This window comes from Sorex araneus, chromosome 2, assembly GCF_027595985.1.
Source record: "Sorex araneus isolate mSorAra2 chromosome 2, mSorAra2.pri, whole genome shotgun sequence".
NCBI classification, from domain to species: Eukaryota; Metazoa; Chordata; class Mammalia; order Eulipotyphla; family Soricidae; genus Sorex; species Sorex araneus.
In genome coordinates, this window is record NC_073303.1 from 138,774,899 (window position 1) to 138,846,987 (window position 72,089).

General features: G+C 41.4%; 2 protein-coding genes and 1 non-coding gene across 3 annotated transcripts in view; 1 reads left to right on the plus strand and 2 right to left on the minus strand.

Annotated features, from left to right (window-relative positions):
- Window positions 1-12,501, plus strand: part of HGD (homogentisate 1,2-dioxygenase) — a 55,614-nt gene extending 43,113 nt beyond the window's left edge. The window contains exons 12-14 of the mRNA XM_004606692.2: window positions 754-880; window positions 7,357-7,538; window positions 10,468-12,501. Coding sequence (XP_004606749.1) covers window positions 754-880; window positions 7,357-7,538; window positions 10,468-10,617 — 459 coding nt within the window. The 3' untranslated portion in view covers window positions 10,618-12,501. The remainder of the gene's footprint in view (window positions 1-753; window positions 881-7,356; window positions 7,539-10,467) is intronic.
- A 1,499-nt stretch (window positions 12,502-14,000) lies between these two features.
- LOC129402613 (small nucleolar RNA U13) lies at window positions 14,001-14,101 on the minus strand. Its single transcript, XR_008628728.1, has one exon. It is a non-coding gene; the product is annotated as a small nucleolar RNA U13 (small nucleolar RNA).
- Window positions 14,102-30,813: 16,712 nt separating this feature from the next.
- NDUFB4 (NADH:ubiquinone oxidoreductase subunit B4) lies at window positions 30,814-37,032 on the minus strand. Its single transcript, XM_004606693.2, has 3 exons — window positions 36,782-37,032; window positions 32,681-32,827; window positions 30,814-30,933 (listed from the first exon to the last, which is right to left on the minus strand). Exons 1-3 carry the CDS (start codon window positions 36,959-36,961, stop codon window positions 30,871-30,873), a joined length of 390 nt encoding a protein of 129 aa, XP_004606750.1. The 5' UTR covers window positions 36,962-37,032; the 3' UTR covers window positions 30,814-30,870.
- Window positions 37,033-72,089: the final 35,057 nt, after the last annotated feature.

Sequence of the window (72,089 nt, forward strand, 5' to 3'; positions counted from 1 at the left end):
TTATTTTCACATAAGGAAAGAAAGACACATCATCTATGACTTTTATACTTGATAATGACATCTGAAAGCAAACATGATTGATTTCAATTTAATCGAATATCTATTCTTCCACTGAAGGGTTCTAAGTTTCTTTTAAATCATATTATCTGCCTCCCTACCTCACCCCCCAACAGTTCCCCTCTACACTACTGCTACTACTACTAATAGTGATGTAAATAGTATGTCTGAGTAGCCTGAGGGTCAAACAAGGTTTTAAAAAACAAAGACTCAGTTATCAGCCCTTTCTGGCCAAGAATACCATCTGGACTCTGTGATGTTCTCAAAGAGAAGCACATCCTAGATCCACATCAAAAATTCAGATATTCTTTTTATATCTATTTCAACCTTCCTATCCCAAGCTCCCTGCAGCTCATCCTAGCTCTTGGGTCACCCCAAGCTGAGAGTAGGAGGTGAGCACCACTGGTTTTCAAATGCCTGGGGTAGTACTTACAGAAAATGGGGACTCAGCAGGGTGAAACACAACTCAAAATTCTCTTAGCTGGTGTTAATTCATTTTGCTTCAAGCACAGCAAGAAAGGAACATCAGATGGGTGATTACTGCCCCTTAAAAACAAGTCCAGAGTCTGGCCTGTGTGTTCTGCTCGCTAATTATTGTCACTTGTGAACACTTCCCAGTGCAGAGGACATGTGTATCATTATACAGTCACCCCCCCTTTCCTGTGTATTCAGTTTCCTTGTGCTGTGCTTTCACAGGACCCTTCCATTTTCACCGTGCTGACCGCCAAGTCTCTCCGCCCTGGAGTAGCCATCGCTGATTTTGTAATTTTCCCACCTCGATGGGGGGTTGCTGATAAGACCTTCCGGCCTCCATATTACCACAGTAAGTCTTTCTTTTGCCAAATCACATGTATAAATAAAAAAGATAGCAAAGCAGTGAGCATCCCCTAGAGGGAAAACAGTAGGACTTGGGAAGGTGTTTTTGTACCACCTGTCCTGGGTGCTCGGAATTCTTTTTCTTTGACCCAAATTCAGCTGCAAGTGCTTTTAGCTTTTAAACTTTTAGCAGCTTTGGTGGGGATGGAATATGGGGTTGATTCTGAGAATGATACACTGTCAATTCCCCAAGTCTAGTTCCTCTGGCCCTGATGAGAGGAGGAAAGTCTTGTAAAATATATACCAAGACATTTTTTACTTTTCAGATACTTCTATTAGGAGATGGGGAGCTTGTTTTATGAAAGCTAGTTACCTAATTCTACCTAAAACTAGCAAAATGTGCCTTCCCAAATATTTTGGTAGGTTAAAGCAGGCTGTAGCTCACTCTAGGCTGGGCTCTGCTCTGGAAGCAGTCCCTGCACACTGCGTGTTCCCCTTCACCTGTGAAACCAAATCTCATTTGGGAGTAAGAGGACTGCATCTTAAAAAACACAGAACCAACAACCATTAGAATCAAGTTTCTGGTAGCCTGGGGAGGGAGATGGCTAATGTATTCAACTGAAAGTCAAAATAGCTCACTTGCAGGTTCACTATGCAAATTAACTTTCAGCTCCAATTGGAAAGTTCAGCTCCAATTGGTGCATAAATTTAAAACTTAGGTAAAGGATTAATTGCACTGTGATTGGTTGAGTTTCAATCCTGGCCAGTCTGTGGCCAAGTGGCTTTTCTTCAACAGTTTCTTAAAGGAAGATGTGTGCCAACTTCCTTGAGCATGCCAGGGAGTATCTGGACCTGGACTTGCCTGGATGTGACTGGGGCCTGACCCTTAAGAGCCTCCCAAGTCTATTATGGTTACCCAGACCCATGATGGCTGTATTTTGTTTTTCTGCCCCTTATCTGCAATAGGACTGATCAAATTTATGATTTTTGTTCTATTACTATTACGACGTTTGCCTTGCATGCAGCCGACCCGGATTCCATTCCTCCATCCCACTCAGACAGTCCGGCAAGCTACCGAGAGTATCCTCCCCGCATGGCAGAGCCTGACAGACTACTCGTGGCATATTCGATATGCCAAAAACAGTAACAAGTCTCACAATGGAGACGTTTACTGGTGCCCGCTCAAGCAAATCTATGAACAATGGGATGATAGTGCTATGACAATGCTACTCCTATTACTAGCAGCTAAAACTTATTCATCATTTTTTTTTCTTTTTGGGTCACACCTGGTGATGCACAGGGGTTACTCCTGGCTCTGCACTCAGGAATTATTCCTGGTGGTGCTCAGGGGACCACATGGAATGCTGGGAATCGAACCTAGGATGGACGTGTGCAAGGCATACGCCCTATTGCTGTGCTGTCGTTCCAGTCCCTCATTCACCATTTTCTACGGTTCTAATTCTTTGTTAATATTGTATCACTGTATCACTGCCATCCTGCTGTTCATCGATTTGCTAGAGCAGGCATCAGTAATGTCTCCCTTGTGAGACTTGTTGTTACTGTTTGGCATATCGAATACATCATGGGTAGCTATTAGCACATTTAATCCTATACAGTAGCAAAAAAAAGAAAAAGGTAATAACATCATCTCCCCCTGTGTTTGTGGGTGTGTGCCCCAGGGAACTGAGGGCAGGTTAAAGGAGCCTGTCCCACACATTCAGGCTCTTGTCTTGACCTTAGAGAACAAATTTCAGAATAAGGTAGTGAAATAAAATAGTTTTATGTAGGAAATACTAGAGAGGAGAGAGCGAAGAGAGAACTCCATAAAGTAAAAGAATGATACAAGCCAACATGGGATGTGCGGGCAACTCCAGAATGGAGTAGGTCCTAACATCAATGGAAGATGCCATGTTCCAGAGTGGAGGGGTGTGGGCTCTAGAATGGAATATACCATACTGCTTTAGAAAGACTTTGGACTATTTCTTTTTATCTTTACGAATCACCAAGAATTACAGAGTTACAAACTCATTCATGGTTGAGTTTCAGGAGTACAATGTTCCAATACCAAGTCCTTCACTAGTGTTTACTTACTTCCCTTCACCAATGTCCCCAGTTTCCCTTCTAACCCTGAAGTCTTCCCCTATGTCAGGTACTTTTTTCTTTTTCTGGACTCCCCACTTTTAACATTGTGGTTTACAATACTGTTACTGATAGAGTGTCATGCATATCATTTTGGTTACTTTTTAGTTTTTTTGACTCAGCTGCCTGAGCTTAGACTGATGGGTATTGCTAGGGAGTTTTCAAGGAGAAGGATTTTTAACCTTGAGATTTCTCCCTCTACTTATTCTTATCAGGGTATCATTCCTGGGCATCAGTGGGTCACAGATGGGGTCTGGTTTCCTCCTGCACTGGCAGTGGGCTACTCCTTTATGGAATATATATTGTCTCTCTAACATTTCTTGATTTGGGGCAGAAAGTTAAGACAGTAGGTTAAGACACTTGCCTTGCCCGTGGCCCACCTGGATTCTATCCCTGGCATACCAGATGGTCCCCTTAACTTGCCAGGAATAACCCCTGAGCACAACATGGAATGGGCCCAAAACCAATTAATTAATTAATTAATTATTGGTATTTAGGCTTTTTGTCTCTCCAAACATTTCTTCATGTCTTTTTAAATGACTTCCTGACATTTATTGCCAAGGGAACTCCTACCTGAATGTCTACTCCCACCCAGTTTTAGCAATGAAAAAGAAATAAAAATGGTTAAGAAATTTAATCAAGGCCCCACAGTTGGGTGAGTGTCTAGTGTCAGGATTCACTTGAAGGCAGTGATGCCAGACCAGACACTAGTGATCACTAGCAGATGTGCCTATCACAGTGTACCTGGTACATGATATGCAATAAATATTTAATAAATGACTGCATTATACAATGCCATTTTATTACATTCCTAAATGGGGCTGGCATTTTTTATTGTACAGTAGAAAAACTATGAATTGAAGCTAAAGTTCAATGTACAATTCCGCCTTCTGGTTGCAGTTTTATACATAGAAATCTGAAAATTGAGGTATATTTTGTCTGAAACATTCTGAAAAATAAACCTCTTACTTTAGCTAATCTCAAGCCCCTCTGAGTATATGTGACTCTTCTGTACCTGCACTAGCTCCCAGGGGACAGGGCTCAACAAGACATAACAATGCATAGAATGAGCAAGTCAGACACTTGTTGAGGACTAGGGCACCTAGGATGGAAGGTCGCTGCATGGCCAAATCACAGTAGCATCTTTTTTCGGTGACACCATTATGATATAGAAAAGGGATCAGTTAGCACTAAAAAGAAGCCAAAGCCAGAAGCACTGTGAAAGGAATTGTAACAAACTTTCCTCGAAAGTGTGTCAAGCCCATTACCAGGCCAATCTGTACTCTTGGAAGTTCAATTCTCTGGAGGATCATTTGTCAAGGAGAGAGAATTAGAACCACATTCTAGTCCTTGATCATTTATTTCACATAGCATTTGAATTGAGGTTGTTCTTTGTCATGCTTCTTAGATTTTAGTAGCTCTGTCATCCAGAGGGCTTGTTAATGCAGATACCTGGCCCTGCTCTCATACTTTATGTTTCTCTAAGTTCAGGATTGGGCCAGAGAATTCGCATTTTAACAATTTCCCACATGGTGTTCATGTGACTCTTTTAGACACATTTTAAGAACATTACAGGCAGGCAGAGAGTTATCTTAAAGGGCTACAACACATACTTTGCATGCAACAAGCCCTGAATTTGACCCCAGCATTGCATGATCCTCTAAGCACTATAACCCTGGCAGTCCCCCAAGCACACTGACAGGGTGACTGTGGTGAGCCTGAGTAGCACCGCATTACTGAACCAAATACTTAACCATCAAGCTTACAACACCAGGCCTAGTGTCTCAGAAGTGGCCCCAAGCTCCCTAAGAAGCCCACACAAAAACAGCAGAAAAAGTAGGTAACATAAAAAAATCACTTAGAGTGGCTGGAGCGATAGCACAGTGGGTAGAGTGTTTGCCTTGTACTCGGCTGACCCAGGTTCAATTCCCAGCATCCCATATGGTCTTTTGAGCAGTCCCCTGAGCACCACCAGGGGTAATTCCTGAGTGCAGAGCCAGGAGTAACCCCTGTGCATCGCTGGGTGTGACTCAAAAAGCAAAAAAAAAAAAAAATCACTTAGAATACATTTTCCCTTATTATTTTAAATGTTTATTCCCAAGTCCATCCCCAGGGAGTTTGATTAGAGGTTTTGATTAGTTGGTGTCAAATAGAATCTGATAATATGTATTTTGAATTAACAGATCAGGAGCTGATTATACAGAAAGGCTACAGACCAAATGTGGGGAGAGACTGGGGCCTGTCTCCACATACAGTTACAGAGATTATATGATAGTCTGGGGGTAGGAGAGGTAGCTCCAAGCTAGAGTGGGTGTTTTGCATGCATAAGGTCCAGGTTCAAACCCCAGCAGCACTGGGCATAAACTGAATCCCCACCACCACCACCACTAGGACAGTCTGATTGGGACAAATTTGCTTCTATGTTATTGCTCACAACAAATGGACTTGTAAAATGTCTCTGATAATAAATTTAGCTCAAGTTAAATAAGATCTTAGGAAAAAAACAGCATCATAGATTAGAAATGAATTTTCCTAGAGGCTTTAAAATATTCCTTTAGCAATAATCAAAATCTGTGATCCTTTGATGTGACTTTATAGGAGAAATTAGAAAACTATTTCTGTAGATACTGCCTACAGCTATCCTAATGCACCTTTGTCAAGTAGATTCAACATTAATCAGAAAGGCCAGGTCCACCCTCTCACTGTCCTTTGAAATACAGAACATGATGTAGAAATGTCATCACCAAATGCACTGCTCCCTAAATTCATATGAATATCAAAGCTGAATTCTGTCTTGGTCTCTTCTTATAATTAATCCATGAAGGTGACCTTGATGAAACTGCTAGAGTGAAGAGTGTGATGGTATATTTAATTCATGATCAGACTTCTTTTAAAATACAGAATATAGTATTCTTTTTTGTTTGTCTATTTGTTTTTTTACAGTGCAAAAGATCAAACCTAAATCCTCCACAGCATGTACTGTACCAGTGAGCCACATGCATAACCCATTATTAATTTATACCTGTTCTGGGTTTTCTCTTTATCTTTTTTTTTCTTCCTTCTGTGGTGCCATAGATTGAACCCAGAGCTTCATATATTCAAGGCATGTACAGCTGAGATAAATCCTAGTCTTAGATAATATATTTGGGGGTGGGGACGAGGGGTTGTACCATATCTGGTGGTACTAAAAAGTCAATCCAGCTGTGTGCAAGGGACCATGTAGTGAAGGGATCAAACTCAGCCCTACGACATAGAGAACATGTGTGTAGCCTTTTGAGCTATCTCTCTAACCCTTTGATATTATATACTGAGAATTGCTTTTCTCCCTGTATTTCTGCTAAGAATGCCTTCCAGTTTTACTATTTTAATATTCTGGGATAAGACTGCCCATGGAAATAGGGGACAAAATGAATACTAAGAGGTATTTTGTAGAATAGTAGAATAAGATGATGTAAGAATCAGGGATAGGAGGTAGTATTTGTTAGAATATATAGCATCTGTGGACTGATTTGTACAAAATACTAAGGTTCTTTCACACAGATTACTTATTGATAGTAAACTGTAAGTTCTGGTTCTTTCCATTGCATCACCTTTCCAACACATACAAGTACACAAACACTGCGTGTGTGCACAGATATACAGATACACAGATACACATTCCACTTCAGTTTTCTGGATTGAGAACTAGTAGCAAGGTGATACCATGTACTTCTGTGGGGCTATTTGCAAAGGGGTTCAGATTTGAGAAAAATAACTTTAATATGAAACCCATAAAGTCAGATGATGAAATACGTTCACTCTTATGATTACCATTTTAATGTACATTTACATTTCTTCTGGCCCCTGATTTTCTTTAGATCTAGCCTAATTTCTTTAAAGCAGTGGTATTTGTGACTCCTAGTAATTTACATGGCAATGGACTATACAACTTTGTCTACCAAAAATTGTATATGATGTTTTGTGTTTGTTCTCATTTTGATTTATATTCTTTATTAATTTTTTAAAAATCTACTAAATTCTCTTTTTTGCATTGGCATTTTGCAATATTGTTTTCAAAGGTCTTGTTATATAATAGGTCTCACATCACTGTATTATTGTGTCACTGTCATCCCATTGTTCATGGCTCAAGCGGGCACCAGTAACGTCTCCATTCGTCCCAGGCCTGAGATTTTAGCAACCTCTCTTACTGTCTTTCTCAACAATTGGAGGCTCTTTCAGGGTCAGGGGAATGAGACCTGTTATTATTACTGTATTTGGCATATCGAATACAACACAGGGAGCTTGCCAGGCTCTTCCATAGGTCTTGCATAGGGTAATAAAATAATATTGCTTCAATCTTCCTAGGGAACTGCATGAGTGAATTCATGGGACTCATCAAAGGCCACTATGAGGCAAAGGAAGGTGGGTTTTTGCCTGGTGGGGGCAGCTTGCACAGCGCAATGACTCCCCATGGGCCTGACAGCGACTGCTTTGAGAAGGCCAGCAAAGCCAAGCTGGAACCTGAGAGGATTGCAGATGGCACCATGGTAAGCAAGCTCAGTGCCTGCCTCTGGACTTGACAACATTATTTTGAGGAGTGATACTTTTCATTTCTTCAAAGTCACGGTGCAAGAATCACAAATCAGCCTGGTGTATATACTAGACTGTGAGGCTGGGTAGAGAGTTACAGAAAGAACCTGGGACTTAGAGTCAGACATGGGTTCAAATCCCAGCTCTTGGTTCCTATGCAATCTTGAACATGTCAGTTAAACTTCTCTGTGTTTCATTGTCTCTGTCTTGTCCACAGAATGAGTACGTTATTTAACCCAGCCAGTGTCTATGATTTGATCATACAGACTGTCCAAGAGTGTTCAAATGTGAGAGGATATTAGTAATGTTACAAAAAGCTCAGTTTCTTGTCTTTAGGAAATCACAATTAAAAGCAGAGGACCAAAGACAAAATAAATTCAGTTGAAACTTTACTTAAGAAAAGGAAGGAAAAGGTAGGAAGGGTGGGGTATGGGGTCTCCTTAGCAGGATGTCCAAAAAAAGTGGAAAAACTCTTTTTCTATTCTTTTTACTAAGTGGATGGGTAAACACCCTGTATTGGGTTTAAGGCATGCAAGATAGAAAGATAAAGGGGCTGGGGAAGAGTGGCCGTTTGAGAGGATCATCTTCTGTCCATTCTGGGGTACAATTCCTGGGCCCATTCTCAGGAATTTTCCTCTGGAACTGTTCTAACCTTACCCTGCCTATCTCCTGTCGCTATGTGGCTCTGTCAGTTTTGCTCTACGATGGCTCTTGCTCATCTGTAAGCAGCCTATGTGTGTGATCTGTCTCAGACCTCTGTACTTTAGGGTTCTAGGGCTACAGTAGCAGGAATGCAGATGTTACCTTTTGCTGGTTTCTCAAGTCAAAGAGGCCTTTGCCAAACTACAGTCAGGATTCATGAGCAGCAAATCTCAGCTGGTTTCTCATTTTCTTTTGCGTCTCTTTGGCACAGGATGAAATCAATGAGATTTAAACCCTCTTTTGTATTCCTCCTGTGTCAGACAGTAAACAATTGAGGCTGAAACACAATCTCAGTTGGCTGTGGTATTCAATTATGTTTCTGCATTTTTGGAGGTAGAGTTTATGGACCAGAAGGTGTAATTTTATGCTAAATTATATGCAAATTTGCCTTGAATTTCAAATAAATGTCTTCAATGCTATCTGACTTAAAAATCAATGACAAGATTATCTTTGCCAGCTTGTAGACCCATCACAGAGAGGATATCTGTCCATCTGTCCAATGCAGCTGCTTTAAGCAGCAGCCATGAACGCTGACTTGGAGTTGCTCTCAGGAATAGTGGAGAGGCTGCAGAGTCCCAAATGCTTGACCTCAGCTGCTTCCCCTGGCCAGGACTTCTGCAGTTTCTATAGCACCCTTAAGTTACTAGATCAGATTTGACAATTTCTATTAAGCTTTCTCTTGAAGGGATCCTGGAGCTTCACCCTATGATTTGCCAGCCGATAGCTATTGCTCTTCAACTTGGTTTTAGAAAGTTGTATTAGACATGGAGTAGTGTCTGTCTGCTCTAACATATCGGACGGAGCTGTTTTTCTGAGGAACAGTACCCTGGTAATATTTAAGACCTGGGTCACCAGTGAAAAAAAGATTGCCTTTTTAGGGGATTAGAAAGCCAGAAAGCCCTGGGTAACCAGGGACCCTAGACTATCTGGTGTTGAGCATCTGACACTTCTCTGGATCTATTTTTAGACCTCCCTCACCATTTTCCATTAAATAAATTTAATTTAGGCCTATTATATGTCTTATCCTTAGTCTAGTTTGGAGTAGATCACTTAATCCACTACTCATATCTAAACTGGGACAAGGGTTTGTTATTTCAGTTAGATAACAAGGCTCCCAAGAAGTTGTCAGCAAATGCACAATACTAGTAATTGTCATGATAAGACCTCATATCTGCATAGTGCTTTGTAACATGCATAGCACTTTCATATGCTCTTAGGTCTGCACATCCACACGATACTGAGATATATCCTTGTTGTTATAAGCATTAAGATGTTAATATTAAATATTTAAAAGTAATGATTAATGTGACATTCTCTAAGTTGTTGCATAGATTTTTATTATTTTTCTTTTGTTTATCTCTATTTTGAAGATTTATAATGGGAGCACTTGTGAAATGTGGTTTTATTTTATTTTCTTAAAGCTGCAGTGGATAGAAAAGTAAGCAACAGTGAGTATGGAGGAGTAGGAATGTGTAGAATTCAGACAGCATTTCTATATTTTCTGCTATAGGTAAAAATTTAAATATAATAGACATCAACAATTCAGACTCTTCTACAATTTGGACTTCTAGAGTACTACAGTTTTTGTTGATTCACACTTTATTCCTCCTCCTCCTTACACGTATTTCTTCCTTTCATCCCACTCCCCATCTCTTTGTCAAGGGCTCAAATATAAGCCTTGCCATTTTTGCTGCCATCACTTTGCCATTCTTGCTGCTAATGATTTTCATTAGCAAAAAATCATTTGCTAGCCATGAGCACTAATTTCCTTCTCTATAAAATAGAAGTATAGTTTCCTTCACAAAAACATAGCCAGTAAAAGGGGATCTATTTAGGACTCTTTTATTTCTACCCTTGGGTTTAGCAAGTTTTCACCAGAAGCTCCAAGAACAATGTGAGACTTAAAGGCCCAATTATATCTTATAGTAAAACTTGAGGCTTTAACTTGGGAAGGTTAAAGGTCTCTTGCACAAAATACCACTGGAGTATAGTGGTGTGGGAATGAGAGTCACGACTGAGGTCTTGAACCCACTTTCCTCACCAAGCTAACTCATGTGATTTGTTTTTCAAAGGTTCTGCCTACCCATATCTTTGCCCTCAATATTTGTTTCATGACATCTAGTCAAACACATTTTATTATCTACCTCATCTGTTTTTTCTCTCTCTCCTTCTCGGTTCCTACAGGCTTTTATGTTTGAATCTTCTTTAAGTATGGCTGTCACCAAGTGGGGTCTCAAGACCTGCAATTGTTTGGATGAAAACTACTACAAGTGCTGGGAGCCTCTCAAGAGCCACTTCACCCCCAACTGCAAGAACCCAATAGGATCTAAATGAGCCTAGAGCGTCACTACCCTAGCTAATCGCAGATTTGTGTGGTTTTCTTTAGATTCTCCTGCTCCCTGACAGTACTGGGGTAGAGGGTAGGCAAATGAGGGCTCACTTTTTCACAGTAACTCAGACATTTGTAGAAATGTACTTGGAAATTTGTTTGGCTGTCAGTTTAATTACTTAATAAAGACTTACTGGTGTTCTGTGGAAATGGTAATTGATTGTAATCAGGTCTAAATAAGGAAGACAGCAGGCAGGACTGGGGGTCCATAAGATTAAGTCAAGGCCAAGGTCTTTTCCCGTGTGCTTAATGATTGCCTTTATTTTAGGAACAAAAGTACTGCAGACATTTGTACTTTTGTTCAAATCAGGCCATGCCATAAGGGAAAACAGGCCATGGTGAGAACCATTAGCTGAGCCTGAAGCCAAAGCCATGCAGCCAGGAGTCAATTTAGACATAGAGAAGCACAGGTATCTACAAAGCTCTAAATGTCCATTGTCATACTAAAACAAGTGGGTAACTAACCCAGCAGACCACCTAATCTTAGTAGGTATGTAGCCATCTGTATAGTTGTATCAGAAGACAGTTGACAAGAAGCCTAATCACCCAAAAGAGAACATAATTCACTGAAGGTAACGAGTAGCCCATATTCTTTCTCTGAAATTCCTGTGCTCGTAGGAGTCAAATCAGATCAAACAAGGACCAATACTCACCTAACTACCACTTATCAGTTACTTAGTAACTGCATTGAGTCCTTACTATGTGACAGCTGCTAAGCAAGACACTGGGGATGGATGATTGAAAAATAGTTGTCTCAACCCTCAGAAAACTCACAGTCTGAGGATAATTGGATCAAAGATTAAGACCCAAGTACATGGCCACAGCAAAATCAGGCAGCCTAACAGCTCTCTGTCATTGGTGGGCATCCCTCCCAGAGTAGTGCACTGCCCAAAAATTTCAGTGAGTTTTTAAGGTCACTAAAAAATATATGGAGTGAAAATATAGGAAAGTCAGAGCTGAAAAAAATGAGATAGTATTTGCCACTACTTCAGTTCTGTAATTCTAGAATATTTCCCCTACTTTGTCACCATAGTAGCAGTTTTGATATTGTGCTACTAAACTTTTATTCAACAATATATATAGTGAAAATCCATAATGTGTAAGGGCCTAGGAATTAAGATTGGCAGATAAAATAAAGAATGTCCAATTAAGTTGGGAGTTTAGATAAATAGTGAATTATTTTAATATAAGCAGGTCTAGTGCAACATACTCATGCTAAAAATATTACTGTTCATCTGAACAGAATACCTATGTATTTTATTTGCTAACCTGGCACTTATAGGAAGCATATGGTAGTCAAAGAGAGATAAGTCTTGCCCTCATAGAAGTTACATTCTAGAAAGAGAAACAGACTAAATAATTACAAATTGTGAAGCATGCTATGAAGAAACCAAATAAGAAAGGCCTTCAATGAAGAAATGACATTTAGCCAGTACTGAAAGATAGGAAGAAACATGTCACTGGAAGAATTGGGTTTGTCTGGGATAAAGTGAGAGGTAGAATGTTCCAAGAAAAAGCCTATAGTTTCAAGGAACTAAGAGAAGTGGATGCGTGGAGCCAAAGAGGTTACTGTAAGAGTCCAGACACAAAACTGCATTGTCCTGTCCTAAAGAGGTGGAAACAGAGATAGTAGATAAATTCTAGAGTATTTTGGATTTGACATGAAAGAAATTGTAGCAGATTGAATGAAAGAGTAGAGAACAGGATTGGAATGACTGCTCCATTCTTGGCAGTGTATCTCATGGTCTCAAACAACAAGGTGATAGAATCTGTGTGGATAACAGAAGTTGGTGAGCTTCCCCAATGTCCCTTAATGTCAAAAGTATTTATTAAAAATTGAACATCATTAAGTAATTTGTTTAGTTTTAAAAAATTCTTGCAGCAAACCACAACACCCAAAAGGAGAGAGAGAGAACAAGGGGAAATGCCCTGCCACAGAGGTGGGGTGGGGCGGGGGGATTGGGTGGAAGGCTGGGAGGGATACTGGGAACATTGGTGGAGGGGACTGGGCACTGGTGGAGGGATATAAACAAAATGCAAACATGAACGTTCACAAGTTTGTAACTGTAACTCATGGTGTTCACTAATAAAAAAATAAATAAATATTTTTTAAAATTTCTGCAGCAGAAGTTACCAGCAGCCTATCTGCATCCTCTGAGCAGTCACCAGTCAGAGGGGAGTAGACTGGAGCCTTAACTGGAACCTGGCATAGGTGCAGAAGACTAAAGGATCATGGATACAACCCTCAGTCAAGGATAGCAGGAATAGCTTGACAAACATACCAATTCTCTTGTCTCATAATTCTGAGGTTTTTATTTGGCCCAGGATCCCTGCAATTTCCAGAAAGATTAAATTCCATGAATCACAGAGGTGTCTTTGATCAAGCACCCATTATTAGATTCTTCCCCTTCACTTTTCCTCCAAGGATGTTTCAAAGAAGTTTTCTTAAACAACCCAAACTAAGTCGACTCTGCAAGTATTTTATTTTCAAACCCCAAATATTATTTTAAATTTTATTTTATTAGAGCACTGTGATGTACAAAGTTATTTATACTTGAGTTTTAGACATACAGTATTGAAGCACCGATCCTAAAACCAGTGTCAACTTTTCTCCACTCATTAACACCAGGCACTCTAACTCTAATGTCACTTATTTCCCTTCATGCTATCATCAGTGTTGGCAAAGTCTTCCAAGGGTTAAGAGAATATTCAGGTTTCACATCCATTTCATTTACAAGCCTTTGTACTTCATCTCCCCAGCTTAGCAGCAATTTCTCAGCTAGAGACAATATTTCTTTCACCCAGGCCAGGCTATTGCACTAATTAAAAAAAGATTGAGTTTCCTTCTGCTGTGCTTCAGATCAGCTAGATCAGTATTGTTGCCTTTATTTCCTATTCTCAAAGATACTTTCCTGTACTATTCCCCCATATAACATCTGTTTGCTTAGAAATATAGAACAATTTTTTTAATGGGGGGGGCACTTGGGTTTAATTTCCTCCAATAATTAGAACATTTCCTGGTACACACCTTCTGGTATATTTCTTTTCAAGGGGTACAATAGAAGTCACCCATATGTACAGCCCCATCCACTTGCAATGGCTTTATGGTTCTCATTCAGAGTGGTTTTATATCACCCTTCCCCTTTTGAAAGATTAGATATTTTAAAGTTGTCTCAGCTCAAAAGGGTTAGGGTGGAAGTTGCTGCATTTAGTAGGAAAAGGCTCAGGATGCTGGCTAACATTCTGAAATGCTCAACATATGGCCCACAACAAAGAACTATCTGTGAGACACCTGCTCTAGTCAGAGTGCTTTTTCTCTTTTTCTTTGTTTCATGTCATTGTGCTGACATCATCACTAGGCTTGAGGGAGGCACATGTCATATCGATGTGTGAACAGCCAATCGTCATGCTTATGAACCACAAAAGGATCAACACCGTGGTCTCGAGCTCCATTTAAACAGTGTGTCTCTTGGTGGCATTTAAACTCTAAGAGCCAGAGTATACCTTAAATGAACAAAATAAGGAACACTGAAGATAGAACCCAAATGAAAATTGTTTTTTTATAACTCTTCAGGTAATTTTTTAATACACAGCACTGCAGAGAAACTTTTTTTAAGAGACCTTAAAATCGATATTTGAACTTCCCATTTTCAGCCAAAAATCCTGATCCAAATTAAGGCTTCTTGGAGTCTACAAAAAGAAGGCGAAAATCCTCCTAAAGCTCCCAGTGTTTCCACAAACGTGTAGGGGGTGAAAAGTGAGTGATTACCCAGGAGGAACAGTAGGCTAACACTGTCTCTCACCAGAAATCCAAAACTCTGCGAATGTGCCCCAGTGGGTCACAGGGCAATTCACAGAAGCATGATCAGAAAATTAGGGAACTTTTGGCCTAGATGTAAACTTCTTACAAATTAAAGGTTAATGTTTAGGGTTTAAAGAGACCTTAAAGATCTGAGCTCATGCTTTGCATGAGGCCTGTACTGCATAGTCCACCAAGCACCCCCGAGTGCTACTGAGCACGAAACAAAAAATTTTAAGTATTACTTAAGCACTGTCAGATGTGGCTCAAATTTAAAAAAAATCAAAACAACTTGAAAATAAAAGTTAGACTTCTTTTATTGTGAGAGGTAAGAGGTGTTGGGCTGTCTGGACATGAAACTAATCATCTCTTACCAAGCCACTGGCTGCCCGAAACTCATCGAAGTGTATGATGAGCACAAACATCGTACCTTTTATGAGAATTAGGTGGCAACCGAAGTTGCTGCTGATGCTTTGGGAAAAGAATGGAAGGGATCTATGCTCCAGAGCAGTGGCAGGAACCATCCAAAGGTTTCCTCATGAAGCCTGGGGGGGTTGACCCACGGTCAGGTCTGATTGCTGCTGAGTAAGGGGCATTCTTGTGATAGATCATGGAGGACAGTGAAAGTGTAAATCTGTTAGCAATTCCATTGGGTAGTGCCGGTTTGAGTGTCCTCAACATTGGTCATTGTAAAGAAAGAAGAGAATGATATTCCTAGACTCACTCATACTTCTGAGTCTCAGCATCTCTTTAAATAAGATGATATACACCAGATGAGCCCACAAATTGTTAAACCTGACTGAGATCTCCCCAGAGAAATTACACAAAGACAAGTTGCAATGCATTAAGCAAAGGGTCATTAAAAAAAATCTTTTTTAATTTTATTGAATCACTGTAAGATACTTACAAGCTTTCATGTTTGGGTTACAATCTCACAATGATCAAACACCCATCCCTCCACCAGTGCACATTCCCCACCACCAATATCCCGTGTATACCCCCCCTTTCCAACGCTCCCCCTGCTCTATGGCAGACAATATTCCCCATACTCTCTCTCTACTTTTGGGCATTATGCCTTGCAACACAGACACTCAGAGGTCATAACGTTTGGTCCATTATCTACTTTTGGCATGCATCTCCCATCCCAACTGGTTCCTCCAGCCATCATTGTCTTAGTGATCCCTTCTCTATTCCATCTACCTTCTCTCCTCTGCTCATGAAGCAGTCTTTCAGCTAATGCAGCAATCCCCCTGGCCCTTGTATCTATTGTCCATGGGTGTCAGCCTCATGTGATGTTATTTTATACTCCACAAATGAGTGCAGTCCTTATATATCCATCCCTCTCTTTCTAACTCATTTCATTTAGCATGATACTCTCCATGTTTATCCATTTATAAGCAAATTTCATGACTTCATCTCTCCTAACATCTGCATAGTATTCCATTGTGTAGATGTACCAAAGTTTCTTTAACCAGTCATCTGTTTTAGGGCACTCGGGTTGTTTTCATATTTTGGCTATTGTGAACAGTGCTGCAATGAATATATAGGTACAGATGTCATTTCTACAGTGATTTTTTACATCCTCGGGATATATTTCCAGAAGTGTTATTGCAGGGTCATATGGAAGCTCAATTTCTAGTTTTTGAAGGATTGTCCATATTGTTTTTCAGAAAGACTGGACCAGTCAGCATTCTCACCAACAGTGAAGGAATGTCCCCTTTTCCCCACATCCACGCCAGCACTGGTTGCTTTTGTTCTTTTGAATGTGTGCCAGTCTCTGTGGTGTGAGATGATATCTCATTGTTGTTTTGATTTGCACCTCCCTGATGACTAGCGATGTGGAGCATTTTTTCATGTGCCTTTTGACCTTTTGTATTTCTTTTTTGAGGAAACTCCTATTCATTTCTTCTCCCCATTTTTTTATGGGGTTGGAGGTTTTTTTGTTATACAATTCTACTAGTGTCTTGTATATCCTTGATATTAATACCTTGTCAGTTGGGTATTGGGTAGGCAAAGGGTCTTAAGGCTAGCTCCAGTTAGGGCCTCTGTCCAGCTCACTGACACAGCGGCTTCCTCAGATCGAGTGAGTGGCCCTGAGTCTCAAAGTGATTTTTTTTCATACCATAACATTATGTAACAGGGACTTTCCAGAGATCACCCATTTGGCCCCAGTCTGAGGGCCTTTTCACTACTTATACTTAGCTGATTGGTTTTAAGTTGGAGTTACATGAAAGTTACATAAGGGTTACATAATGGGGGCTTTTCTACCTGCATCTGATTGGTATGACCTCACCATGGCTATCTTACTTTGGGGAGATCATAACTCAATTCCAGAAATCGGCACTCAATTCCAGGAATTCTGGAACCGAAACCTAGGCCTATCTTCTAGCTCCTTTTTCGAGCCTGTCATGGCACTGCCATTGGCTTCTCTATCTCTCCTGACCTTATAAAATGTAAGTAATGACAGCATATGCCACCCAGTGCAAGTTACAGAATGAATAAAAATGAACAAAGAACTTGAAAAACATGTCAAAAACTCTCTTCATCCCACCCCCACCTAAAAGGTTCAGAGAAGATAGTACAGGATAAAAGACACTTGTCCTGCATACAACTGACCCTGGTTTGATCTCATGCCAGTATGGTCCCTCAGGCACTTTTAGGCTTCACGCCTGAGTCAGGAACAGGCCATGAGCACCACTGGAGGTAGCCCAAAAGCAAAACAACAACAACGTATGTGTTGGATAGTAAGCACTGAATAACAATGATCTATTATTCAGGATTATTTTTTCTTTGATGGGAATATTTTGATCTTGAGACATTCCTATGCAATTGTTGGATACTTATTATGATAACAGCCATTATAAATTATTGGAGGGAATAGTATCCAGATTCTGAAATCTAGACCTCTTCCCTAGATGATTTTGAGCAAGTGATTTAATTTCTCCAAGTCTCCAGTTAACTTTCACCATGAAAGGAGGAAATTATTTACTTCACAGAATTTCAGGAGAGCAAAATGAAAGGTACCTCATACTGCTTTGGGCACATAGCAAGAATAGGCACATATTAGCCTTTAAGAATCTAGTATGCCATCTACTTCAGGAAACACTGAAATGAAACCTTTTCACTAAATAAACTAGCTCTGAGCTGAGAGAAAGGTGTATGCTCCTCTAATGTAATAAGTAATAGAAGCCCAAAGTGTGAAATATTTTAAATTGCTGCCTCCATTGTATTATCTTTTGTTTTAAAACAAAGAAAAAGCATATTGTAGTTTAATTTAAGATCTCAAAAATGCATTATTAATAACTCAATTAAAGTGAATGTTCAGATGGAATTTAAAGTGGCTCTGGATATTAGTAGTTCACACATGACTACCTCTAATTATGTGGGCTCTTGGGATTCTAATTGGCTTAATCTAGGTTTCCTAAATCTGAAGTTATAGCAAAGACTTCAACACAACTCATTATAACAGTAACAGTGATAGCTCCTGAAAACCAAGTATTTGCAATTCTATATAGTCCCTGGAACAACAATTTTACTAATAGGACAGCCTTTCCAATTCATGAGCATTTACCGCCTTTATGTGGGGCCCTGTGAATAAAATCAATATCTGAAGGACAAGTATAAGTTATGATACCACTTCCTCTTTCTTAATTTTGCAAATTTTTATAGAATGGAAATTCTCGGGTCATTTTTGTGAAACTGTTGGAAGATTCCTTCAATTTTTCCTTGTTTATTGATTTATTATATAATATTACAGAATTTTAGGGGTATTAAGCAATACATCCACCACCCAAATTCTAGTGCCATTGCACCATTGAAGACTTGGGGACCCATTCCTCCCACCACTTTATCCTCTGGTTATTTTCACCAAGTCTCAGACTTAGATTTGTTGTTTGCATTTGTTATTTATAATCCACATATGAGCAAAACTATCTGGAAGTGTCTTTCCTTCCCTATTTCATGCAATATAAACAACTCAAATTTTATCCGTTTTGTTACAAAAGGTACAATTTCATCCATTTGATGGGAGAGGTGATTGGATATATATATATATATATATATATATATATATATATCAAACCATCTCACCATGGGCATTTAAATTGAGTCCATGGTTTGGCTATTGTGAATGATACTGCTATAGACATAGGGGTGCAATTATATGCTGAAATTAGCATTTATTTCCCTTCAAATAAGTGCCTAGAAATAGTACCACTGGGTCATAAAATATTTCTACTATACATATACATATATATCTGCTTTTTGGGTCACACCCGGCGATACACAGGGGTTACTCCTGGCTCATGCACTCAGGAATTATTCCTAGCGGTGCTCAGGGGGACCATATGGGATGCTGGGAATCAAACGTGGGTCGGCCGCATGCAAGGCCCTACCCGCTGTGCTATCGCTCCAGCCCATACTTTTTATATTTTAAGGAATCTCCAAACTATTTTTCATAGAGGATGTGCCAATTTACATTTCTACCTATAGTATATCAGAGTTCCTTCATCTCCATATCCTCACTAACATTAATCATCTCTAATCTTCTTTATGTGGGCCATTCTCACAGGTATAATGACTTTGATTTGCATTTACCTAATAATAAATGATGATAAACACTGTTTTGTGTGTCAGGATACCAAGTCTCTTAATAAAAAAGACATGGTATCACAGTATGGACACTTCTCAAAAACTTAGAAATTGAGCTTCCATTTGACTCAGCAATACCACTTCTGGGAATATACCCCAGAGATTCAAAAAAAGTATAGTAGAAATAACATCTGCACTTACTTGTTCATTGCAGCACTGTTTACAATAGCCAGAATCTGGAAAAAACCTGAGTGCCTGAGAAGAGATGACTGAATAAAGAAACTTTGATACATCTACACAATGGAATACTATGCAGCTGTTAAAAAAGATGAAGTCATAAAATTTGCATATAAGTGGATCAACATGGAAAGTTAAGTGAAATGAGTCAGGAAGAGAGGAATAGATATAGAAAGATTGCACTCCTTTGTGGAATATAAAGTAACAGAATGGGAGACTAACACCCAAGAACAGCAGAGATAAGTACCAGGAGGATTACTCCACAGCTTAGAAGCTGGCCTTGCATGCTGGGGAAAAAGACAGCTCACATAGAGAAGGGACCACCAAGTAAAGGGTGCTAGGAGGGCCCATCCAGGATGGGAGATGTAGGCTGAAAGTAGATTATAGCCCAAACATGATGGTTACTTAATACCTCTACTGCAAACCACAACACCCAAAAGGAGAGAGAGAGCAAAAGGGAATGCTCTGCCACAGAGGTGGGGTGGGGTTGGGGGAGGACAGGGTGGGGGTGGTGGGAGAGATGCTAGGACCATTGGTAGTGGAAAATGGGCACTAGTGAAGGGATGGGTACTCAACCACTGTATGACTGAAATGTAAGCACGAAAGTTTGTAAGTCTATAACTGTACCTCATGGTGATTCACTAATAAAATAAATCACGAATCACGAAATCCTGTTAATCACCAATTTCTCGGGTGGGCTCAGTAACATCTCATTTCGTCCTTTCCCTGAGATCTTAGAAGTCCCTCTCGACTTGGCCCTCCTAATGCTGTTCCACTGGGGGCTCTGCAGGGTCAGGGGAATGAGATCCAGCTTGGATTTTGCATTTGAATACACCATGGGAAGCTTGCAAGGCTGTCCCATGTGGGAAGGAAACTCAGAAGATTGCCAGTTTCTCCCAGAGGGAGAAGAAGGCTAAAGATATCACTTCTGAGATTTTGCTTTTAAGTCTCTCTCTCTGGATGTTGGCCGTTGATGGGATTACACACACCTGGGTTCCTCTGCCGGCACCTTCAGGCATGAGGCCTGTCTGAACGTGTGGAGAGGGGCCTCCAGCATGGCTGTAGCTAGGTTCTGGTGGTCTTCGGCTGCCGGGAGCTCTGCTCGGGGTGGGGAGGGAAGCTGGAGCCCATGCCGTCCGAGGGGCCCCGGGGAAGACAGCCAGGCGTGCGGGCAAGAGACTCTCTGCATCACTCTCTTCTGAGAGCTTGCTTTTAAGTCTCTCTCTGGATGTTGGCTGTTGATGGAATTACACACACCTGGGTTCCTCTGCATGTGTGCAGACGAGAAACTTATTTTATTGAATAAAATAAAATTAAATAAAATTAAATTTAAAAAGATATGGTATCAATTAGGAATGCAATCAGGGTCAGAGAGATGGTATAGGTATTAAAGCATGTATCTTGCTTTCAACCTTCCCAGTTCAGTCCCCAGCATTGTAGAGCCCAAACAGCAATGCATTCTTAGGCCCTAGGATTGAACCACTGCAATGTGAGCCAAGAGACACCAGGAAAGGCCACAAGTCTCCTCAGCACAGTCCCCCATCCCTCAAAAGAATGCATTCAACTACAAGTAACTGAAAATTCTAACTTTAACCTGACAACTAAGACAGGATCTCTTAAATCTTATATTGGCAGCTCAAGATAAAGGCAATGGAAGCAAAAAGTTACAATATACATAATTCTTCATTCTACTTCATCCATGTTCTACATCAGAGGAAGGGTAACATATCAGAAGACTTTCTCCTTAGAAAATTTTCATTCAGAGAAGAAGGCCTTCCCAGTACATTTTACTATCTCATGAACAGGTCATTTGTTCACCCCAAGAGTGCTTTCAGAGTTATTCCCTGGGGCTGTGTCACATCCACCCTCCCTGAGATAAAGAGATTCCCACATGCCTCTTGCACAAATTGGGATTTGGTCAGAAGGAAAGAAAGTAGTGAGCATCAGTATCATCATGCTTATGTATCATCATGATCATCATGTATCATCATGCATACCTCATGATGTTCTCACAGCGAGAACAATAGAGGGAGTATTGGACTTGAATACTCCCTCTATTCAACTCTTCATTCTCACAGCCACAAGAAGAGATGAAGTTTCCTATACTTGTTTTTACACAGAAAAAAATACTTTAAATATGTGCCTGCTTCCCCACCCCCACCTCCTGAAGTCCACCTCTGTTAAAGGGATCTTCCAATTTTCTGAGCATATTTATTTTTATTTATGCTTTCAACAATAGTTGACATTTATAAAGTGAAAGTATCTAAAAAATAAAATGATTTGGATAGATCATCACAGACAGATTATATTACAATGATTCTTTGTCACATCAAGTAAATAATGAAATAGATGGTTTTAAATGTACTCTTTGATATGCCCATTTGGATTATGAGAATATGATTTATGAGTTTCACTTAACCTCCTTATGTCAAAGTTGTACAGTCTACAGAGGTCCTCAAACCTGAGAAAATTTAATACCAACTATGCGATGATATTTGCAGTTTGATCCTGCAACATGTTAAATTTGCAGCATCAAACTACATGGATATCAACTATGGATACTTTCACAGTATCCATAATCTGTGGTTTGTTCATAATCATACCATGTACCAATCATAAATTTGTTTTTAAAGTATAATGCTTCTATTCCCTTTGTTTTATATTATATTAAACAATGAATTATACAAATTACATAAATTATTAATTTTATAATGGGTCTTATTCCCCTGACCCTGAAAGAGCCTCCAATGCGGCACAGTTGGGAAGGACGAGTAAAGAGAGGCTCCTAAAATCTCAGGGCTAGGACAAATGGAGATATTACTGAGACCGCTCAAGAAAATCGACAATCAACGGGATGATGATGATAATGATTAATTTTATGCAAAATATTTTATTTCCATGCTCTTATATGTATGATCAGTAATAGCTACCAAAGAAAGAAGAAAATCAGTTCTTTCATAGAAACATTAGGTGAAATATATTCTTTAAGATTGTGTTTGATTTAAATATTAAGGAAATTATGTCCATTTAATAATTTAAATTATGCCCATGTTAATAATTTAACAAAAACAGCATCAGTATGGATGTGTATTAAGAAGCATAGTTTTTCCATTGAAAATAGTAATAGTGATCTGAGATACTTAACATTATTTGTAGGACTTTTACTAATTTAGTTCTTGAGAGAAATAAAAATATGGGTAATTATTGTAGATAAGCATATTTTTAAAACATACATCAATATGTACAAATACTGGTACTTAATACAAATAAAAATAAAATTCTGTTCTTCAAAATAAATAGTATTGTTATATTCTCTGGTGATCACTTGTATCACTTGTCGTCCCGTTGCTCATCGATTTGCTCGAGCAGGCACCAGTAATGTCTCCATCTGTCCCTGTCACGTGCTAGTGTAGCCCAATGGCGTCTGCTCGCTCCAGAAATATGAAGAGCCTCAAACTGTTCGTTCAGGGTCTTGACGAAGAAGTCTGACCATCTTGTAGGTGGGCGGCCAGGCATTCTTTTGACATCATGTGGAATCCAGTAGGTAATAGCTCTAGTTCAGAGGTCATCTCCAAATCGCATTACATGTCCAATTGCATTATGTGTCCTCTGGTCATAATTAAGCTTTTTACAAAGCATAACCCTAAATAAAATAACCCCAAGGAGACTCATCTTGAGGCCAGAGCAATAATACAGTTAGGACATTTGCCTTGTGCACAGTCCAGGTTCAGCACACTCGGGTATGGCACAAAAAAAAGAGAGAGAGAAACTCGTATCATGTTTGTTTTTTCTTTCTTTTTTTGGGTCACATCTGGCGATGCTCAGGGGTTACTCCTGGCTCTGCACTCAGGAATTACTCCTGGTGGTGCTCAGGGGACCATATGGGATGCTGGGAATCGAAGCCAGGTTGGCTGCATACAAGGCAGACGCCCTACCCGCTGTGCTATTGCTTCAGCCCCTAATACCATGTTTTAAATTATTTTTTTATTAAGGCACTGTGGTTATTTATAAATTCATAGCTAAGTTTTAAGTATACAATGTTCCAACCCAATTCTACCACCAGTGCTGACTTCCCTCCACCGATGTTCCCAAGATCCCTCCCAGCATACCTTGTTAACTAGGGACATTTTAGGTTGGGGTCGTATATTTTCAGTGTTGTTGGCTCTGTGGTTTAGATATATAGCTATACCATATCTCTACCCCCCCACCAAATTGCCTAAAGTAGCTGACCACTACTCTGTTACCTCCTGTCTGCCTTTTCTTACATCCCCCTTCCATTTCTTTCTTTCCCTATCCTCATTTCTCAAATCTAGGATCATGGATAATGTACATATCTCTCTTTGATGCCTTGTATTCCCTTGTTAGTTTAAATGCCACGAAAAGTGAGATCATCTGGATTTGTCCTTCTTCTGATTTACTTCACTTAACATAATATACTCCAGTTTTATTCAAGTTGCAGTGAATTGCATGATTTCATCATTTCTTGCACATGACTACGAGTCTATAGCCCACATATGATAATATTCCACTGTGTCTGTATACCACACCGTAACTAACCACTCCTCTGGTGTTGGGACTCCAAGTTCTATTCCATATCCCAGTTATTGTGTTGAATGTTGTAACTGTCAATGGTATGCAAATGTTCTTTAGAATAAATGCTTTTTTTGCACCGAGGGGTAGATACCAAAAAGTAAAATTGCTGAGTCATAGAGCAGCTCTTTTCCTACTTTTTAAAGAAATAGCCACATTGTTTTTCAAAGGAGTTGAACCAGGCAACAGAAGCTTCCTCAAAAAAGAAATACAAGTGGCCAAAAGGCACATGAAAAAATGCTCCATGTTGCTAATCATCAGGGAGATGCAAATCAAAACAATGAGATATCATCTCACACCACAGAGACTGGCATACATTCAAAAAAACAAAAGCAACCAGTGCTGGCGTGGATGTGGTAGAAAATGGATGCTCTATCACTGTTGGTGGGAATGCCAACTGATCCAGCCTTTCTGGAAAACAATATGGACAATCCTTCAAAAACTAGAAACTGAGCTTCCCTATGATCCCGCAATATCACTTCTGGGAATATATCCCAAGGATGCAAAAAACACAGTAGAAATGACATCTGTAACTATCTGTTCATTGCAGCACTGTTCAAAATAGCCAAAATTTGGAAACAACCTGAGTGCCCTAAAACAGATGACTGTTTAAAGAAACTTTGGTACATCTACACAATGGAATACTATGCAGCTGTTAGGAGAGATGAAGTCATGAAATTTGCCTATAAGTGGATAGACATGGAGAGCCTCATGCTATGTGAAATGAGTCAGAAAGAGAGGGATGGATATAGAAGGACTGCACTCATTTGTGGAGCATAAAATAACATCACATGAGGCTGATACCCAAGGACAGCAGACACAAGGGCCAGGGCTATTGCCCCATAGCTGGAAGACTGCTTCATGAGCAGAGGGAAGAAGGCAGATAGAATAGAGAAGGGATCACTAAGAAAATGATGGTTGGAGGAATCGGTCAGGATGGGAGATATGTGCCGAAAGTAAATAAAAGACCAAACATGATAAACTCTCAGTACCTGCATTGCAAACCATAATGCCCAAAAAGTAGAGAGAGAATATGGGGAATATTATCTGCCATGGAGGCAGTGGGAGGGTGGAAAGGTGGGGATATATTGGGGATATTGGTGGTGGGGAAAGTGCACTGGTGGAGGGATGGATGTTTGATCACTGTATGACTGTAACTCAGACATGAAAGCTTGTAACTGTATCTCATGGTGAATCAATAAAATTCATAAAATATATATCACTAGACACTGCAAAATAGGAAAAAAAACAGTGAATGAAAATTCCTTTTTCACTATATCCCCACAATACAGGTTGTTCCTAGATTTTTGACATGTCCATTCTCACTGGTGTAAGATGATGTTTCATTGTTATCTTGATTGGGATTTCCCTGATAATAAATGATGATAGGCACATTTTTATGTATATTGGCCATCTGTTTACCTTCTTCAGAAAAGTGTCTGTTCCTTTCCTCTCCCCATTTTTTTAGTTTTTGGACTGGAGCAATACTACAGCGGGGTAGGGTGTTCATCTTGCACGCGGCCAGCCAGGTTCAATTCCTCTGTCCTTCTCAGATAGCCCACCAAGCTACTGAGAGTATCCTGCCCACATGGCAGAGCTTGGCAAGCTACCTGTGATGTATTCAATATGCCAAAAACAGTAACAACAAGTCTCACAATGGAGACATTACTGGTGACCACTCGAGCAAATTGATGAACAATGGGACAGCAGTGCTGAAGTGCTACAGTGCTTATTGTTATTGAACTTTATGAATATTTTGTCCCATTCAATTGTCTTAGTTTTAGCCCATATTTCTTTTGCTATACAGAAATCCCTTAATTTGATAGTTCCATTTGTTTATTTTTGGTTCTATTGCCTTTACCATTGGAATCATACCACTGAAAATATCTCTGAGGTCCAAATTTTAGAATGTTTTGCTTATATTTTCCTCGGTGTATTTTATGGATTCTGGCCTGATCTCAGTCTTTGATCCAATTTGAACTGATGTTTTGAGGTGTGAGACATGGAACCAGCTTCAGTTTTTTTCCACGTGTGGTTATTTTGTCTTCCTAACACCATTTGTTGAATAGATTATCCTTACCCATTCATGTACCCAGCATTTTTGTCAAAAATTAGTTGACCATAGATATGGGGATTTGTCTTTGCATACTGGATTCCAACATATTGATCAGAGTTTATCCTTATTTCAATAACAGGTTGTTTTGATCACTATATCTTTATTTCAATAACAGGTTGTTTTGATCACTATATCTTTATTTCAATAACAGGTTTTTTGATCACTATATCTTTATAGTATAATTTAGATAGTGAAATGCTTCTCAATTTCTTATTTCTCAATATGGCTTTGGCTATTTGAGTGAAGCCAACTTTGGCTATTTGCTCTTTGGGCTGGGGAGGCAGTTCAATGGTCAGGAACATAAGCCATGCATACCAGAGCCCCAGGTTCAATCTCCAAGTGTGGCTGAGAGGGAGCCCCAAGCACCAGCTGTGCTTAGAGATTCTTTTATGTGCTATTTGGTAAACTATTTTTGAGTTGTAGAATTCTCAAAATTATGTCCAAATAATGACTGATAATTAACCAATATAACTTCAACCTCTTGGAAAGTTCCAATAGCATCTCTGTACTTTCAAATAGCATGAGGAACTTCTCCCTTTATTCCCATCTTTAAAAAAGGGTTGATGGCCCACCTCCCACAGTGCTGCCATGTTGTCTAACCAACCAACCCTGCTCTGCTGATTTCCATAATCTCCCAGGAGATGCATGCCCAGTAGCTAAAATTCATGGAAACACTGGTTCCTGACACTGAAAACTCCAAGGCACCCCCTAGGAGGTGTGCAGGCTGCTGGCAGCCACACTCATACCCCACTGCTGCAGCCATGCCAAGTCTCAACTCCATCACTTCACAAATATTCTCTGCAGAGATGTACAATTGTGAACAATTTCAGGTACCCTAGTGCCCAAGCTGAGAACTCGCTTCCGAGTCATGTCAACATACTGACCCAGACCACAGATCTCTGGAATGCACAGCCATATACGTGGCTGTGCAGCACTTCCTAATTCCTCAATATTGAAATTCCAGTAGGAACACCCCAGATTAGATGGAAAAGTAACATAGAAGCCAACTAAACTCAATAAACAAAAACAATAACACAGACAGTTCAGCTGGCAACAAACAATAGACAAGGACTTAACAACCCCGTGATCAGATACAACAATTTTCACATAAAAATGGATTTTTATAAGTGTTTAATATTGGAATTTTGTTATCTAATCAATTTCAACTCTAAAATTGTATTGATAGTTGTGGCAATCCAATTTAATCCATTCTACACACTGCAGCTGGAATAATTCCTTCAAAATTCTATCTCCAGTTGGTTATCTCGGGTTGTTCTTAAGGTCAGGAATTCCTTGTAGCTATTGCTCAGGTTGGAGGTTTCCTTCATACTCCCATTTGTGACCTCGTGAATAGCACTGTCCAGAGAGAGTGCATGATTGTTTCTCCCATCCATGAGGCATTAGTGTCAGTCTTTCTGCCCTAATTCACAAACAGCTTTTTATACCTTGTCTCCTAGTTCTTCTCTGAGCTGAAAAGCATGGTTTACTCCCAGTTACTTATCTTTTCTGATGCCATTATAAATGGATTTTTTTTTTATTGAATCACCGTGAAAAAAATACAAAGCTTTCAGGTTTAAGTCTCAGTCATAGAATGATTAAACCCCCATCCCTTCACCAGTGCACATTCCACCACCAAGAACCCCAATATGCTCCCCTCCCACTCCCCCACCTGAGTAGCTAATGATCTTCACTTTATTCTCTCTATACTTTGAATACATTCAATATTTCAATAGAGAACTCGCTATTATTGTTTGGAATTTTCCCCCAACAATCAGACCTGCTGAAAAGGCATCACTTAATAATTTGTTTTCCATTGCTGAGGATGAAGACTCTATGAGCTCGCACGGCCACAACAGCGGCCACGCAGTTTTGGATTTCTATTTTAGCTCCGTTCACAATCTAGATGCATTTCTGTAAGCCACTCTGGGTGCCAAAATGGGTTAGAAGACCTCTTGAATCATAGTCTTTAGGAGCAGAGGGTCCCATAAATGGGATTTTTTTTTTTCAAAATTTTTATTAGTGAATCACCGTGAGGTAGTTAGACTTACGAACTTTCGTGCTTGCATTTCAGTCATACAATGATCGAGTACCCATCCCTTCACCAGTGCCCATTTTCCACCACCAATAGTTCCAGCATCCCTTCCACCACTCCCACCCCACCCCGCCTCTGTGGCAGGGCATTCATAAATGGGGTAATTTTCTTGTTTTTTTTTTTTTTTATTTTTGGGTTGCACCTGGTGATGCACAGGGGTTACTCCTGGCTCTGCACTCAGGATCATCCCTGGTGGTGCTCAGGGGACCATATGGGATGCTGGGAATCAAACCCGGGTTGGCCGCATGCAAGACAAACGCCTTATCCGCTGTGCTATTGCTCCAGCCCCAAATGGGATTTTCTTTAAAACCCTTTTAACTCTGCAAGAAACTCAGCAGATTGTAAGCTAGAGACATTAAAGTGAATAAGGCACTTGCTTTGCATGAAATGACCCTGGTTCAATATCTGGCACCATATATAGATCCCCAAGCACTGCCAAGAGACTTGGAGCACAGAGCCAAAAGTAAGCCCTGAGCACCCCAGATATTATCCAAAAACCAAAAAGAAAAAAATAAATTCAACAGATTGTGTATATTGATTTTGTACCCTGACATTTTAAAACTTGTTAATTATTGCTAATAATTTTAAATGCAAAACATCTCACGAATCGTGAGATTTTAAAATATATGACAAACACACAAGGCACATAACAAATTTACTCTGTATAAGTCATCTTAATTGTGCTGTTTTAAGAGTTTTATATTAGGAAATTTCCCCACCCTGCCTTTCTCCAACTTTTATCATTTCCAACATTTCTGATGCCATTATAAATGGATTTTTTTTTGGTTCATAATATTTGTAGTATATTTCCCAGAAATAATTTTCAAAATTTTATTTTCGGCTAATATTATGATTAAGTGGATTTAGAAATTCAGATTCTGTAAGATTTTATTATTTATCTTATATTTAACTGTTCTTGGTCTTCTACATTTCTTTAAAGGAAAATAGGAACTATATTCCCTGAATTTGTCATATTTTTAAACAGTTGAATCTATAATAACCTAAGATTTATTTGATATGTAGTATAAGTGAGAAATCAAAATTAATGTGAAGGGCTAAAGAGATCACACAGTGGATAAGGTTTAATCCTTAACATCACATATGGTCTCATTCATGATCCCAGTCAGGAGAGATTTCTGAGCACAGAGCCAGAAGAAAGCCATCAGCACAATTGGGTGTGACCCAAAACCAAAAATGTTTTTAAAACTTAATGTGTAAGCTCCAGTAATGTACAATATCTAATGGAACAAGTTATTGTTATTGCTTCAACCTTCAGAATATAAAAACGTCCAAGGGTCAAATTAAGGTACAATTTTCTTTGAAATTAACAGATTCCCCCAAAAGAAAAAATATGTATTCAAATAATTTAGGGGATTAAGGAAGAATGTAGTTTGAGCAGCTAGAGCCCAGGTTGGAAAGAAATGGAAATGGGGGTTAGGAGGGGTCTTACAAATAGGAAAATGAAAAACCCTCAGGAGCAGCACTAGGACATAAAAAGCATTGGGTACATATTTGTTGACTGAATTGGAGAGGGAATCAGTGTCCAAAAAAAGTAATGGGAGTGGCAGAAATACAGAGCATGAAGAGCCTGGTTAGAATGTATGAGATGCCTTGAGGGTGATAACAAGGTTTAAGGTATGGTTCTCAAAGTGGGCGATCAAGTCCATTAGCCATGAAGAGCAGTGATACTGAGAGACAAAGAATACCAGAAGGCTCTATCTTGACTTGGTTTGGTAATGTTTTAGGGTAATGGAAGGATTTAGGTAGAAGCTGATCATTTAGCAAGATAGCCAACTATTCAGTGAGTCTAGAAGAAAATGTCAACTATAAGGGTTTCCTATCAACTTCATTTAACACATTAGGAAAGGAAAAAAGATGCTAAGCAAGTATTGCTATGGCCATACCATTAATAATTGTCAGAATCCACATCTGAATCCAGGCAATCTGTCACTCAAATCTGTTAACAAAACATTTGTACCCCTACCTTCATGTTTGTATGTGTGTGTCTGGGCAGTTGTTGACACTTTATGTGACTAAGTCTTAAGGGAAGGTATATAGACTGTAAAAACTGAAACTCTGTTTTTGCTACATCCAAGCTGTCTTGTGCTTGCAGCTCAGAAAACTGCATCTATTTTGTATGTAGAGCTTGGAAAAAGGCTTTCTTGTTCCACAGTCACCCTCATTTCCCTAAGACCCATTTGGGCCACCAGTATGGGAAGAATGACTTTTTAGGTTCTTAAGTATTTGAGAGAGAATATTTATTCACAATGTACTGACCAGGGCTAAGGAGATACTAATTGGCTTTCTATCTTCCCTGCATACAGACCTATGCTGGGTCCTTAGCTACATGATGAGCTGGGAGCAGTCCCCAGAGAAGAACCTAGTGGGGCCAAAAACAAACAAAATATACTGAACATTTGTTCTTTAGAATCTTTCCATACAAGCCTTAGTTAGGGACATTAAAGGTAAGATTAATAAGCACTAAATAATAACTGTTGAGTAAACAGTTGTTAAAGTTTGTACATAAGCATAAGGACCAAGTTTCTTATTGACTGTTGTATTTCCAGCACACAATTCAGTGCCTCACTCACAGCAAATATGCATTTGGTGATCAACTGAATGAGTGAATGAACATGAATCTGTTTCTCATTAAATTATGAACTTTTGCAAAGGTGTAGGGGAAATATTTGTTCAATCAAGGTAAGAAAGAGAAAGTATTTAATGATCAATAGAAGCTTTATTTAAACAGTAATATATAGTCATAGCTTTCAGACTTAGTATGAGATGCTAAATGTTCGGTCCAATTTTCCTTCACGGATAAGTTTCTCTTTCCTATCCTGTTAAGAGAGAGGGGGAAAAAAAGTACGTTAAAGCAATGCATTCAGTACAACTCATTGCACAACTCTGGAAGACAGCAATAAAATACTCCAAGCCTAATTCCAAATTTCTATCACCTAAAGCCTACAGAGTATGAATGTGGAATAGTAATCTGAAGGAATAAATAAATGATAAAAATCACCCTCATTGAAAAACGTCATACCCACTGTCACTGTCATCTGTCACTGTCATCCCGTTGCTCATCTATTTGCTTGAGCGGGCACCAGTAACATCTCCATCTCAAGACTTGTTATTACTGTTTTTGGCATATCGAATATGCCACTGGTAGCTTGCTAGGCTCTGCCATGTGGATGAGATACTCTCAGTAGCTTGCTGGGCTCTCCGAGAGGGGCGGAGGAATCAAACCTGGGTCGGCCACATGCAAGGCAAATGCCCTACCCGCTGTGCTATTGCTCCAGCCCTTAAATAAATCAAACAATCCCGGTACAAATTAAATGTCAAGAGAAAATACAACATCTTCTGTGATCAACCTTTCTGTTAAAGAAATCATATATAAGATAGTCAAAATTCTGATAAAAAGGGAAAGGAAGTGGACTAGCTGGCTTAAGGAAGAGAGAATAAATGGGCCCCAGTCTGGATGGCAATACAAGGCCTGTGGCCTTATACTAGGGGTCTAGTACCAGAGTGCTCTAATGTCTATTGTCAAAGCTAAACTTGGCTTTCTCTGCAGTCATACACCAGAACTATAATGCAGTAAGCCCCAGCACAGGCTGTTTTTGTTCTTTGCTAGCATTTTAATACATCTTAACATCAATGTACAAAACATGACTAACAGAACTAAAATTCCTGCAAATACATGATTTATGTATTCTACTAATACTTAACCCAACAATAGTTAAATATAAAACTGATATAACATTTAAAGGTTAATCATAATAGAAAAAATTTAATTTTAAACATAATGAGAAAAAAGAAATGAACTCTGAATTATTTTTGAATGCCTCTGTTTAACAGAGTATAATTTCCTTACATCGTCAAAAATACACCAAGAGGGGCTGGAGCGATAGCACAGCGGGTAGGGCGTTTGCCTTGCACACGGCCGACCCCGGTTCTAATCCCAGCATCCCATATGGTCCCCTGAGCACCGCCAGGGGTAATTCCTGAGTGAAGAGCCAGGAGTAACCCCTGTGCATCACCGGGTGTGACCCAAAAACCAAAAAAAAAAAAAAAAAATACACCAAGAAAATTCCTTCATGAGCTAAGTTCAAGTCGTACAAAATTGACCAACTATTTACTTTTGGTTTGGGGGCCACACCCAGTAGTGATTACTCCTGCTTCGTATTCAAGGAACGAATCACTGCTGGTGATCCTGGGGAACCCTGCATGTGCGTGCATGTGCGCGTGCATGTGTAGGTTGGGGGGGAGTGGTATACCACGGATAGAATCTGTGTTGGCCTCGTACAAGCAAGCACCCTACAGCTACACGGCATTTCAGTCCCTCATTCATTACTTTAAATTCCAGAGCTGTCATTAAACTGGAAAGACTAACAGACTATCCTAATTTTTAACAAAACATAATTCTGTATGAGTTGAAGTAATTAAGCAGTAAAACTGGAAAGAATAAAGAAGAGTGGAATTGAAGGAAAAAGTGGAAAACCAAAATCAAAGGTGAGACTGCAGTAATTACCAGAAAAGAGTTGCAGAAAGGGAACAAACAAGTATTAAGCATCACGTTCTAAGACTTACTCTGTCTGTTTTAAAAACATAATACCAGAAGAAGAGGGGCCCGATTCCAACCAGAGCTCCTAAGAGTGAGTTCTTGGGAGTGGGTTTGAAATTGGGGTAGATATTCGCTGATCTTGCATAGGTCCAACGATGCAGGGCTGGGTCTTCCTAAAATTGAGAACAAAATGCTCCAGATACTTAGAACAAAATGTACCAGTACAGGTACACCAAGAAACAATCTCAGCAGAATTTTTGGAGGAGCACAGTAAATTCTTCTGTTCTCCTCTATAGTTAAAAGAAATCTATAAATAATATAAATTGCTTCAGGAAAGTAATGAAAATCTTTCATTATTAGCATTTATTTAATAACTCTGATTATCTTGTTCAAATCCTGAAAAAATTAAAAATCTTACAGCATCCTTTGGCTTCCTACTTAGGGGATAAAATTTATATATATCTACATATATATCTACATTTATATGTATGTATGTATTAGAGACTTAGTTATTTTTTTTATTTACCTATTTTTATTGAATCACTTTGAATTACAAAATTACCAAGTTATTCATCATTGCGTTTCAGGTGTGCAATGTTCTGACACCAGTCCCTTCACCAGTGTCCACTTCCCTCCAATGTCCCCAGTTACCCTCCTGCTCTCCAGTTAGGGGTTGAATTCTTAAGCTTTCAGAATAGTTATTTTTACTCTGTGACCATTTAAATCTACTTTTTAATTGTTTTAACATTTCTGAAAATGTGATCAATAGAACCACACAGTATTTAAAAAAAAAAAAAAACAGGTATGAAGAGCCAGAGGGATAGTAGTGTATAAGACACTGGTCTTGCAAGCTGACAACCTCCATTTAATCCCTAGCCCCACATATGGCCCCCAAACCTTAGTCCCTAAGGGTAGAGAGAATAGTAACCTTAATCAGGAAGGGAAGGGAGAGGGAGGGAGGGAGGGAGGAAGGAAAGAAGGAAGGAAGGAAGGAAGGAAGGAAGGAAGGAAGGAAGGAAGGAAGGAAGGAAGGAAGGAAGGAAGGAAGGAAGGAAGGAAGAGGAAGAAAGGAAGGAAAAGGAAGGAAGGGAAGGAAGGAGGGAGGGAGGGAGGGAAGGAGGGAGGGAGGGATTTATTTAACATGTTCTATCGTGCTTAAGATTGTTTCCAGACCCTTTCTAATGCTACCCTTACACTGGCCTTTCCAGGTGCAAACAGGCTGTAGAAAACACTGAGATCAGTCAACCCTGAACCTCAAGAATTTTTAAGCCACATATATTAAGAGCAGTATTATTACATTTCATTTTACTAAAGCAGTTTTTAAGAAAAATAATCAAATTTCCAAGCTTAAGGAAAAAGCATTTTGTCATTTTAATAGTTTTATTAGAATAATTATGTGAGAGCAAATCTACCCCAAACACATAATTTAATTTAGCTGAATCACCAAATTATTTTACAAAAATATTTGATCTAATTAACACACAAAAACAAACAAATCCATTTTAAACTATCAATACTTAGCTGTGAGGAGAGCATTCAAGGTCTTAACCAACACCAAGAAATAAAACTGAGTAATAATAGTGGCTTTTCCACAGTATAATCTCAAAAGCCAAACTACTGAAACAGTAAAGGAAGTTGAGGCACAAGAGAGAGGGAGAGAGGATGTGTGAGTTCCATACATCTTGTTTCATTCCCTGCATTTTGGGGGGTAGAGAGGCACATCTGGCTATGCTCAGGGATGACTCCTGAGCATATAGGGGGTCCATCAATAAAATACAGGTTGGTTGGGCGTGTACAAAACAACTGCCTTTCCTGCTGGACTATCTCTCTGGTTCCTGGAATTGTATTTGAATGGCTATACCATATTATTTGCAAACTGCCCCCCACCTCTCAACACTTTAACATCTGAGCAATCTGTCTTCCTGAAACAGACATCTCAATGAATACACCAATAGCACCATGATCACTGTTCCTTGGGCCTGGTATTATTGTTCAGTGACGTTCTAAAAAACATACCAGGATGGTTTTGTTCTTTGAAACCACTCCATGTCCAAAGGGCCTAGAAACAGCACGTGACATGATGAACCATACTTGCAATCATCTTTCCCTTGGGTTTCCACAGAACAAACCTGTTTAGTTTTCTAAGTAGGTATTCCTTCTTAGTTTCCTCTGCCTCTTTCAATTTTAATAGTGGACCTCAGACCATGCTGGTCTGTCTTACTAGCACTTACTAGCACCCTCCCTCCCTCCCTAACACTCTACTGATGATCTGCACCCCAAGTCATGGCTTATATCCAACTCTGAACTGATGAGCACAATTACACCTGATCCTGCACTTTAGCAATACAGTGGCATGCTGTTTAATGGCAGGTCAAATGTCTATACCTCGAACTGATTTCTCAATATCCCATGCCCCCTCCTCTCAGAATCATCTCTATCATGAAACACATGAGCTTATTCATTCTGATATTAAGTCAAAAGCCATGGAGTCATCCTTAATCTCTCTTAACATGCCATATCAAAACTGACTGCAAACATGGTTCTAATTTCAATCTATGGCCAGAATTGACTATTCTGTACTGCCTCCCTGCAATCTCCCCCACACACACACCGGGAGCCACCATCAACCAAGAGATCTGATTACCGTAAGCTTCTTAAGTACACTACTCCTCTTCTTGCTCCCACATAGTCTATTTAATCAACCAAACACCCAGAAGAAAACATTATTAAAGATAGACATATTTTTTGATTCCCTACTCATCACAATAATCTAAAAAACTTCGTGTGATCTAGTCCCACAAGTGCCTTTATGATATTATCTTTCCATGCTGTTCTCGTCGGTCTCCACAATGCTCTTTTCATGATTTCTGTAATCACCCAGGTATACGTTTCATTGCGAAGGAGGTTTGGGGGGGATCGACAGACAAACCTATGCTCAGAGCTTACTCCTGGCTCTCCACTCAGGGGACCACTCTTGTCTAATAATGCTCAAGTCTGGCTGACTCTGCTACCTAAAATGCTATCCTACCAGAGAGCTACCCCATCTTACTTCTTTCAGGCCTCCCCCATGCCTATGTAAGACCATAGCTGCTCTTCCTTTCTTACTTTATTTGTTCAGGTCCCAGAAAAGTCTTTACAAATATAAATATATTGTGGCTGGAGCAATGGTACAGCAGGTCATGTGTTTGCCTTGCAAGCAAGCAACACAGGTTTAATCCCTGGCACCCCATATGGTCCCCAGAGCCCAACAGGAGTGATCCCTGAATACAGAGCCAAGATTCTTTTTTTTATATGTGCTATTTCCCTATGTAAGAATAAGAAAAACCAAAATCAGAGGGATCATACAAAACTCCAAAATTTGAGTTTGTTGGCATGTAGTGCTTTATGCATCAGATGCCAAAGCTGAAAGCTTCCGGGTCTCTATGCTTTAAAATATATAAACTGGGGGCTGGAGTGATAGCTCAACAGATAGGGCGTTTGCCTTGCACGCGCGGCCCACCCGGGTTCGATTCCCAGCATCCCATATGGTCCCCTGAGCTCAGCCAGGAGTAATTTCTGAGTGCAGAGCCAGGAGTGACCCCTGTGCATCGCCGGGTGTGACCCAAAAAGGAAGAAAAAAAAAAGTCTGAGTTAAAATATATAAACTGATAACATATTCCCATCGGACAGCAACTATAAAAGTGAATGGTGGGAAAGTTTTACAGACATAAAGATAGAAAATAGCTTTTTACACAGACACCCATTAAATTCTTGTAACTGTTTCTTTTAAGAGTAAATACTGTAAAATTCCCAGTGTTCGTATACGAAAACCTATCTACTACCTCTGTGAAGTGTGAAGGGGCAAAGGGGAGTTATGTTCTCAAAAAAAGAAAGAAAAAAAAAAAAACAGTCCAACCGGAAGTGACGAGTCAGGCCCCCAACCAGTCAGGTGAGACCTGTCCCCTTGGCCACGACCTCCCGCCCAAGGTCAAAGGGCTCGGGAACTGGCCTGCTCCCTCAGCGTGGCGGAGGGCCCCTGTCCACGCGACGGAGCGGGGCACGCAGCCGTCGCGCGGCGCCGTCCCCGACGGTCTGCGCTGCTCCGGCGGCGGGGACCCCAAAGCCCGCCCGGCGGCCCCCCGACTCACGATGAGCCCGTGGCGGCTGGGGTTGTTGTACTGCAGCAGGTACTCCCGTTTAAGCCGGGATCTGATGGCCAGGCGCTCGGCCTGGGCTTTGCGGGCTTCCGGAGAGATGTCGTACTCGGCGGGATCAAGAGTGGTGGGCAGGGTGGCCAGGCGGGCCGGCTTGTACTCGGGGAACGACATCTTGGCCCCACAGTTGCGCCGGCGCCGCGCTGAGCCCCGCCTCCTCCCCTCTGATCTTCCGCCGGAAGAAGTGCGCCTGCCCACTAGGCGGTGCCTCGAGCCCGCGTTTAGGGAGGATCTCAGCGGTCTGCGGTCCTGGCATCGCGAGCGCTTTGCGCGTGCGCAGTGGGCCAGCCTCGGCTTTGTTTCCCTCCATCCCCACCGCTTTCATCTGCTAATGCAGGTTTATGCAACTCCTGCACAGTTTATGCGGCTGCTGCTTCTTTGCAGCTTTGGCACTGCTGACCAGAGATTCATCTGTGATGTCGAGCTGTGTGGGGCTGGTGGAGTCCCGAAGCGGGACTGGTGTGCTGCAAAGCCCTTTTAGTATAAGGTTTGTGACCTTGACCAAGTCAATTAACGCTTCTCGGGTTTCCTTATATGGGAGAAGACGAACCCTATCCTAGAAGCCTAGCAAAATAGTTATGAGGATTAAATGAAATAACTAGTCTATGCCAAATTGCGCTGCAAAGCCTAGTTTTCTTACCAAGAAAAATAATAAGCTATAAGGTACAAAAACTACATTTGGTCAGTAAAATTTAAGTAGGAACATTTTGGGGGTATAATTCTGATATATTGTGTAATAGAAGTTTACAAGAGAATCGTCTGACTGCAGTAGGTTAGGGGGAAATGAGATACTGAGTACAGAATGAAAACATCCTTAGTGATATGAAATTACCCATAGTGGCATAAGATTTGTGAGATGATTTGAGGAGAAAAGGTGACTCAAAATGAAACTCACCCTCTCTTTTTACCTCCCTCCCCCACTCCTACCGATGTAAAAGGCAATTTCAAATGAAGAAGTAGAATCTTTAGGTATCAGTCAGATACTTCCTCGGGGGAAAATATAAAAAATAAGATTCCGTAACTCAGGTAAAGAAAGTCAGATCAAAAGAAAGAGCTTCTGCTTGGATGAAACATCTAGGGACACGTAGGTATGTTGGGAAATGGTTGCTAGGCAGAGAAAGGACCTAGAAAGTGTTGGCACTTGGAGTGATGAGGAGCAGCACTGCTGTCAAATTTATTCAACATTTTAATACTGTTTTTAAATATTTATTAAGCACCCACTGTGAAGCATACTGCACACTAGTCAGTCTTAGTCAATCCTCTAGGTTTCATGGGGAATGCAGAGAAATGAAGGATGTGATGTTTGCCTAGAAGAGTTGACAGGCAATCGATAAAAAAACAGACAATGTAATAACATTTGCAACCCAATGTGTTGTCTAGATGAGTATCAAGCAAATAGCCTATGCAAATGCAGTCTGACAGAATATAGAATAAAGAAATAGACAATAAAAAAACACTCCATTTAAATTTTTAATATTTATAAATTCACTATTGGATCGCAAGGCAATCCAAAATCAGGACTTTAAGAGAAGCCAGCACTTTGGTTGAGTAACCACGCTGGGAACTTGTCTTCCAATATTGGAATTCACAGTTGTCCCACAGAAAATAAGAATAATAACCCAGAATTTGCAGCATTCCACCTAAGCTCGAGTAACCTACATTTTGTCTTTGGTTAGCTAGCATGTACTTTTTCTCAAAATGCTACTACCGAGTCAATTTGACACTCTTCCAATGCACCAAATAGAACATTGGTTTTCATTGTATTCAAGTCTTCTGTGACTGTTGACTGAACACTATCCAAATCAGTCACAGGTAAGAGCACTTCAATGTTTAGTTCTGTTTTTTAACCTCTCAGGTGGTGCTCAGGGGTTGATTCCCAGTAATACTTACCATGCCAGATGTTCTGTTAGTGTCAGAGAATGTAGTGCTGCTCCGGCCCTGAGGTGCCAGGAGCCACCAGGACCACCTTGATGGTATTCTACCCATACTCTACTGGGTATGGCATAGAACCATACCCAGTGCTGCTCAGGAGTCCTCCATGCAGTGCCATGTGAACAGAATCCCTCTACTATCACCCTGGCCCTGAATCAACACTTTTACATAAAAGATACATGTATGTCACAGAAGCTTTTCTTATTTAGGAAAGTCTCACCTAGAATTACTTTGTGGGAGGTGGTTGACCCATACCTGCAAGTACTCGTGAGTTCATTCTAGTGCAGTACTCAGGGTATTGTATGGTACCAGAGATAGAACCCAGAGCTCCCACATGCAAAACATGCACTCCAACCAGTTGAGCCATCTCCCCTGTCCCTAGAATCTTTCCTTCAGGAGAGGTATTTTACTCAGCAGGGCTTTGAGATTACACAACCCTGTCCATTGTAAGCATATTAGTTTTATAAATCTTGCTATATCATGGGGGAAATCTCTCCATTTTTATTATAGTCCAAAATTGTCTTAGCTACTTTGGTTCCTTTTATTTCAGATGAATTTTAGTATTAAGTTGTCAAGTCCCATAAAAAAAATCCACTGGGATTTTAATTGAGATTGCACTAAATTTATAACTTGATTTAAGGAGAACAGACTTCCTCATAATATTGCATCTTCCCGTTCATGATCATTACTCAGGAATTCTTTTATGTCTTTCAATCAGATTTTATAACCTTCTACAAAAAGGACTCTGGCCTCTTTATTAAATTAATTCCTGCTACATTTTTACTGTCATTTTTATTCTCCTCTTTTGCCTCTTAGATTTTATAAGTGGTTATTGCTAATGTTTAGTAATACTGATTTTTGTATACTGTTTTTAGAGACAATATTCTGTTGAGATTTTCTTATTCCCATTAACTTTTCTATACATTTTTTGATTGTTCTGTGTAGTCAGTCATATCTTATACAGCCTTTTCTCCCCCTTACCAAAATACCAAAGTGTTATATACTTTCTCTCTCTCTCTCTCTCTCTCTCTCTCTCTCTCTCAGACTGAGAGTACAATGCAGTGTAATGGTTTTAGAAGATTCCCTCTATTATTTCACCATTAAATATATTACTCTACTGCAGCGGGCTGGAGCAATAGCACAGCAGTTGGGCGTTCGTCTTTCACGTGGCCGACCCGAGTTCGATTCCTCCGCCCCTCTTGGAGAGCCTGGCAAGCTACGGAGAGTATCGAGCCCGCTCGGCAGAGCCTGGCAAACTACCTGTGCATATTGGATATGCCAAAAACAGTAACAATAAGTCTCTCAATGAGAGATGTTGCTGGTGCCTGCTCGAACAAATCGATGAACAACGGGATGACAGTGACAGTGACTACTGCAGCACCACTTGCCAAGTCTTAGCAATGAGCCCTCTGGCCCAGCCAAATATTGCAGTGAGTGACTGCCTGGCCCCTGAGTATTGCCTCCGAGGTTGTGGAGGTTGTGAGTTGTGTGTGTGTCTGTGTATGAATCTACTAGAGTTTAATGGATACACCTTGTGAAAAGTATTTCAACATTTTTAAACTTTATCAGGTCAAGAAAATTTCCTGGGGCTGGAGTGATAGCACAGCGGGTAGGGCATTTACCCGGGTTCGAATCCCAGCATCCCATATGGTCCCTTGAGCACCGCCAAGGGATAATTCCTGAGTGCATGAGCCAGGAATGACTCCTGTGCATTGCCAGGTGTGACCCAAAAAGCAAAAAAAAAAAAAAGAAAAAGAAAATTTCCTTATATTCCTTGCCAGAAGTTTTTGTAATCGTGCATGAGTATTTAGTTGACCAAATGTTGTTTCTACATTTTTTGGTTTGCTGTCATATGCTTTTGTTTTATGTTAATCTGTTAAAATGATAATTAAATTAAATTAAATAATTAATTAAACGTGTTAATTAATTAAAATGTTAATCTGTTAAAGACTGAAAACTTTGCTGATTTTTCCTGATGTGATGTCATTTTGCATTCTCGAATTAACTCTGCTTCATGACCTTAATATATATATATATATATTTAGCACTTTATTTACAATTTTCTCTTAGTTTTTGTCTTAAGATGTCTAGTTTCATGAAATGAGTTGGATAAATTTCCTTTTTCTTCCTGACTCTCCAGTTTGTAAAATATTGAAACTGTATTTCTTAAAAGCTTGGTAAATTATTTTCTAAAATGGTATGGGTTTTCCATCTTTCTTCAGGAAAGATTTAAAAAAAAAAATTATTAGTGAATCACCATGAAGTACAGTTACAGACTTACAAACTTTCATGCTTGCGTTTCAGTCATACAGTGGTTGAGTGCCCATCCCTCCACCAGTGCCCATTTTCCATCACCAGTGGTCCCAGCATCCCTCCCACTCCTCAGCTGCCCTCCCCCCATCCCACCCGCCTCTGTGGCAGGGCATTCATTCCCTTTTGCTCTCTCTCTGTCTTCAGGAGAGATTTTTGACTCCCAGTTCAATTTCTGTACTCAACTCTCAGTCAATTCCTGACTCTTCTAGAATCAAATTTGGTAATTGACATTATCTCAAAAAAATTTTATTTGTTAGTTTTGGTTGTTTTAAACCAACCAAAGTTTCTAATCTTGTCTTTTAAATTTTCGCGGTCTTTATAATTATTATCCTCTTTTTCTACTACTATTATTTATTTATTGCTTCTTTGTTTTTTAATTTATTCATCCTCCTAGAGCATTATGTATTTTTTCTATTTAAAAAATAATCTCAAATCAGTAATGATTTCCTCTTATACACATATCTTTGTCGGACACATTGCTGTTGGACGTAGAGCCGAGGCGGCAGTGCGCAGAGTGGCTCATCCACTGTGGGGTGCTGTCAGCCAACCATCTGGTGACCTGGGACTCAGCGCAGGTGTTCGACCTGGCACAGACCCTCTTCGATAGGGTCCTGCTCTGCTAGCTGCCCAACAACATTTGGGCGCACCCCATCAACTTCAAGGAGATCAACCTGAGGCTGAAGATATCCCGGGTGCTGCCCAGAGATGCAAGCAGGTGCATGTTTGTCGGTGCACAGATCGTTACAACATGCCAGTTGACCAAACGCTTACATTCGGTAGACTGGGAACACCTGTAAAGGTGATTAGAGGATGCTCCAAAAGCCTTGGTCCCTCTCGGAGAGCCCGGCAAGCTACTGAGAGTATCCTGCTGGCAGGGCAGAGCTCCCTGAGGCGTACTTGATATGCCAAAAATAGTAATAACGATGGGCCTCATTCCCCTGATCCTGAAAGAGCCCCCAATACGCCATTGGGCTACACTAACACGTGACAGGGACGAATGGAGACAATACTGGCGCCTGTTCGAGCAAATCATGAACAATGGGATGACAGTGATACAGTGATACATATATCTTCTGTTTCCTCAAGATAAATGTTCTTTTACAATATCTTCTTGTGGTTGTTGTTAGTTGGTGGAGCTGCGCCCAGCATGCTGTGAGGCCTCTGGGCTGCATCTAGCGTGCCGGAAGCGGAGAAGATCACAAGCTGCTGAGGTGTGTGTCATGTGCTCTGCCGGTGAAGCTGCATCCTGGGCCCTTTTCCTATTTAAAGTGTATTTATCTCAGTCATTTTTATTTATGCTTGATCATTTTTTCTTTTGTTTTGGGGCGCCTCCTAAGCAGTGCTCAGGCACCTCTCCTACTTCTTGGCCAACCAAGCAGTTCAGTAATAGGACCCCAGGGTGCGGTGCTGTGGTGCTGTGTATGCCCTGTCCTGGGACTGATGCCAGGGACACTGCTGGGGCCTTAACCTCTGTACTATTTCCCCAGCCCTATATTTCATCATGTTTATGCATCTACTTCTGCATATTTATTTTAGCTACATCTCTAGAAGTTTTATTAGTATTTTAGTTGTCATGTAGTTATGAATATATAATAGTTATTTTTCATTTAACTCATGAAATGCATTTTTAATTTCGAAAGCTATTTTTTATGTTATCCATCTTTGTATTAATTCTAATTTAATAATAGTATTACTGTCAGATAATGTTATGTAATATTAGTCATTTGAAATTTGCAGTATCTCTGAGACTTCATAGGTGGTCAGTTTCGGGGGGGGGTGACTCATTTTTTTTCTGGGTATTTTTAGCAAACCACTTTATTGAGATTTAACATACACAAAAATGCACAATTTAAACATATTCTGTTCAACTATTACATAATCAGCATATCTTTGTACCCATACATAGTAATTTTGTACTAATTCCACAAGCACTTGAAAAGAATGTATTCATTGAGAGTAAGGTTAGATCAAGCTGTTAATTGTGTGGTTTGGATCTGTCATAGCTTTATTCATCGTTGCCTGCTGGTTCTATTTCTAATATAAAGGTGTATTATAATCTCCCAATGTGGTTGCAATTTTTTAATTCTCCTTGAGCAAGATTAGAATACAGAGGGTGAATTGAAGGTGATATGGAAACATTTTAATGCTCTTGCATCTGTGAATTGTTCTTACCATAGAGACAAAGTAACTCATACATAATGACTTGCTCCCTCTCTCCATTTAATGTGCTGTATACAAACCAACCAAGAATAAAAAGATTTCTGCTTAAAATATACAGTACTTAGAAACACATCTGTCATGTAGACATATCCAAAGGCTTATGAATATTACATTTCGCCTCTCTTTTCTTTGGAGCCAGTCTTTTCAGCCTTATCTTAGCATATATCTATTCTTATTACTAAAGTCACTTACATAAGCACATATTTGTTCTTGAACAATAAGTTTCCTTCAAAGCATAAGGTGACATTTCTTGCAAGTTGTCAATTTAACATAAATGAGGGTTAATCCTCTTAGCGGAAATCCTATCATGCTTTTTTCTCTTTGGAATGAGGCACCCAAAGCACTTGCCTTAGGATCATCTTTTGCCTGGGGAGAGCAGTAGCCTCTTACCTGCTTGTCTTGTTCACACCTACTCTTTTTTTTTTTTTTTTGCATGCACTTTAATATTTTTATTTTTTAAATTTTATTTTATTTTCATAAAGTTTTTCAAAATGAAATTAGATTCTATAGTCCAACACCAATCCCACCACCATTACACCTTCCCACCACCATCGTTTTCAATTTTCCCAACCACCACCTAAACCTGCCCCTATAGCAGGTTTTAAATAATTTAATTTGTATTGCTCATTATGACACTAAATATTCACATCTACTCTTAACATCTATTTCTTTTTTATGTAGCAGCCAGAGTTCCATTTTCCAATGAAATCTTCCTTTCCATGACTTCAAGACCCAGTGAGGCTCCCTCTTCAGTTGAATCCTTGGCCCCATCTCTGAATCACGGCCACACTGACACTCTAGCTCCTCCCTTTACAGGGGGAAGCAATTTTCTGCTCTCTCTTCACTCTCCCTTAAACATTAGGAACTCTGGCAGGTCTGGGGCCTGAGCAATATTGAGCTGTCATAGCAAGTATTATACTATCAATCCCCAGCCCCATATGGTCTCCCAAGCCTGTCAAGAGTCTGCAGAGCCAGGAGTAAGCCCTGAGCACCACTAGTGGGGCCCCAAACAAAACCCAACAACAACAGTAAGAAACTAACTATATGGTAGGTCTAAAACTATCTCTCATGTGCAGCTTGGCTTGCCATTGAGCTATCTCTCTGGTCCTTTGGACTTTTAACTTTTTTTTTTCTTTTTGGGTCACCCCTGGCAATGCACAGGGGTTACTCCTGGCTCTGCACTCAGGAATCACCCCTGGCGGTGCTCAGAGGACCATATGGGATGCTGGGAATTGAACCTGGGTTGGCCGCGTGCAAGGCAAACGCCCTACCCGCTGTGCTATCACTCCAGCCCCTGGACTTTTAACTTTTAAAACAGTATTTTACTGAGCAAGAATTGGTTTCCTGGAGCTGGAGCCATAGTACAGTGGGTATGGTGTTTGCCTTTCATGCAGCCAGCCCGATTTCGATTCCCAGCATCCCATATGGTCCCCCGGGGCAACACCAGGAGTAATTCCTGAGTGCAGAGCCAGGTGTGACCCAAAAATGAAAAAAAAAATGGTTTCCCGATAGATATTCAAACTTTCAGAACTTGACAAAGTACTTTTTTGTATTTTTTTCTTCTTTTCATTAAAAAAAAATTTTAACAGACTTACAAACCTTCATGATTACATTTCAGTCATACAGTGTTTGAGTACCCATCCCTCCACCAGTGCGCATTCTCCACCACCAACGTTCCCAGTTTCCCTCCCGCCACCCCCACCTTTTCCCACCCCTTGCCTCTGTGGCAGGCAAATTCCCTCTTTCTCTCTTGAGTGTTATGGTTTGCAATACATGTACTAAGCAGCCATCATGTTTGGTCCATAGCCTACTTTCAGCATGCATCTCCCATCCTAAGCAAACCCTCCAACCAACCATCATTTACTTAGTGGTCCCTTTTCTATCCCAGCTGCCCTTTTCTCTGCATTCTTTTTTTTTTTTTTTTTTGCTTTTCGGGTCACACCCAGCGATGCACAGGGCTTACTCCTGGCTCTACACTCAGGAATTACTTTTGGCGGTGCTGGGGGACCATATGGGATGCTGGGAATCGAACCCAGGTCGTCTGCGTGCAAGGCAACTGCCCTACCCACTGTGCTATCACTCCAGCCCCTTCTCTGCATTTTTTTAAGTTAACCTTACAGCAGCTTGACTTAAAAAAAATTCAACAAATCCAAACATAATAATTTATACAACCCTCTTCTGTCCTCTTCTTAAAAATACCTTTAACAAAGACCATGGTAGGACATCACTCTATCACTGTATCACTGTCATCCCATTGTTCCTTGATTTACTCGAGCGGGCACCAGTAACATCTCTATTACACTCAGTCCTGAGATTTTAGCAGCCTCTCCTTACACATCTTTCCCAATGATTGGAGATTCTTTCAGGGTCAGGGGAATGAGACCTATCGTTACTGTTTTGGGTATATCGAATATGCCACAGATAGCTTGCAAGGTCCTGCCGTGCGGGCAGAATACTCTCGGTAGCTTGCCAGGCTCTCCGAGAGGTATGTATATAGCTGTTACTGTATTTGGGATATGAATATGCCACGGGGAGCTTGCCAGGCTCTCCCAAGCAGGCAATAGACTTTCTGCAGCTTGTCAGGTTCTCCAAGAGAGCGAACTAGGCTGTTAGACGTTGCATGGCCGCATTGCAGGAGCAGTCTCTGGATGTTGGCCACTGATGGGATTACACAGTGCTGGGGGCAGTTTCTGGGTGTGACTGCCCAGCTACTGGAAAGTGGGGGATCTGGGTGGAAAAGACCCAGTCCCGATCCGAGCAGCCTTGGAGATCTCGGCCCCGGATCCCGCACACCTGGGTTCCTCTGCTGGTTCCTTCATGCGTGAGGCTCGTCTAAACATTTGATAGGACATAATTTGGGTTAAAACCTGAGCTTTCTTTATGGCCTCCCACCCCAGTTTGCAAACTTTCTGAGATAGAGGCTATTAATTTACTTTAGCCTCATTGGTTTGTTTCTTCTTTCAGATCAGCATGAATAAAGCAACTGAGTACAGCAAAAATGCAGCTTTTCATCACTTGCTCAGATTTTCTACAGAATTATATTTACCTCCTGGACATGAAAACATAAATATTTTTAACTTATTTTAAGATCAGTGGTAGAGCACATGTCTTGCATGTGTAAAGTTCTAAATTTAATCTCTGGTACCACATGCATACATGCATAAAGTAGAATGAAGTTCTTTGCTTTATCTATTATTTATTTTGGTTTGGAGCATGCTCTGGTGCTGTCTCTAGCTCTGTGTTCAGGAATGATCTTTGTTGGTGCTCAGGGAACTGTAAGTGGTGCCAGGGAATTGAAGTAGGTGCCTTGTCTTCTGTATTATTTCTCTGGTCCCTCTTTGCTTTATTTTTTAATACTCTTCTCATCCCAGAAGTAACACAAGTAATTATAAGAAAAATCTTAATTCTAATTAAAATTTTAAAACAGCTATATTTTCAACCTAATTGCAATCACAATTTTTGACATTTTTCTTGTCTTCTTTTCATGCAGAAGATATTTTTAGAAAATTTTAATCATGCACAGATATGCTATATTCTTCTATTATAATTAGATTTTTGAAAGTAAGCATTTTTAAAATCTTTATTATAGATAATAACATCCAAACTGCTACAGATATACTATATTCTGCTCTTTCAATTAGAAATTTGAAAATAAGAATTTTTAAGTCTTTATTGTGGATAATAACATTCATAATATTATGGATAATGATGCTCCAGCAAGATGAAATAATTACAATTAATTTTACTATCCTCCTTTCTTTTTTTTTTTTTTTTTTTTTTTGCTTTTTGGGTTACACCGGAGATGCACAGGAGTTACTCCTGGCTCATGCACTCAGGAATTACTTCTGCAGTGTTCGGGGAACCATATTTGATGCTGGGAATTAAACCAGGTCAGCCATGTGCAAGGCAAACGCCCTACCCACTGTGCTATTGCTCCAGCCTTTATGCCATTCTTCTTTACTTCACCTTAATGTTAATTTAAAAATAAAAGGTATAGGGGCTTTTGTAAATAGTCTGCATTTATTCATGGAGTTATTTGCTTATTTATAATTTCTTTGCTCTTCTAGGAGCTATGTCCACCTCCAGCTTTCCTGGCACCCTCTTGTCAATCCATTGAGACACTTAGGTAAACAAGTCTGGTGCTTCCTTGACGCTGATGTTAAGGCCTATGCCCTCTCATCAATGTATCAACCTGCCCAAGAGGTCCTGGCTTCATTTCTCAGTTTGGACTTGGTCTAAGCAGAGTAGCCTAAATCCCAGCAATAAATTCAGTGGGAACCAGATTAAAAATGAAGAGTGAGATGACCTAAGACTAACCTCATTCAGAAGACTGTGGAATATAGCAAATTTAGAAACCCGATGAAAGGCGTTTTAGTGCCAGACTTCTTTTTTATGCCCCTGCAGTTTATCACCCTCTGGTTTTCAGGGTAAAAGACCTGATCTCCCTCCCCTTCTGTTTTCTTATCTATGAAATAGATCTCTAGTCAGAATTGAGAAGATAAAATTAAATTTGGCATACAGAGCATCTAACGTAGGGCTTTCTGATAAGACTTGATAGAAAACTGTAGATTCGAGGAGTGATGGCATAAAAGGATAGTTCATAGGCTTTGTATTCCAGAGCTCTGGGTTTGATTCCTGACACTGGTCCCCTGAGCACCACTGGGTGTGCAAAAACAGAAAAAGGGAAAAAGAAAAAGAAAAAAAGCTATAGTTGTTAAATGTTTGCTTCCTCTTTGGAGAATAGTGGTAAAAAGGATTGGTAAAATTCTTCATCTGAATTCTAGATTTTTAAAATTTCTTTTAAAATCCACACCAGCAGTTCTCTGGGACTATGACTCCTGACTCCATGCTTGGGGGTTGCTCCCAGGAGTGCTGTGAGGGAACAGAATTCTGTAGGGGTGTGTGTGTGGGGGGAGAACAGGAGGACTGAAATCAAACCTGAACCTCCTGCAAGCAAACCATGCATTCCAGCCCCTTGATCTACTCTCTGGCCTACTAACCAATATATTTCTTAAAAGGTACCAATATGTTAAAAATGCTTTCCTTGCTCCACTTCACATTTCTTGCTCCCTTATCAAAGATTAGATGATCATATATTTGAGGGGGGTGGGTGTCAGAATATTCAACCCTGTTCCATTGGTCTGCAGCTCTGCCTTTGTTCCAGTACCATGCTGTTTTAATTATTACCGCTTTGTAGTAGAGTTTGAAGTTGCGGAGGTTGATTCCTCCCATTTTCTTTTTCCCAAGAATTGCTTTAGCTATTAGTGGGGGCTTATTGTTCCATATGAATTTCAGGAGTGTTTGCTCCATTTCTTTGAAGAATGTCATGGGTATCCTTACAGGGATCACATTGAATTTGTACAATGCTTTGGGGAGTATTGCATTTTGACCATGTTAATTTTTCCAATCCATGAGCAGGGGATATATTTCCATTTCCTCGTTTCTTCTTTTATTTCTTAAAGTAGAGTTTAAATGTTCATAAGTTTATAACTGTACCTCACGGTGATTCACTAATAAAAATTTTTTTTAAAAAAAAGAAAATCTAAATGAGATTTTCCAAATGGAATCCAAATCCTTTCTGCAATAGGACTGACATTCAGGAAATGCTAGGCAACCAATTTTACCAGAAATAGAAAATCTCAGGTATTTATATATTCACTGTTATATTTCTAATAATTTTCATGATGCATAATAAAATCAGTGTGGAATATGTTTGTTGAATAAGTGTATAACTGATATTTTAAGAAAAAAAGTACCAATACCCATTTTCTTCTAACTACCCTAAAAATATAAAATACAACTGCATTTTTAAAATATACTTTTGTATATATTTAAAAGGAACACTAAAGTTGAATATGATATGCTCCCAGGTGAATTTTTAAAATATCAGGATAACTCCTATTTTTTTTTTCATTGTGAAGTTTTTCAAGTACCCACAAAAGTAATAGAAATGGTATGTAAACCTCATGGGCATTCCCTTCAGCTTTCACAATTTTAAATATTTGCCAGTGCTGTTTATCTATCCCCCTACATATCCATCCACTTTTATTTTTTGATGGATTATTGTGAAGCTAATCCTCATGGTGTTTCGCTTTATTCATAAATGGTCCAGTACATGTTTCTAATAGTCAAGAGGTCTTTACCTCTATCATTCCATGTTATATATTATCACACATAACAAAATTATCAGTAATCTCAGGAGCATTTTAAAAATAGGATTCTAGAAGAATCCAGCCAAATGAATGAGTAATAGAGAATTTCAAGCATTATGATAAGTGGTTTCTGAAGATGCTTCTGGCAAAGGTGGTACTTTCACTCTCGCAAATGACATCATAGAGCCAGATGCCACTTTCTCCTACATATCCAAAATTGGATTTACTTTCTTACAATGCCCCCCATGTATTCCTTACTTCCGTTCAAAGCATCAGCATATACCATGAATCTCAAACTTGAGGCTCAGAATACTTAGAGTCTCTTTCCCCCACTCCTGCCTCAGCAAACCTTTTAACCAATTTTGAAGCTCTAAATCTCAGGGTGATTAATATTCACATCCACCCCTTCCTTCTACTCCTCCTTTGTCTCGGGCCCCCCGGCATTTGTCTATACCTGAAGAGATGGGGCCCTAGACAAGAATTTGAGCATCAGCTATGTAGCAATCCCGGAGACCCCCGGAGCTTAGTCAGGGAGTGTGACAGGGACTCGAATAAAGGCCAGTATAGAGTAGCTTATCAAGTGTAGGGGACATTGGTGCCTATGCCACTGGGAATCTGAAAGATAGCAGAGTATAGGCCTCAACTGTCCCAACAGACAGGCAAGGGAGATGGGGTCATTTCTCTATCAACTCTCTCCATCAGAGTATAGCGGCTGCTCACAGAGGAAACCTTCTCCAGTACTTCTGGCCTGCATGCCACCAGCCAAAACAGAGGGGCACAGACACCGGGTGCCAAGGGCACACTGACAGGTACTAACAGCACTTAATCCTCTGCCTCCTTTCCGCACACAGAATCCAGAGATCACTTTCCAGGGGTCAGAGCTGATTCTGACACTTCTCTAATCAATAAAAAGGGAATCTTAAAGACCAACCTGGCTTGTTTCTTCTCATGGAGCTGCCAGTTTTGAATCGTACTGACCCATGTGCTCCTGGGCGGATCTGTGCAGTGGACAAAGTTTGCATCGGACTCTGAGTAACTACGTGTGAACATAAGGAGTCAATTATTATTTAGTGAAAACTCTGCTGAGAGGACAGTATGGGAGGGGGAGGGAACGGTGGTTACTTCTGGCTTAGATTCCACTGCAGCCCTTTTATTCTCAAAGTTCTGAGCCTCTTCTAGGCAGTGGAGTTCCTTCCTCCATCAAAGCCAATACACCAAAGCTGTTGGAGTAATGCATTTTTTTATGCAGTCACATTATCTGGGAACGGAAATGGAAAGCTTATATAACTTTCCAAATGAGTCAGCATGCTCATCAGTACGGCAACATGGTAGAGAAGAGAGAACATGGCATTTGGTTGACAGAGAAGCAGTTCGGCTTCTGCACCTGCCACTTCCTGAGGGTGTCAGACCGGTTCTCTGAGCTTCAGTTTCTTGCCCAACCATGGATTCACTCTGATACATAAAGGGCCCTCCTGGAGCTTGCTCCCTTCTACAGCCTGATGCCATGCATTTAGCACCAAAGTCCTTGAGCCTTAGAGCTATGAGTATAATATGTTGATTTCTCTTTACCTTTAGCATTGTGAATTTTATTTATTCATTTACTGGGGGGTGCACACTTGGCAATGCTCAGTGGGGGTTATGCCTGGCTCTGCACTCAGGAATCACTTTTTGCCGGTGCTTGGAGACTTCATGGGATACTGGGGATCAAACCCGGGTGGGCAGCATACACGCCAGGCACTCTACCTACTGTACTATCACTCTGGCCCCCAGCATTGTGAACTTTAGGGGAAGGTCCTTACCCTCTAACAGAACCTTTAGCTCTGCTAATACACACACACACACACACTCAAACATCTACACACACACACACACACACACACACACATACACACCCCTCCATCACCACCACTACTGCTCCGCCCTGGGCAAAGCCACATTGTCGGTGAAATAGATGCATACTGAGAGGCAATTGGGCAGGTTTGGGTGAGACCAACAGCACACAAAACCAACCACTGCCACACACACACAAAATAAAACGCTGGAGAGATGGTGAAGTGGGAGTCCAGGGAGGCAGGACAGCCAGCAGCGCACAAAGTGGCTGCAAGTAAGTGAGGGGTTTCGGGACAGCAGGGGCTGGGGACCACATGGGAACTATTCGTTCATAGTGGAGTGGGGCTTGGGATGGAGAGGGAATCTGGGAACTCTGGTGGAGGGAAGTAGACACTGGTGGAGGATTGGTGTTGAATTACTGTATGCCTAAAATGCAACTATCAGTAACTTTGTAAATCATGGCTCTTTAAAACAAACCAAAAAGGTGTTTGGAGCAAATGTCTGTGAGTTAAAAATAAAATAAAAATAAAACATCCTTTCTGGCCCTCTAAGCATCCAGGTGCCTTCACCCCGACCTTTCAGCCCACACAGTGGCTAGTGCTTAGGTAGGGTTACCCCTATCACGAAGGAGTGAACTAAGGGGGTGATCTTGTCAAGTAAGTGCAGAGACACCTCTGGGGTTAAAAAAGAGAAAGAAAAATCAGGAACCACTCTTTAAAACTTAGAAAATATGAAATGTCAGAAACTGGAATATATGTTAGAAACTGTGATGGAATGTTTAAACAAGAAATTTTAGATAGGGGCTAAAACTATAGTACAGCAGGGAGGGCGTTTGCCTTGCAAGTGGCCAACCCAAGTTCAATCCCCAGCATCCCAGACGGTGCCCCATTGTCGCCAGGAGTAATTCCTGAGCACAGAGCCAGGAGTAACCCCTGAGCAATGCTAGGTGAAAGCCCAAGAAAGCCAAAAAAGAAAGAAAGAAGGAGGAAAAGAAAGAAAGGAAGGAAGGAAGGAAGAAAGAAAGAAAGAAAGAAAGAAAGAAAGAAAGAAAGAAAGAAAGAAAGAAAGAAAGAAAGAAAGAAAGAAAGAGAGAGAGAAAGAAAGAAAGAAAAAGAGAGAGAGAAAGAAAGAAAGAAAAGAGAGAGAGAAGAAAGAAAGAAAGAAAGAAAGAAAGAAAGAAAGAAAGAAAGAAAGAAAGAAAGAAAGAAAGAAAGAAAGAAAGAAAGAAAGAGAAAGAAAGAAAGAGAGAGAGAAAGAAAGGAAAGAAAGAAAGAAAGAAAGAAAGAAAGAAAGAAAGAAAGAAAGAAAGAAAGAAAGAAAGAAAGAAAGAAAGAAAGAAAGAAAGAAAGAAAGAAGGAAGGAAGGAAGGAAGGAAGGAAGGAAGGAAGGAAGGAAGGAAGGAAGGAAGGAAGGAAGGAAGGAAGGAAGGAAGGAGGAGAGAAAGAAACAAATTGATTTCAGATGATCTGGCACTTTTTAAATGCTTAAAAATAAATAAAAGAATTTCTCCTAGCCCCATAAAATATTTTTGGGAACTCTTGCAGCATGCCAGACAAATAAAAGGGAGCTATCTCAAGGGCGGCTGGGGGCAGGACAGGAAGGGCAGAGCACACAGACACCTTTTCCTGAACTTTTCAGGCCTCCAGATGTCGCTGAGAGGTTCCAGCTCTGTTTCGTCGCTGCCTTTTCAGCTGGGATGTACACACCGCAGGAAGTCAAGGAACTTTCAAAATGCTGTAAAATAAATTTCTTCATGATTTCTTACCTTTGAATGTTTGCTTTGGGGACACTGAGAGAGAGGATTCAATTCTCAGCACCATAGCTACCCCTGAAAATTGTTTGATTCTCCCTTGGAGTTCCCTGAGCGTCTCTGGGGTTACTGGGTACTTCTGAGCTCTACAGAGATCTAGTGCATCCTCTGGCCCTTGCACTGGCCAGACGGGCCAAAATCGCTGATGGGGCCTTCTGAGCATCATTTGGAAGGCTCCCTCCAAAAGTGGGGGGAGTTTGATTTGTACTCACTTATATACCTGGGGTCACAGGTGGAAAAGCATGAAGAAGCTCTGGTCTAGTGACTCTGCCCTATGTTGCACCTGTGAGGAAACACAGGCTCAGGGGGAAGTGATGAGTCTAAGGTTACCCAAGGGTTAATCCTACTCAAGGGTTAATCCATTTATTTGGAGTCCACAGCTCAAGTCCACAGCTCAGGGGGAAGTGATGAGTCTAAGGTTACCCAAGGGTTAATCCTACCCAAGTGTTAATCCATTTATTTGGAGTCCACAGCTCAAAGTACTCAAGAACTCCACCTTGAGGGACCTTGCAGGTGCTGGGGGTAGATACCGCTCCTCCTGGATGCGAAGCATGTGTTCATCCCACTGAGCTCATGGGAGCTTTTTCTCTGGCCCTTTGGTTTTGTTAGAATTTTAGCATTCTATAGTTGTCACATAGTTGAGGGAGATTTACCAGATGAATGGTCTTTTTAAGCCAGGGTCCATCTAAGCAGCTTGTGCCTCCAGGCAAGCAGTAACTTAGAACTACAACAGCTTAGTGGTTCTATTGGCACAATATGAAAGCCATCGAAAGGCAGGGCAGAGGGAGATGGCTGAAGCGCAGTGTCCACATGGCAGAGCTCAAGGCGTTTCTGCTTCTGACTCCACTTCCAACTGCGACATACTTCATGGACAAGCCATCAGCTTTCTGGAGCTCGATTTTTATTAGTCTATAAAATAATGAAATGATTAAAGCCATTCAAAGGGCATTCTTCATTGGCTCCCTGACACAGACTCCCCAGAGCACTGGCTCAGCTGGGACCAGGTCTTTTTCATGTACAACAGAAGCCTCCGAGCAGGCCAACAACCGGGCAGTAGAATCAGGAGAGAAGAATGAGAAGCAGCAACATGGAGGGAAGAGTGAGGAGGGAAGCAGATGGAGGGCAAGGCAAAGGCTCTGCCTCCCGCACACTAAAGGACTGGACTGGATCAACATGAATCCTGGACATTTACATGCCGATTGTTATCCTGCAGTTCTCTCAGTAACATATGAAGAGGTCTGCAAGGGCACAAACAAGAATGTTAAGTGTTCTGTCTGACCCGAATAGTTATCGGTGCTTTTATATTCTTTCTCTCCCTTCTTTCTTCTCTCCCTCCTTCCTGCCTCTTTCTGCCCTCCTTTTCTCACCCACTCTCTCCCTCCCTCTTTCCTGGATCCCTCCTTCCTCCCTCTCTCTTTACTTTCATAGTTTCTTTCATGCTTTCTTATCTTTAAATGTTTTTTTCTAAATTATATGCTTTCTAATATATATTATTTGTATCCTCCACCAGATGGTGAGCCCCATAAGTGTAGATGTTTTGTCTAATTTGTTCTCCCATACCTCCCATACTTAGAATAGCACCCCTCATTCAAAGACACGCAATAAATATTTGTTGAGTGAATGAAAGTAAAATTTTAAAATGTGATTTTGTTTTTGTTTTTGTTTTTTGGGTCACACCTGGCAATGCACAGGGGTCACTCCTGGCTCCGCACTCAGGAATTACCCCTGGGGGTGTTCAGGGGACCATATGGGATGCTGGGAATTGAACCCGGGTTGGCCGCATGCAAGGCAAACGCCCTACCTGTTGTGCTATTGCTCCAGCCCCTAAAATGTGATTTTTAAATGGCAGAGCCTGGCAAGATACCCATGGCATATTCGATATGCCAAAAACAGTAAGTTTTATGAGACAACAAGTCTCACAAAGGAGACATTACCGGTGCCCGCTCAAGCAAATCAATGAACAACGGGATGACAACGCTACAGTGCTACAGTGATTTTTAAATAAAGTTGAGGCCTTAAATATATGTATATACATTTACATATATATGCATTTAATGTGACATCACAAAACTTACATATACGCACATAGATAACATATAGACACACATAGAACACACATAGAAATATATAGAGATATTTTTAATTTTTAAATTTTTATTGATTGAGGTTTTGTTATTTACAATACTATTAATGATAGTTTCTCATGCACATAATTTCAACATACCCATCACCAGTGTACCCAAAGCCCCTCCTTTTCAGAAACCATGCCTCCCTCCTTCCACCACTACCAATCCAATTGTTGGATCAGTTCTCCCATTTTTCTTTTGAGGCATTAGTTTTTAGAAAAGCACTACCAGAGACCTTTTATTATTTATGTTATTCAACTTGATCCTTATACAACTTTTAGTTAATTTTTTTCCAATCTTTAAATATAGATGCAGAGAAACTGAGTAACTTTTTTTTTTCTTTTAAAAAAGAACAGAATAGGTACTTCATGTAGCTGTAGGACAGACTGTATGTTCTCTGTCAACAAAGACTATCTAGTCACACTTAGGTCATCAAAGTCTGGGACATAATCAATACACATTTACTAAGGGAGTAAGTAAAAGAAATGGTCAAGTATTAAATTCTGATCTGCCCAGCTCTCAAATCCAGGTCTTTCTACAACCAAACTCAGGTAATTTATTTAAAAAAAAAAAAGTTGGTATTTTAGCAGTTGTTCTTAATGTCTTATCTTCTGCCTAACTGGAAGTGTGGCAAGCCCAGGAACTAGTATTTGAAGTTCTAGCTACATAATTAGTCACGAAGTTCCCATCTCTTGGCTGAATCTATAATTAAGCAGGTTTTGTAAGACACAGACATATTCCCCGGTTCCCTAAAATGCGTAACATTCACCCAGAGGACCAGACTTAAAGAAAAACACAGGGCTGGAAAATATTTTATTATACTCTAGTAATCACTGCTCTCCTAGTCACCCAAAGCAATTATAGCATAAGGAAGTGTTAATGTTGTTTTCAAATCAGTAAGTACAATTTTTATTTTTGTTTGGGGGCCACACCCAGCAGTGCTCAGTCCTTGCTCCTGGCTCTGTGCTCAGGGATCACATCTAGCAGTGCTTGGCGGACCATATTTAGTGCCAGGAATTGAACTCCAGTAGGCCCACATTCCAGGCAAGTGCGGAATACTACCCTCTGTACTATTGCCTCAGATGCTCAATGCAATTTTTTTAAAAAAAACAGTGCCATCTTAGAAATAAAACAAGTTTTGACTCCATAGCACACAAGGTTGTTGCATCAGAGTTTCTGCCTGGGAACTGGGCAGAGGTAAGAAATTAAGGGCTTGTCAAGTGTGCTTTATAGAAGGGCCTGCTCAGGTGTGACAGGGAGTTTGTCCAGCTGAGTGCTTCATGTACAGCGAGTCAGGCCACTTCTCTGTGAGTGGTTCAAATAGAGTGCAGCATTTCCCTGTGTGTCTCCCACAGGGCCACTTCCTCTGCTGTGTTGTTCCTCTGCCTCCACAGTTGTACACAGCTGCCCTGACTCCAGTTATCCCAGGGGGCTTTTCTAGGTCCTTTCTATTTTGTTCTCTATTTCCTCATTCCTCCATTTCCCTCCAAGTATTTACTAAGGACTTTCATGAGCTCAGCCAGTGTGCGTTGCTGTGGGAGCGATAGGAGGACAGAGAAGAAGCTTCTAGACTCCATGGTCATTACTGCTAAGATTTATGAACTCAGGTGTGGCCAGGAGGTCCCCTGGCAGCTGAGCTGGTGACTGAACTATTATTATCTCTTCTTCTTCACAGCTTCCTGGGAGCATGGGGAGGCTTTCTTGTCACTGTGCCTGAGGAGTGTGATTCTCCCTTATTTCCCTCTGCACAGGAGAGTCACAATGACATGGATACCAACATGGCCCTCTCGCCTGGAGAAACAACACCCTGTGACCACAGCCATACATCAAAGAGGTGCGAGCTCTACAGGTTAGGCAGCTGGTGATGATGTCGGCTCACCTTAGGTTCAAGGAAAATTCTCCTCGCTCCTACCCTGAGTTTTGCCACTTCTATTTCCATGAAATGAAATCTATTCTGTTTTATATAGAGATAGATAGATTTTATATATAACATATATAAACAGATATGTGTGAGTATAGATACATATATAGCACACACAGATATATATCTCTATATTGATATGTTTATATCTATCTGTATCAAAATCTATCTATATCTATATATCTATATCTATCTGTGTGTTAGCAAGATGGACTTAAATCCCCTATAATTCTAATATTCTCTTGATGATCTCCCTACTTCAGTCTCTTATTTCCCACTATTAAAAAATGTCCTGGTCAAAGATTTTTCTTTTTAGGTTTTTGGGTTTTGAGTAGTACCTAACTGACTTTACCCGCAGAGTTCACTCCTGGTGGGTTTAGGTAACCATAGAGGGTACCTGGGATCGAACATGGGCATGAGCCAGACATGTGCCAGCCAAGCGCTCTCCCTGCTGTACTATTAATCCAGTCTTGTCAAAGTATTTTTTAAGTCACAGTTTTCTGGAGCTTTAACTCACCCTTTTAAAGTGTATAACTCAGTGTTTTTTAGTGTATTTTTAGAGCCATGAAACATCACCACTATCTAATTTCAGAACATTTTTATCACCTCAAAGAGAAATCACATACTCATTAACAACAATTTCTCTCCATTCCCGCTTTCCCCCAGCCCCTGCCAACTTTCAATTTATTTTCTGTTACTATGGATTCCCCTATCTGGACACTTCATGCAAATAGAATTATACATTAGTGGGTTCCTACGACTGGCCTCTCCGGACGTTTTAAACATTTATCCTTGTTGTAACATGGATCAGTACTTCACTCCTTTTATTATTGAAAAACACTCATTGTTATGAATATATTACGTTATGTTTGCCACTCTCAACTTGTACCCCACCCCGTGTTTTTGGCTACCGGGAAGCAACTATTCACGTGCAGGTTTGGGGTTAGGTGTGTTTTCACTTTGGGGGGGAGATGGGGCATTCCCTAGGAGTGACAATGCTTACTGATCCATCCCATGCTCAAGAGATCAGGGGAGAAACAGGCCAGCCACAATCTGGGCAGGTCTCTTAACCTCTGTACAAGCTCTCCTTGGTTCCTATCTTAAGGAAACATTTCTAACAATCTTCACAGACTCCCAGAGAATAGGCTTCTCTGGATTCATTCAGCAAACAGGAACGACCCATAGTAGAACTTCTTCCCCCTGTCCTAGAGACCTCCTGAACACAGCATTCGCTCTTCTAAGACTGCGGCAGTGCCCAGTTCCCTACTGCAAACACCATGGGGCGAAGAGAGCCCCTTGCAGGCTCGGGATGGGACAGAAAGACCTTGCTGAGACCCCCGTTCAGTAGCAGCTTCAGCAGCCACAGGGAGGCAGGCAGAACCAGCTTCATACACAGGCTTTTAAACAAAGGGAAATTTCCAGTTCTATCATTTCCTATTTAAAACCGATCTTTTGGAATCTCGTTTCTCGTATGTGTCAACAGTCTCTTCTCTCCCGAGATACGCGAAGGCTTACCCTGGGTATTTATAGCGCGAACAAGCACTTACAGCCGCCGGCTCCTAAGTGGCCTGTTCCCTCCTCCCCCCACCCCCAGCATCGCGCCGCAGGTTGCCGTTCGCTGCCGACGCCTGCCCTCTGCTGGTCGGGCTCGGGACAGACCCGCCGCAGGGCCAGGTGGGACTCTCCAGGAGCATTTGGGAAATCACCATTTATTCAACTAGAGCAATTCAGAGAAATGAATGACATCGTGGACTGAGAGTTTTTCTTTATTTTTGATGTTTTAGGGATATTTTCCCTTATTATACAGCCTAACTGGACCCGTTTCAGTTCTTCAGGAGCCACGTTTGTTCGTTACTAACAAATATCAGGGTTTAGGCTCTACCTGCGAAGGTCATTCCTATTAACTCATGAGTCACTCAACTAGTTCATATGATAGAGAACAAGGATTATTTCAGATAGAAAGTGGTACAATTTACCGACTGTCGATTGTCTTTCAGAAGCTTCTAGAATGAGAGACAGTTTCTAGACTGAGAGCTGAGGAAAGAAAACTCCAGGAAACCGGTCTCCTCCAGATTTCATGGGATGTCTGTTTGCCCTGCTAGAAAGCTTCAGGGCCTCGGCCACAGGGGGGCCTGGGCACCCACGGTGACCGTCTTGACCTCTTCCTCCACCTGACTCTGACTAGGGCAGCAGAGTGGAGAGGGCACATCAAAGGCGAGCTGACTTGGTCAGGAGGGCGGGGAGGGCGCACCAGCCTGGGAGGGCGTCAGGCAAAGATTGGTCCTGGGGTGGAAGGAAGCAGAGAGAAGGGAGGAGGGTAAAAGAAGGAGAAAGTAGACTAGTGCAGAAAGTTACTTAAGAATAAGTGACTCGGTTTCCCTGATGGCTGTTGCTGCTTTCTGCAGGGAATTGGCAAACTGTCAAAGATCTGTCTGTTTTTCAGCTAAAAAAAGGAAAGGAAATCCTTTTGAATACTTTTTCCTTGAGAATAACCCTATGCTACTGACCTAAAATTTAGAAAGAATCTCCCCCCCCCCCCATCTTGAGGAAAAAACAGCAATGTTGTGAAAGAAAACCTTGTTATTAGTGAGATTATTTGAGTGTGCAACCCCTGGACACCTGGACAAGGGGATCAAGGCTGTCAAGGAGCTCCTCCTCTTGGGGGATTCCACCTTCTAGAGCCCCAGAAGCTCCAGACCAAGTTTCAGGCCACAGAAGACAAGGCTCTGACTACCACAAAGATGCCTGCGCCCCAGACTCAAATATGCGTGCCCAAGCCTTCCCTCCACTGCAGCCTCAACCCAGCCTTTGAGATGGGCAAGTGAGGAGAGTGAGACTATAGCATTTACTGTCTGCATATGAGAAAAGCTACCCTGAAAATCACCTTTGAGAGTGGACTCACCGCGTGGTCCATTAGTCTAAGCATCGAATCCACACCAACCTTCAAGCCTGCACAGCCTGGGCAAGGATGTATCAGGAATGGCACCCGTGTCTTTAATACTGGTGGGGAAGACGCCTCACCTCCAAAACAGTAAGGAAAGGAAGAAGTAAACCTTATAAAAATTATATCACATGGAATAAAACTAACCCAGGGCATCAGAATCATAGTTTTTGATGGGCTATTCCTTTCCACTTTTGTTAGGAAAGAAATGTTAGGAAAAAAAACATGTTAGATTCTATCCTATACATGTTAGATTCTATTCTATACACCTGTCTTGCTAAAGTTTTTTTTAAAAAATTAAAGTAAAATCAACTTTGAGAAGAGGAGGAAAATGTTGACAGAGGGGAGAGAGGAGGAGAGAAGAGAGAGAGAAGGAAAAGCAAGTCTTCTGCCCTTCCTCCCAGAGATAAAAGCTATTCTTAGAAGTAAAACAGGCTTGGCATTTAGGGAGACTTGTGTTTCTCTCCCTCCCGCCCCAGGAGCTTTGCACATTGCAGTTCCTCTTCTGGCAGAGATGAAGGGGGAGAAACGCGAAAGGGGGAGGAGAGGCTCTTACTCGGGACTGACTTTGGAAGGCTGATCTACTTGCGCAGAAACGGACAAGGGCTGCCCTCACCCCAGTTCCGAAGGCCACTTTAATTCTAGCAGACACGTTTGAGGTGATAAAGCCTAAAATCCAAGATCCATTTCCTTTCTTGGGGATCCCTGTCCTTAAGTGTTTGCTTAGCCGACCTCCTGCAGCTCGCTCTAGGGTCTCAGACTGCATCGACTGGGCGTTGGACACCGTGGCAGGTCCTTCAAGCTACAGCCGACTTCGGAGAAATCAGGAACATGGGAAATACAAAACAAAGAAAAAGGGGGAAATGGGGAGGGGAGTAGGGTGGGGAAGGAGATGCGGAGCGGGCGGTAGGATGGCTGGACAAAGCTCCAGGAGCGAGCAAATTGACGTAATCTTGCTCCTTTTTGGGATCCAGATGGTGGCATTCCGCAGGTGGTCGGCAGGGGGCGCTCGGGCAGTGTGTCAGAGCTCTAGCTACGCAGCTGTCAGGAACCCAAACCTCCGGACAAACGCAATGAGCTTCTGTGGTTCCTCTTAGGTTCTAAATTCCGACATGCAATCCAGGGAGGTTTGATCACCTAAGGGACACAGAGCACCCTAGCATCTTGCAGGATGCTCTTAATAGCTGAGTGGCTCCCGCCCCACCCCCTCACTGACGGCCCAACAAATTGCTTTCTCTGTGTTCCTCTAGGTTAAATGTCCCCTTGGCCCAAGCTTTCTCAGTGTCTCTTGTGTATACCTCCTTTTGTTATTCTGGGTTTCTCCACATCAGTGTTTCTGCTGTACTACTTGCAACCTCTCAGTATCCTCGGAGGCTCACTAGTATTTGTGAATGAAAAATACTCAGAGGTGAACCCAGCCACGGGCTAAGCTATGGCAGATTTCAAGGTCTGCCACAAATACTGAACAAAGTGAAGAATATGTCCTACAGCAGAAGTGGCTGCTTCTGCCACCACTTAGCAGGGCTTTGGTGTACATTCTCCCGCCACTGCCCTTGCCATTCTGTGGTCTCTCTGATACCCCCGGGCTGCTCCCTCATCCCAAGACAAGGTCTCCCAGGTCCCTGAGAGAAGAGGCCCATCCCAATGCACTTGCCCTTCTAGGGTCACAGTTCTGTTTAAGGAAAACCAGCCTCCTCCTTTCTATGCCTCACTGGAACTCTTAGCATCAGGGTTTGAGGGGTCCCATGAGGAATGGAGAGATTCAAGCTCAGACTTCACCTCTACCCTACTGTACCTCAATATTAGGGTCTCTGGTAAACAGACAATCTTCATTCATGGTTACTTTTTTTTTTCTTTTTGCTTTTTGAGTCACACTCGGTGATACACAGTGGTTACTCTTAGATTTGCATTCAGGAATCACTCCTGGTGGTGCTCGGGGGACCAAATGAGATGCTGGGAATCTAACCCCGGTCCGTCACGTGCAAAGCAAACACCCTACCCTCTGTACTATCGCTCCAGTCTCTCACGGTAACTTCTTTGGAGGCCTGACTTCATTCTGTTTCTCTCCAGATTGAGTGTTAGGAAATTTTGACTTTTCACAGTCTGTACATACCTGAACCCCTAAGAGAGCAAAGTCTAATTTTTTCAGGCCTTTGGACACTGGGAGATCAATAAGCGCAATGGAACATGTGTCTGAGTTTTAAGGTTCCAGAATATTCCATGACAGCTAAGAAGCACTGGCAGCATCTCTTCAGTGTGAGCCCTGGGTATATATAGCAGACAAATGATGTTGGACAGTGCTTCGGGGCAGGAACCCCTCTCAGTCCCAGGCCCAAACGCTGCAATCTTGATTAGCAGTAGAGAGAGGTTTCCTCATCTCACACTTCATGGTCTCTTTTTCCAAATCTGTCATATTCCATCTAAGTTCTCAATCTTTTACAGAAAGTAATTGTGTGCGTGCGTGCGTGCATGTGTGATTTGGAGAGGCAGATTCCTGCATTAGATCTGGTAGGGGATTGATATTCCTCAACCTTGACACTTGAGCTTCCGAAAGCCTCCGAAGCCCCAGAAGTGGTGGTGTTCTGAGCTGATCTCACTGGAACCTGCCTGCTCGGTCCTTGGCCATCAATAGCTAACTCCCAGCTAACTAGCTAACTCCCATAAATAGAGCAAATTCAAACAGTGAGCAGGGATCAGACCATGCAGCAGTGCAATCCTCATCAGAACACTTTTGACTTGTCAGTCCTTGCTGTGTAGAGAAGCTGAAGGAGAGACATTGACCTCAGGCTGCAGAGGCTTCTACATTGTCTCTTGGCACAGGGAGAGAAATAAAACTGCTGCAAAAAAATTTTTTTTTTTAAAAAAAACTAACCAATGCTGCAAAGTGCTAACATCATCAGGTTGCCTCTGCAGTGCAATCCATAATCTCTATGATTCCAGAACCCCGAAATTGTTATATTACTTTCTAAATTAAGCTTTGCATTACTTTAGAAACTAACAAAGCATTCCTTCCCACAGACACTGTTCCAAAATTAAACATTTTGTGCTCTTGCAGCTGTTCAAATGTTGAATTGAAGATGGAAAGAATCGTAGGGAAGGAAGAGGGGTGGGTGCCTAGATTGAGGGAGGGAGCATTTAGGGGTACTTTATGGCAAGGTGGGGAGGAGCATTAGACCAAGGGGCTCAGATAGCAAGAATATAAAATAGTGGGATATTATGGTCTTAAATTGTACTCACAATTTAAATGTGCACTAAATGTTTTAAAAATGATTAGGTCTAGATACAGGCCCTAGTTAAAGGGCCCACTACTACCCAGTATTTGATATTCTTTTGAGTGAAAAACTTAGAGTATGGCTATTCTCCTCTTCTAATCAGTAGGAGGTGGAGGAAATAAATGAACTGTCCAGATGGGGAAAGTTACTTTCCAAGGTTTCACAGTACTAAAAAGAATGTATCACAGAGAAAGACTGGGCCTTCTTGTCTGAAGGCATTTGTTGATAAAACAGAGCTCTGTGTGCAGAAGTGCGATGGGCAGCATTCAGCACAGGAGAGGCCTGTGCTGGGTGAGCTTGCTCCTCACACTCACTCTTGGCATAAGAAAGAAAAGTACTCCTAGAACATTGGAGGCTTATATCGAGGCTGGGCAGAAAGGAACAGAGGAGAGGCTCAGGGTCCCCAGTGATTGTCTCTGCTCAGTACACCAGGCCTCTTCTATCAAGCCCTCGTGTCATTTGCTTCATGAACTCATGCCAAGAGGCAAGCTTGCAAAGACGTGAGACTTTGCAAAGGCAGAGGGCTTTTGAGAAAGCCCTTAAAAATTCTCTCTGCAGGGGACTAGAGAGATAATATAGTGGGCGGGGCACTTGCCTTGCACATGGCTGACCCAGGTTCAATTCCCAGCACCCCATATGGTCCCCAAGTGATCTGTGAGCACAGAATCAGGAGTAAACCCTGGGCACTGCTGGGTGTGACCCAAGAACAACAAAATTTTCTCTCTGCAATATTTGGCTTGGCTACTAGGCCTCTCATTTTTTTAAAAATTTTATTTTATTGAATCACCGTGAGATAGTTACAAACTTTCATGTTTGGGTTACAATCACACAATGATCAAACACCCATCCCTCCACCAGTGCACATTCCCCACTACCAATATCACCACTATACCCCCGCCTTTCCCACCCTCCCCCTGCCTCCATGGCAGACAATATTCCCCATACTCTCTCTCCACTTTTGGGCATTATGGCTTGCAACACAGACACTGAGAGGTCATCATGTTTGGTCCATTATTTACTTTCGGCAGGCACCTCCCATCCTGACTGATTCCTCCAGCCATCATTTTCTTAGTGATTCCCTTCTCCATTCTATCTGCCTTCTCCCCTTCGCTCATGAAGCAAGGCCTCTCATTTTTCCAAACAAGCTGTCCCCAACTTATCTGTGGGCCTTTTCCAGAAGGTCATTGATTTGATGATGATGTAACTCAAAATCCAGGTTTCCCCATGGAAACTATTTTCAAGGGAGCTAGCTCTAAGGTTCAAGAAGGAAATGAGGATTGGAACAGACAGCTGTGTTGAGGAGTTAAATAAATTAAAGATTATCCAGATAGCATTTTCTTTGTGGCTGAGGGAACAAGAAACCCCGCCAGCAAAAAAAAAAAAAAAGAAAGAAAAGAAAGAAAGAAAGAAGGAAGGAAGGAAGGAAGGAAAGAAAGAAAGAAAGAAAGAAAGAGAGAGAGAGAGAGAAGAAAGAAAGAAAGAAAGAAAGAAAGAAAGAAAGAAAGAAAGAAAGAAAGAAAGAAAGAAAGAAAGAAAGAAAGAAAGAAAGAAAGGAAGGAAGAAAGAAAGAAAGAAAAGGGGGGGTGTGGGGGGTTGCTCAAAGTTCTTGGAGGCTCAAAGATGTGCTGGACCTGGAGTGGGGGGTGATGGGGAGAGGGAGGCGGAGTCCCACAGGACCAGGCAGAAGCGGGAGAGACTGGCCTCTGCTCTTGGCTCTGCTGCAGGTTGGCTGTTTGCCCCTGAGCCACTTATCCTTTCTGAGTCTCCACTGCAGCCTCTGCCAGAGGATATTGGCTCCAGCATCTCTGAGATTGCTATAAACTCCATCCTTCTGTGTGGCCTGGGTTTCAGTTTTAAATATTGGTGGTACCTTTTCCTTGCATGGTGCTTTGTGTACTTATCTCATTTGAATTTCAAAGCCTATGTTTTGCAATAAACAGGACAGACAGTATGCCCCCACCCCACTTTAGAGATCAGGAAAGTAAGGCGGGGGGGGGGGGGGAAGGGGGAGTCTTCATGTTAACACAAGAAAAGCTGGAGAAAAGTCAGGGTTGGATCCCAGCCAAGTCTTCTAACTCTTGCTCCACTCTCTTCATTCTTTTGTGTTGGTGTCCTGTAGGAGAGGTGGGGGTGCTCTTTGCACTTTTGATATCAGATCATTAGGATATTTTTTCCAGGAAAAAAAAAGAAAAAAGTTAACTTGATGGTTTTAGATAAGTGCAACATAGGTTAAAATCCTCCTACAAACATGTTCAGATCTGGCTCCTCTAACCAGACCGTGAACTCCTGAGGAGATTTTCTCTTCACTCTAGGTGAGTGCCATGGAGCCATCACCCTAGCAAGACTGTTTTATTGCCAGGAAGAGGGACAGCAAGAGCAGAACATGAACTAAGAGAGCAGGAGAGGTTCATTTCCGCATTTCCGCTCACTTGTCCTGCAAGGACTGGTGTCCTTGAACACGTCCTACCTACTAGTTTGCCTGCTCTCCTGTTCCCCAAACTCAAGAGCATAACTGTTTCCCAGGATCCTCCTCCTCACCCTTATTTCACAGACACAAAATGTTACATGAGCACAGAGAGCCACAGAGCCACAGCCAGTAGGACCCCCTGCTCCAGGGGCCTGCAGGAAACCGAAATGAAAGGCTGGCTGCCTGGCAGAGTGGGAGAAACTTGAATGAGCTTAAGTTGAAAGGGCAAGAGGTAGTGGGGCAGGAGTAGCCAGAAGGAGCCAGAAGAAGCGGACTGGGGGAAGGGAAGATGAGGTGGGGAATGCACCCGTGGAGTGCCTGGATGGTGCTAGTTCTCTGGCCACTTGTGCCCAGTCGGCACCAAGTCTCAGCACCGTCCTACTTCGTTTCTCTGGGCCTCTACCCTCATTTGAGCCTTAGCCTCAGTCCTCTCAACAGGACTGCAGGAAAGGAACACTCCATGATGATCCAAAGTCAAGGACAATTGATTGAACAAACACAGTTGGCCCCAGTGTAATGCCTTGGCCCCAGTTTAGTGCCTTGGCCCCATTAGAACCCAATCAGAAAATTATTATCCTATACTCTGAGTCCTGTCTTTGCCATATCTTGCAGTAAAAGAACCTTGCACTGTTGTAAGCAGAGCCACTCCCAATACAGGATACCAGCCCACACCCTATAAATTGATTCATTGAGGCTCCTTACGGTATCCTTGAAGGAGAATCTGAATTCCCATCAAAGGAGGTTTCCAACTTCCCCTATAATTTCATCATGAGAAGAATCCTAGCAAAAGAGCACAGTTAAGTCAGTGGGGACCCCAGAGACTCTCAATCCATCCACACCCTCATTGATGCATGAGAGAGAATGAAGATCAGGGGGAGGAAAACATGGTCCAAGGCCACCCAGAAAGCCTTGACCCTGAGCCACACTCAGCTGATTTCCTGACTCTGGTGTTTTCAATGCCAAAGGTTTCCGCCCAGGCACTAAAGTGAACAGCCAAGGGAAGATGTACAAGAAGTCTTTGTGGAAGCAATTGCTTTTCGTGCTGCAGACAGCTCTGAGGCTCCTGCCCTTGCCTCCCTGCATGCGCCAAAATACTGTTCTGAAAGCTCTGCTGGGTGCCACGCCTGCCCTCTCTGCCAGCACAGCACCTAATCCTTCCTGGTGGAGCTCACCCATCCCATGGACCCTGCCAGTGCCAGGTGGGAGATGTGGTTCCTAACACAGACACTCTGTAAGTGTTTCAATAGGTGACTAATAATAGTGTCCAACTCATCTATATCTTTTACACTCACCGCTTCCAAAAGCATCCAGTTAACTTGGTTCAACCTGTGGATCAAATAGTCAGATATGTATTGAGCTACTACAGGCAATGGTCAAAGTGCTGACTAAGCAAACACAAGCCTGATTTCCTGTCTTTAAATAATTGCGGGGCCCCTCTAGCAATTCTCAACTGAGAATAGGCAGTTCAGTTCAAGGGTCTGAGGACATGGTGCTTCTCGGGCACTATGGAGCCTGGGATTACTCTGGCAGTGTCCAGGGCCCTCTGGGTATACCTGAGGGGACCATGTGGTAGTGGGGGTTGAAGATGACACTTGTTAGACATGCTCCATAATCATTGCACAATTTTCTGCTCCCAAATCACATTTGATGTTAATATCTCAGGCGACACTACAAGAAGTGTCATGAAGTAATTAGTCACTCTTTGCAGAATAATCGTGTGTGTCCTGGGACATAGGGGGGAACACTGAATGGGATGGGAAACTTGATCAGAAGTTTAAAGGATTGTAAGATTTCGTGGGTAGAAGAAAAGAGCAGTTAAGACACTGGTAACTATAAAAAAAAAGAGAGAAATATAAAAATACAACTGTACTGAGGTCGGTATGTAGTAATAGTCACTTACAGTAGACAGCACTGTTCCCAGCAGTTAATTCTCTGAGTTTTCATAAGTCAGACTATAGCTGGAGAGATAGTACAGCAAGTAGGGTACTTGCCTTGCACCCAGCTGGACTCAATACCCAGCACCCCATAGAACTCCCAACCCACCTATGTCCCACAAGGAGTGATCCCTGAGCACAGAGCCAGGAATAAGCCCAACCAGCATCAGATGTGGCCCTTCATAACAACATAATTCAGACAAGTTGTTTATTAGCCCATTTCTTTAAGCAAGAGAACATAGAGAAGTTTTAGTTTGAGAATGCAGTTTGTAAGAGACAGGGCTAGAATTGGAACCCAGACACTATAAACTCAGCCAACTGCTTTCTACACTTTCTCTTTTTAAAAAGCTAGAGAAGTTTATTAGTTGGGAAATGTGTTGGAAGCACAAATCATAAGGATCTTCAACATCATGTTAACCAACATGGACTTGATTTTTGAGTGAGTAGGGAATTAATAAGGATTTCCAAGTCTGGAGTTAATCTAGATTTAGATCACATGGATGGGAGAACCCAGGGGAAAATATATTAGCACACAGAGACATAGACATAGGTGTCTTTCTGTTTCCTAGAGAGACTTGCCTGGAGTTACTTTGGTACCTGTCAGATATTAAATTTTTGTTTGGTGGCATCAAGGGAATTATCCCAAAAATGTAATCCTTAAATCTATGCAGGCATGTGCTCAAACTTTGGGACAGAGACAGGTTGGGGGACAATATAAAAAGGAGAATAGGAAATTTCAAGAGACAATGGAAAAAGATGGAAGGATAGATAATATCAGAGCAAGAGACAGAGAGAGATCAGTAAAATGAGCAAGAACCAGAGGTTTATAATTCAGTATCCTCTTAGGCATTTGTAAATTAGTTTTTGGAACAAGAAAAATATATTGTCAGATAGCTCCTTAATTATACTATAATAGCAGATTATTGTTTTTGTCCTTTCCTTCTCTCACAGGCTAAACAGAACATCTTTTTTTATGCATAAAATGCTTTCGTTTCTCTTTTATGACTCAACTTTGCTAATATATTCCATAAAGGACTATAAAGCCGAACTTGTTCTCATGACCGTTCTCTATAATGAATGTGGGAGATGAAGTAATAGAACCTCTAAAAGGGTGCTAATTGAAATAAGAGCATCTTTTAAATTTTTTTTAGGACCTTGATGCAGAAAGGCACCTCCTCGATGGAATAGAGCTAAAATATTAGGTAATTTGAGTCCTGAGCAGAGATGAGATAATTGTATTGGATGGGACTCTGGGAGCAGTCATGGGAAATGAGGCATCATCCTGTGAAATGGTCTTTAGAGAATATTGAGTTTGTATGAGTGTTGCTTGCTCCTGAGTCACAGATATGTGGGTTGTGAAGCTGTCCTTTGTTTGGGCCCAGGCACAGTGATGGACTTTTCTTATGCACTGTGGTGATCAGAAGAAGCATTACATCCAAGTTTGGCCATGTCTTCCCAACCCCACTTCTGGAAATGGACTCCAAATCTGGAGTTTGGCCATAACTCTTAATGCCCTTAAGTAGAGAGAAAGAGGGAAATTGTCTGCCAGAGAGGCAGAGGGAGGGTTGGGGCAGGGGGTTTGGCAGGAGGGATACTGCGACTTGGTGGTAGAAAATATACACTGGTGGAGGGATAGGTGTTCAATTATTGTATGACTGAAACTCAAACATGAAAGTTTTGTAACTGTAGCTAACAGTGATTCAATGTAAAAAAATCTGGAGTTTGGAGTGAGCTTCCAAGAAGCTGATTTATGGATAGCCACAGGAAACCTAGGGATAAGTAGTGTGGGAATAGGTAAGGAATGGTTTGTGAATGCCAGAATCTTCTTCTCTTGCACATTTTTTTCCTGTTTGTTTGAAGAATGAGATGATTCTTTTATGCTCATATGAGGGTGGGAAAGAGAGAGCCTCTTGCCCCCATGCCTGGCTGTCTTACCCAGGGCCCCTTGCAGGGGGTGGGCTTCAGTTTCCCTCCCTGCCCAAGCAGAGCTCCCATGGCCGAAGACTTCTGGAACCCAGCCAAGGCCCCTCTCCACATGTTCGGAGGAGCCTCACACATGAAGGATCTGGCAGAGGAATCCAGGTGTGTGGGACCGGGGCTGAGACCTCCAAGCCTGCTCGGATTGGGACTGGGCCTCTTCCGCCCAGATTCCCTATTTTCCAGTAGCTAGGCGGTCACACCCAGGGACTACCCCCAGTGCTGTGTAATCCCACCAATGGCCAACATCTAGAGAAAATAAAACCAAGATCCCAGAAGGGCGCGAAGCAGTCACGAGACATCTTAAAGCCTAGTTCTCCCTCTGGGAGAACCTGGCAAGCTACCGAGAGTTTACTGCCTAAATGGGAGAGCCTCTCAAACTCCCCATGGCGTATTCATATGCCAAAACTAGTGACAATGATGCATCTCATCCCCCTGACCTGAAATAGCCTCCAATGTGACACCATTGGAAAGGATGAGTAAAGAAAGGCTTCTAAAATCTCAGGGCTAGGACGAATGGAGACATTACTAAGACCACTTGAGAAATTCGATGATGAACAGGATGATGATGATGATGATGATGATGATGATGATGATGATGATGATGAGGAGGAGGAGGAGGAGGAGGAGGAGGAGGAGGAGGAGGAGGAGGAGGATAAGAGCGGGGAACCCAGGGATTGTGGCTCAGTGGTAGAACACATTTGCCTTGCATGGGAGAAGCCCTAGGCCCGACCTGAAAATCCTTCACATCATTCAGTATGACCCAATCCCACCCACCACTTCCCACCCCAACACAGTGCTGCAAGAACGATTTTAAAACAGAAAATAAAATGAATGAACTACTTAGTACAAAAATCAAGTGTTATGTAGTTGTCTGCTCTTTAATCACATGTGCAGCATACATAAACTGTTGATCTCTCCTGTCTCTACTCTCTTCTGTCTGCTGTTCTTTGAGAAGAAGCCCATGCAGGATAATGGGTGACTTCTGCCTGAACTCTGCTAAGGGGTTTGGAATTAAGTCATGTTCCCAGACACAAGTTCTCGGAATCAAGTTACTGCTTCTAGGCTCTTTTGCTTAATCCAGATTCTTCCATTTTAGCCAGATTAGGCACGAAGAATAAACCAGAGGTCCCAAGTGACTCCAGAACCACTTTTCTTTATATTTTGGCCCTTCCTGTGTGTTGTCCTAAGTTCCAGTCATTAAAAATTACCTTCGTTCTGACTTGATGTCTTTTGAAGGGACTTTGATTCTCCTTTTGACCTACAAATCTCACCCAATTCTCATCCAGTCACTTATGTTATTGGATCCTCCTATTGATTCTGTTTACTTAATTCATGTCTCCCAACAGGAGTGAAACTATCCACTAGGGCAGTGTTTCTCCACTCAGCCAAATGGCCTATTGTGGGCTCCTAGCTATTCCACTGGGGCCACAGACAAAAATCACATGGGATTTGGGGGAAGGGACGAACAATGACTTGAGATTAGGGGACCATCTGATAGGACACAGGAAAGAAAAAGGGTTAGAATAAGGCCATGATCAGAAAAATTGAGAAAGACTGCCCTAGGGGATACATTGGAAACTGAACAGGACATTTTTTATGATCTTAGTGGAGTGGTGCTAATCGTGGTTACTGAGAACACATAGCTTCTAATCTTATGAAAACAAGGGGACTACCACCAAGATATGTGTATCCTACAGTTTTCAAAAGTCATACTGAACATTTATGTGGAAAGCCAGTTTCTTCTATTTTTTAATTCTTAATGTACTTAGATTAATTGAAGTGACATTGCATTGCAATATTCTGTTTCAGGTGTACATCATGGAGAATCAACACATTTAAATACCACATTAAGTTCAACTTTAATAAAAAAAAACTATTTATTTTATTTGTTTTGTGTTTCATTTTTTATTTTGGTCACACATGGTTGTGCTCAGATGGTGCTCAGAGTTTATACCTGCCACTATGCTAAGGGATCACTCATGACAGTGATTAGGGGACTGTGTGTGCTACAAGGAATCGAACCTGAGTCAGTCCTATGCAATACAAACACCAGCGTATTAACCATTATACTCTCAGGTAATTTTACTTGAATTACAAGCTAGTTTTGCATCATTTTAATCTACACTAAATTTTTCATCAATGTCCTTTACACCTTTGAAAGCTAGAAAAGACTGAAAATCAGTCTGTGTCTGACTCAGAACTTTATCAACAGTAGAGTCACAATTTCAAGCAAGTAGCTCACTGACCACAGCACTGGTCGTATTTGAGCTGTCAACACACCTGTCTCTGTCTATACTTGTCTCGGTCACATTTGCTTGGACCTCAGAAGTACTAATTATTTCAG

Excerpts from the sequence above, each read along its gene's own strand:
- NDUFB4 (XM_004606693.2), bottom strand. The coding sequence starts at position 36,961 with ATGTCGTTCCCCGAGTACAAGCCGGCCCGCCTGGCCACCCTGCCCACC. Across the intron at positions 32,828-36,781 it reads CCAGCCGCCACGGGCTCATC|GAAGACCCAGCCCTGCATCG; the intron begins GTGAGTCGGGGG and ends TCTCAATTTTAG. Across the intron at positions 30,934-32,680 it reads ATGTTTTTAAAACAGACAGA|GATAGGAAAGAGAAACTTAT; the intron begins GTAAGTCTTAGA and ends CTCTCTTAACAG.